This window comes from Lycium ferocissimum, chromosome 1, assembly GCF_029784015.1.
Source record: "Lycium ferocissimum isolate CSIRO_LF1 chromosome 1, AGI_CSIRO_Lferr_CH_V1, whole genome shotgun sequence".
Classification (NCBI taxonomy): Eukaryota; Viridiplantae; Streptophyta; class Magnoliopsida; order Solanales; family Solanaceae; genus Lycium; species Lycium ferocissimum.
Window position 1 is genome coordinate 13,464,669 of NC_081342.1, and position 63,897 is coordinate 13,528,565.

Here is a 63,897-nt window from a genome sequence, read left to right on the forward strand (position 1 = left end):
AAAAGTAGGGATAAAATCTAAATGATGACTAAAAAGAAGACATTTGCATAAATTAGTGGCATATATGAATTATTTCATTCCATAGCGTAAAACAAACGAAAGCACAAAAGATATTTCAAAACGATTTCACTAATTATGTACACGACAATGTAAAGACTTTTTACCCCAGTTAGTACCATGAAGGAAGAGGAGTGTTAACATAATTGGTAAAGTTGCTTTCATGTGATCAGGAGGTCACGGATTCGAGCCGTGGAAACAACATCTTGCAGAAATGCAAGGTAAGTGCATACAATAGACACTTATGATTCCCCCCTTCCCCGGGCCTCAGACAAGCATGCTGGGAGCTTGGCACGGATTGTCCTTTTTTATCTTAGCCTACAAAGAAACCTATAGTTCTCATTGACAAAGTGAAACAACACAGCTTTATTGTATATTGATGTGGTAAAACATATCGCAATTAAGCCATCAACTGTACCAAAATGTTTGAATTAAATATGAGTATCTAAAATTTGACGAGCAGTCATATCCTAGGTAGAATCCGGGGACTTCTGTAAATGATTTGATTGTTGCACTGCTAGCCCGCACAAGTACTGAGAAAGACCTTTAAAGGAACGAGAGTTTTTGATGATCGATGATGTTCTTAAGAGTTGAAATATCTAATCTATATATGTATAATATAAAGTTAGGTATAGATAAGGTGATGTGGAACCTCTCTGTGGCCTTCATTTCTATTTATCTTTTTTCTCAATTTTTTGGCATCTTAATTCATTTTTCTGATTTAAAAAAATTATTATATTCATGTAGTTAAACAAAATTCAGTACAAGCATAAAGATCACTTATTGCAATTAAATGATCAACATTCACATGTTATATAGAAAAAAAAACGTTAGGCAGCATATAAACAATCATAAAAAATTACTTATTGCAGTTAAATGTTTCAACATCGGCACGTTAATGCAAGAAAACATTCCAATAATAGCTTCTGGACCTTTCATATTCCTTATTTATAGTGGACAAATGTATGCCTGGAGCCTCCATTTTGAGGCAATACTAAACCACGTAATGAGGTGAGTATTAACTCTCATTACTTGGTCCTCTATTGTAACTTACATCTCATTTAAATCCATTAAAGACCTTTAATTACCAAAAACTATAATTAAGTATGAAGATAAAGAACAAGTACACAACTCATATTGATTAGGAACAAGATAGAAGATAGGACTAGGTTGAAATTAGAAAATACAAGACTTCTAAGAATTGTTTTCCCGGCCAGGTTCCTTCACTTATCTATTATCTCTCTATTCATAATTTCTCCCTAAGATTTTGAGTTTTATAGTCTGGATGGGTTGTGGTAAGAAACTAGGAGATGAAACCTTTAGCGAAGTCAAATTTGATATGTTTTTGTTCAAGGAGGATATTTACATTATCTAAGGGTATTGTGAGGTCTTAGAATTTAATAATGGGCTTTAAGATTATACTTCTAATGGCCATTTAAAGAGGTTTTGAATTAATGGCCATTTCCAAAAAAAATGACATCAGATCTATTCAAATGATATGTATAAGGAAAAAAATTAGATATATTAGAAAGTTGTGTTTATGGTAAAGAAAATGGAGAATATCTTTTTTTCCCTTCTGATTTATGAACAACCTTTTGTCTCTTTTGATTTAGGAAAAATATCATTTTCAAGAGAAAGTAGTAGCATGAAAGAGGGACAAAAAAGGAAAAGACATACATATTTTTTTGAAAAATTAGTGCTTAAAGACATATATATAGATCTTGTATCTATTATTAGGAGTATGAAAATAAAGAAATCATTCGGAAAACCATTTCAATTTAATTGGAGGTGACCAATAAAAAAGTTGTTGTTTCATTTTTTTGCTTTTTATTTGGACCCTTTGTGTATTTAATAAATATCCCTCCACTAAGTATTCTTAGTGGTGTTTTTTTTAATTATTTTGAAGATTATTTTGTCGAGTGAGGAACCACATGAATAGTGTCTATTTTGTTGTAACTTACTTAAGTTTAAGAGTCCTTTCAATTAGGCATTATTATTTTATAACTTTAATTTGAGGTTTTACTTTAAAGGAGATTTGGTAAATTAAGAGTTCTGATATGAATTATAGGTGAGAATTAGTTTTTGTCATGTTTGTTCTTCTTTTACGTCGACTAATTTATTAAAGAAAAGTTGCCTCACTGATATATTTTTAGGATCGCGCGAAATTGCGACAAATTTACTAATTATGTAAGTGATCAAAAGAAACACAATTGTTACACCCTCCGGCTCCACTTCTAGGCATTGGAGAATGCATAATAGAGTTAGATGGATACACCTCTTAAAACCCAGATCCAGGAAGTTGACACTACCCTAAACACTTCGTGCCAAAGAGATTTGAAAATTTTATTCCATGAGGTGAGGCATTCATAAGCTGTACTCCTTTAAATTATTCGATAGCTTACCTCCAAAACAAAAGACATAAAAGTAGTATAGCTAAAGAAACATAAGTTAATGAAAGTTTTGCAAAATCATGTGATCAAAAGCCATTAAAAAATGCAAACAATGTTGCTGCCCAGGATCGAACTGGGGACCTTTAGTGTGTAAGACTAACGTGATAACCACTACACCACAGCAACTTACACGTTTGTGTCTAGCTTAACACACATAACAAAGCATTTTGCATATGAAGATAGTTACTTCTTTTCACATACAATTCAGACTCATATGACAAGTCAAGCCCCTGAAAAAGTAGCTAATGAAATAACTCATTTACAATCCCATTTGCTCCGCAATTTACATGCTGAAAAACTTTGAAGAGGAATTCACATGGATTTAGGAAGGGCTTGTTGTATTTGTGTACAAGCTAAAGTTTTTTGAAAAATAAATATCTTTGGTCACTTTCATTGTCAAATAGGTTTTTGCTTCGTATACCTTACTTATCTCGACCTAGCGAAGCACAACACAAGAAAGGTAGTATGCATAACTAACTAGAGCAAACAAGTACAAACTACGCAATTCTTCACTGTAAACCCATCTTTGTCATGATCAAGTCTTTGATCTACAATGTATTATGTGAGTTCATGTGAACCTCGTAGTTTTTTCTCAAACCATGAGTACCCGTATTAAGAACTCGCTAATTATTATAATATTTGACTCTATAACCAGTTATTAGTATTATAGTATTAACTTGAGGTCATTGTTAGAACGCATAAACTTCAAATTTTGAATCCGCCTTAAGCTAGCTTAACCTAAAGAAACAGAACAAATTCGTCAAGCTGGACCAATGACACAGCACATTTAGCTCTTATAGTCAATCTCAAATTGCTTTTGATATGTTATTCGATCACAATATCTGTCATATAAATCATGTCATCTGTTCCTTTTGCATCTTCCATTCTAAAGCAAGATGCAATGAGGTGGAAACAACATGCTTGCCCACCCTAAAGATTTCTTAAAGAGATCTTTCTTACAAAAGAACAGAGAAGGAAGCATAAATGTTTCATGTGTCTATTTTCCATATACCCCTGTTTGGATTTGAATGAGTAATCCTGACTACTTTATGTTTTGAATTCCGCCTTTTCTTGTTGACATATTGTTGAGAATCGGTATCTACTTTTACCACATCAACTTTCACTATGTGGTGATCAGAAGTTCCTTTTGAGGAGAAAACTGAGTATGAGCCTGGAACAAACTTGTATGGTGAATCGGATGATGAGAGTACGTAATCCACCCGAGTTCCATACTTGCACGTTCCCTGCACACCTGTACATTTTTAACAAGATTTTGAGCCAACAGTACGAAACGCGTGTCATATAAATTGAAACAGATGAAGTATCTTAAATTGTTATATAAAATGGAACACTAAGTATAACTTATGGTTCGATAATAAAAGACTAAGAGTTTCTTACTCTGTCCTTTAGCGATCATGACAACAGACTCGCATTCCCCAGCGTAATCCTTAGCATCAGTATATTCTTTACTCTTCAAATACTTCATTACCTCGACTTTTGGTATTGGCTTTCCCATCTCTTCATAATACTGGAAAATGATGATTCAAGCTGAATGAGTAAAGAAGCAGGAACTAGATGACTTGATTTTCTTTTCTTTTTTTTCGAATTGGGATTTATGAATGTATTTTACCTTTGCAATTTCTGTCCATCTTTCTGGAGAGTAATCCGTTTCGTCAAGAGAATTTAGACCTCCAGCTAAAATGTGTGGCTTATTATCAGAGGATTGGATTATTGCATTTATCTGCTTCATTCGCCAATTCTCATCCAAGTGATCAAGGTGCGTGCAGTAGAAATTTAATTCTCCAACTCGAGGAACATCAATTGTTGCCTTCAGAACATTTCTGCATTCACAATAAAAGATTAATATCCATCATTACATGCAAGAATCTCCTTATATTTTGTGTAATAGTGTGCTGCTCTTGTAAAACTGAATCAAGTGCTTATGTACATTTTGAGAAATGGACTACCATAATTGCGTATAACTACTACCACTCTTAGATCCACCCAATAATCCATAGATAACAAATATACTACCATGTCTGAAACGGAAACATGGTCTGCCAAATTGAACCACTTGCAGAAAACGAGCTAGTAACTTGATAATAAACATTCATAGAAAAGATAAAAACTTTACCAGAGGTAATCAGGTAAAAGAGCAGATAACTGTGCTTAGCAAGTTATATCTGATAAAAAGCTGGGAATTTCCTGTCAACTTTCACTAGATATTATTCCTTTTAATAGACGCGCCCAATCAGTGGGCTAAAAAATTCTTTTATAACTTCATTAGTAGTTCATTTCTACTTACTCTAAGTTGGCATAAGTTTGTCAAGACATAGAACATGGTACACCACACACATAATATCTGGGAACTAAATATGAAGTACAAAGTTCCTGGAGCATAAGGTGCATGAAAATATTGTTTTTGGTGGTGTGTGTGTCTTGGGGTTTTTGGGGGGGGGGGGGGGGGGGGGGAGAGGGGTTGTTCTAAAGAGTGAGAATGGTGCTTTCCGTAGTTTCAGCAGTAAATTTGTAATTTATTCGAAGAAAAAGCTAAAAGAAACAAAAATAGAAAGTCAAAAGAGAACTGCTTGTTTCACAGTGGAGTAATTCTTATAGTGTATTTGTAAGGTTAAAAATCTGCCAGCTTTCCCCTAACAAGAAATTAAAGAACAATAAAAACCAAGGCTATGAAATAAGGAAGCAACATTGGCACTTTTGAATCGCATCATTCATAAAGAACTAAACTTATATGCATCTGACGGCGAAAAAATATTTACACAATAAGATAACGTTTAAAGTAATCACTGATAAAAAAAAAATTATAAGCATTAATTAGTAACTTGATAAAACTAATAACTAACATCAACAACAACAACATACCCAAGTATAATTCGACACCAGGGGTATGGGGAGGGTGCATGGGCGGAGCCATCTTAGGCGAAGGGTGGCCAGGTGCACACCCTTCGCCGGAAAATTACACGGTATATATAGGTTAAATGTTCGTTATTATGAGTATATATTTAATTTTGCACATCCTTAACACAAGTGACATGAAAAAAAGTTGCACACCTTTTGCCTAATTCCTGGCTCCGCCACTGGGAGGTGGGTAAAGAGTTTGTTTCCGATAGACCATCGGCTCAAGGAGAGATGAAAAAAAAACTGATAACTAACCCGAAAATAAAAGTTTTATAAATGACTGAGAAATGGTTTAAGTACCTGAAATCAGAGTCATCAAAGATCTTCTGTATCTTCCAAGACTTAATAGGCCACTTTGACATTATAGCATTACCATATTCAGGTGCCCAACTCTCTGCAAATACATAATTCATCCCTAAAGCATCAGCCAAATCTGACAATGGCTTCATACCTTTCTCTTCCTCAGCTTTAACATCTTGCAATGCCAAAATATCAGCATTTAACTCTTTCAACACTTCAAGAACACTTCTTGTACTTCTATAACTACTCTGGCCATGATCAATACGTGGCATACTCACAGTAGACCTTAAAGGTGCCTTTCCTCTACATCCCAAAAAGCTTAATTGTCCACTTTTCTTCAATGATATTTCATTATCTGGTAAATTTATTGACACCCTTAACTTAGATTTCGCAAAAGCTTGCTTCTTTAATAGAGTTGTATCAGCTTCTTGATGTAGAGGTGATTGTTTGAGTATGCTCTTAGGACGATCATCTGTTGATTTTGCTCTTAAATTATAATAATCATTGGAGAATTTGTCATTTTCAAAATCAAAACTAACTGACCTGTTAATACATTTTGGAAGTGCTGGTGCCATGGAAAAAAGTGCAGCATTAAATGTTGCCACACGTATAGTACGTCCAGATTTAGAACGACTTAATTCACCATTGCTTGGATGAATTACTGCAGAACCATTAGCATTTGATGGTTCTAATTGGTTTGTATCAATTTGAGAATTATGAGACTTGGAATTGGATTTTCCTAAGTGTTTGACAGTAATCTTGATTTTGGTCTTTGAACGGCGACGAATAGGCCATCTTAGGCCAAAACATAGGCGCTTCAGCTTTTCGCTGAGGACTTTTAGCATGACCAAGAAATGAGATTGAACAAAGAAGTTGACTGAAGTGATATATTTTTGTGTTTATGTAAGGGAAATGAAATATGAATGAGTAGTAATAGTATTTTGACTAACAAGAATAGGCATATCAGATATGATTAATCAGAGATTATTTAGCGAAGAGTTAGGTTGTGAGTAGAGTTGAAGGACTAGAAGGAGTCTTATTGGGTATGGATTGGTGACACGTAGTAGGTTTTTTGGGGGCTTTCTGTTTGATCACAAAAATTTCTGCTCTTCTGTTGTAGAGAAAGTACCTATCTATGACAGGCAAATGGCAATGTTTCTCAACGAGAGAGGTGAGGTTGGGTGTGGCTGTGTGGGCGGGGCAGTGGCGGAGTCAAGATTTAAATAAAGGGGGTGTAAAAATATAAAGAAGCTGATAAACGAAAAAGCCAAAGCAGTTCAACGTTTACTATATATACATAAAAAATAATTTTCACCTTATATATACAGTATAATTTTTCGCAGAAGGGGAACCCCCTCGGCTCTTACTAGCTCCGCCACTGTGTGGGGGTGGGTACAGGGGACCAGTTGCGGAAATGATTTTCACCAAAGGAGTGTAAAATATGATAAATTAAACACATGAAATAAGGGCAACGACTACTCTCTCTCTCTCTCTCTCTCTCTCTCTATATATATATATATATATATATATATATATATATATATATAAAGCTATTTTAAGTACTAAAATTGGAGACGCGAACACTGCCTCTCCGTAAAATTAGATATTTTATGTATATATATTTTTTTAAAATTAGTATAATAAAACTAAATATTTTATGTATATATTTTTTAAAATTAGGGATAAGTCTACTTAATACATTTTTTTTTTTTTTAGTGGTGAACTCATGTTCAGAATTCCTAGATTCGCTTTTGTGTGTATATATATAAATAATTTTAACTAATTTTAACTTTATATGATAATATAATTTTCCATCAAGGAGATTTGGATGAAGATTGGGTTGGGGTGTTTATCTAACTGTCCCCAAGAGGATAGTGGGTGAGAGGACAGGCATATTAATAGAGATATTTTTTTTGATTAAAGAAATGAATATAAAAACAAGAATGATTAGAATAAGGTTCTGGAAAACTCAACTACTCCCTCCTAATCCAGTCGTCATATCTTCATTTTTTACTATGTTCGGTGTATTCAATGTCAATGGTACAAAATAAAATATGTCAATGTTACTTGTAGGGGTGTACAAAGTAAACCGATAAACCTTTTGTGTGTATATATATAAATAATTTTAACCCTAATTTTACGTATTCAATTTTTAAAATATTTTATACATAAAAATATTTATTTGTAATATAATTTATAAATATTTCTTAATTTTTTTCATAGTTTTTCATCTATTATCGGGCTCCGCCCCTGGGGTTGGGGTGTGGGGAGGCGGGGAGAGGGGATATGCTAACTGTCCCCAAGAGGAAAGTGGGTGAGAGGACAGGCATATTATTGGACGGTAGAGATATGTCTCATTAGACTTTTGATTAAAGAAATGAATATAAAAACAAGAATGATTAGAATAAGGTTCTGTTGAATAAATACAACCACTCCTCACTAATCCTTAATTATATAGTCATATCTTCATTTTTTTAATATGTTTGGTGTATTCAATGTCAATGGCACAAAATAAAATATGTCAATGTTACTTGAGTTCTTATCTTGATGTACTTATGGTAATTACCCGCGTCAAAACGGATAACAAGATATGAGCATTTGTAAGTGTGGTCTACTAATTAAAGATAAAAAAGCAAGATTTAATTTTTAGCAGAAACATAAAATACTACGTGTTTCGTTTCATTTATGTAATTTTTGACTTTTGATGCACAATTATCCAAAATTGTACTGATTAGAAGTTATAAAAAAATACTAGAGGTAAGCGTAACTTAGCTCAAACATCACCCTCATAAAAAAGTCATAAGGTGAAATGAGTACTTCACGGAAATGAATTAGTACTACTTAAAATTATGTCAATGTTGCTTCAAATGGGTTAATGACTGTACTCATGGTAAATAATCCGTGTCGAAAAGGAGTAACATGGTATGAGTACTTCTCATCAATCAAGTCATACTTGTAACTTGTAAGTTGTAAATAGGCCGGGGGAATGTAATGTACAAAATACAGGTTTATTTGAGCCTAATATTTTGGCTTAAACTTTATATACATGTTAAAAAGTTAATTAAATCAGTATAGACAATTGATTTAAAATATAATAAATCAAATTGATAATTACAAAATACTAAATCTAAACCCATAAAATTCAAATTATTGATTCGCCTGTGCAAATAGCAAGTGAAAAAATGACACATAAATATACTAAATGCTTATACATATTTATATTAGACTTGTACCGTCAAATTAATCCATATAATGTCAATAATTAACTTACAATTGCAGTTACTGCTATAATATAGTGTTTTTTTTTTTTTGACAATATTACTATATTAGTGAGTCAAGGCATATAGTCAATATCACAAACTGACTAATGAGAAGGCAACAACGAGGAGAGGTTTTCTTGCTGGGAAAGCCACGTCACCCAAAACCCGGCGTACACGACTCCCAAATGCGCAAGAGAAAAATATCAAGACCAAACTATTATTATAAGAAAAAACAAAAGAAAAAGGAAAGAGATACTATTAGTAGAATATATGTAGTTATTGTCAATTTCATGAACGAGAAAACATCATTTTCTTTAATTGAAATGGGACTCTTCCAGAAAAGAGTAGAAGAAAAAGCAGGAATTTAATACACATTTAATTTCCCATCTTTGTACGATCTATATTCATTTCAAAATTGTTAGTTATGACTTCTGGTATTGGTCGTCTTCATGCAAAAATTATTAATCAAATTTTCCTGTGATTTAATACGAGTTGAGTGGACCCAATGGTCATGCAGATCCCACCATAATTGATAGTATATATTAGCATGTTATATTATGGAATAAGGAAGAATATGCAGCATTAAAAAGTGAAAGCAACAAAAGAAAAATAAGAATTGTCTTAATCAAATAAATTTTCTTTCCACTACTAGGTCCAGGTACGTCATGCAACACGACGAGCCCTTTCTAAAGTCGTTACCACACAAATAACTACAACGTGCATAAAATAATGCAGGCCAAGAAGCAAGGACCACAAGAAAATAATGGGGGGAAATGAAGTAATGTCAATAGAAATTCAAGATCATCACATAATCTACGTAAGATTAATTATGAGATTTGATAGCACTCTCCAAACAAACAAAAGCGGACGAGTGTTTAGATTTGGATGACTAATACATTATTATTCCTGTACTATAGTTGATTTGTGTCATCGTTAGTTATATTGTATTTATCGCCATGGAGGTTTATCCTTTGTTTGCTCTTTTTTTGGAGTATAGATAATTCATGTACTTCACTAAGAGGGAAAAAAAATTAAAGATACAACAACATAAAACATACCCACGGGTGTAATTTTTAAGTGGTGTGCGGAGTAATACGGCCGTCAACAAGACGACTGAAAACTCAAATTTTGAGAGAGAGCTAATTTTATTTTATTTTAAAAAAAAAAAAAAAAAAGAGAGAGAGAAAAATCGTCATATATATATTTTTTATTTTTTATTTTAGTTTTTTTTAAATCATTAATTACTAAAAAAAGCAAAGTTGTTAACAATTTTTTCAAATCGATTCTAAAACAAAGTCGACAATATATATATATATTTTTTTTTTATAAATATTAAGACTACTTCCGTCACAATTTATTTTTTGGATTTCAAGAAGTCAATTAATTATTTGTTTTATAATCTTTAAACTTTTTGAAAAACAATTTACATAAGTTGTTAAACAATTTTTTCAAATCAATTTATATAAAATGGGCCCAAAGCCATTGCCTTAGTGACTTTCGCCTTGGGTCCGAAAAAAAGTCAACAAGCATTAAAAAAATGGGCGCAAACTTCAAATATACTCTATTATTTTTAAAAGTTAAAAAAATATATATGTTTATTTAAAAAAAAATTTTTTTCTTTTTTAATATTTTATAAATCAAGAACAATACAAAGTTGTTAACAATTTTTTCGAATCAATTTATTCTAAAAAATATTCAAGTGACAACAATATTAATCAATCACGTCACTAAAAAAAATTCTTTTTTTTTTTTATAAAAATTGTTTACTCCCTCTATCTCAAGTTTTGTGACACAATTTGAATTTTAAGAGTTATTTTTATTAATTCTGACATACAATCTTTAAATTTTTTAAAATACAATTTACATATTTAAAAACGTATAAAAAAATATTATAAGTCACAATAATTTTTTAAACAAATTAGCATAAAACTTAATAAAAAATGGGGCCAAAAGCCATTGCGCAGTGACTTTGGCCTTGGCCGGCCAATCCAGAGGGTTGAGTGTACCTTCCTTCACCTTATGGGAGGTAAAGAGACTATTCCTGAAAAAAAAAAAAAAAAAAGATGTGGGAGAAAGAAATCTAAAGGAAGAGAAAATTTTGCCCCTAAATAACCACTAGTTAGAAGGCCTACCATCTTTCGAGAATTAATCAACTAAGATTACCTAAGAAATCAGGTTAAGATGTCAACTTTGACAGAATGGAAGATGAAAAAGAATATATCTTTGAAATTTGTTAAAAATTCAAAATGAGTCTAATATGTTTATTCTTTTTGCTGTTGTTTCAAGCATTAAGGAAAGAAATAGATAATCCATGTGTATGTGGAAGAAAGAAGTTTAAAAGGAGAGATAGTTTAGCCCCTAAATGGCCACTAGTTAGAAGGCCTACTATCTTAGAGAATTAATCAATTAAGCTTAATCATGAAGTCAGGTTACAACGTTGATTTTAACCGAAGAGATGAAAAAGAATTCCTATATATCCTCAAATTTTGTTGAAAATTCAAGATGAAACTTTTATTATATGTTTTGTTACGCTTTAAGCCAAACTCTCGTGATTTTCTTCAAAAGATTATTCTTACATCAAATATCTGTAACTTCTTATTCTTATTTATAATGAACTGCAGTAATACGATGATCGTTCGCACACCAACGCGATCAAAAGGCGTTGAGAAATTTGGTCCCCCTTTTACATTATTTTGACAATAAATCAATAATGATTTAGGCTGGATTTCCCATATGCGTTTAATTTAATTTACAACTAGATACGGCACCGATTATGAAAAATAAGATGACAGCTCTTATTCCGGCTGCCTCCTTTGTATGCTTGTGGCTTTTCAAGATACCCCTTCTCATTATTACAGTAATATCCTTTCATTATATGTTAGTGATTTTCTTTCGCGTCCCTTAAGAAATATACTCTATCCGGATCAAAAAGAGTGTTCATTTAGTTTTTTTTTTTTTTTGGATAAAAAAGAGTGTTCACTTATTAAATCAAGAAAGAATTAATCTTACTTTTCCAGATTTGCCCCTATTAAGTGATATGTGATCTAATCTCAATACCTATTTAATTAGAGATAGTTTAGTCAAATTACCTTTTTTTTTTCTAGGAGTTAGTATTTTCTTAAGGGGTGTGCAAATGGCTAAGTGGAGACCCTTTTTGATCCGGAGGGAGTACTATTTTACCCTTTATTGGTATTTGAATAATGATAATATTACCCATGAATTGAGGTATTTGTAGTTTTCAAGAGCAATTACAACTAAGGATAAAATAGAAAAACATAATTAATTTTGTGTTGAACTCTTAAAATGATAAATAATTTGAGACAACTATTTTTTGAGACGAGGGAGAATCAATTCAACTAAAATCCGCTTTCACATTTTAAAGAGGCTAATCACAGCAATCTTCCAAGCCTAATCATTCTTGTTGGGCCTTAAAAATAACACACATATAGTACTGTGTTATAATTAGTGATGTCTATCCTTTGAATATAATTGAGAGAGAGAAAGAGACATTACGTTAAAGAGGAAACAGGCTCTAACTAAGTAAGATTTTCCAGCTCATTTTTGGAAGGATGTTTTCTTTCAGTGAATATATTCAATTATAAATGATGTGACCTTAGAAAGGTTTGTGTTAATTTCTACTATATGTTATAATTATTAAGACAGATTAAGATATTCTGATGGGACTGGCCCCAAGCATATTCCCTCTAATTCTACCAAGTTGGGGTGGCAAAGAGAGTGTTCACATCAAATAAAAGAAAGTAACTTCCCAGCATTAATGCACATGCAACATTAATTCTGCTAATTAATATATATGCTTTAAAGATTGACCTTACTAGCTCTAATAGATTAATAGAATAATTTTCAGCTCCATGATCATATATTCTTCTAATTAAGTTCTAGTTCTTCGGTTAATATGCTAAAAAGTTCTTTTAAGAAAATTCAATTGATTTGTCTAAAAGTATGATGAAGAATATTGGTTACTTGATTCCATCAATAATCATGTGCTTCTTCAATCTTGCAGAGTACTTAAGTATTATGTCAAGTGAAGACAGTGGTCTCCTAATATAATTTCTAAGTACTTAAATCCGGTTGTTTCCAGAGCCAGCATAATTCTTCTGGTAGAGTCCAACTTTAATTTTGTAAGTACATCATTATCTAATAATTCCTTCATTTAAAAAAAATGACACTTTCATATTTGTAAATTTAATACTTCCTCGGTCTCAAGGCCCAAAATAATTATCATATTAGGAATTCAAGACTAAACTTGGCAATTATTTCCAATTATACCTTTAGCATTAAAGAATAGTTCTTTTTAATAATGCTCAATTCTAAAAAACATTAACTACTAAATCAGAGTAGCTTAGTAAACAATACTTAGTATTTTTGTTTAATGGGTGTGAAAAGAGTTAAACGACAGTTAAAATGGAACGGAAGGAGTAACTCTTTAATTTTGATACATCTTTTTAAAACCATAAGACTCAAACGATGTTCTGATATATTAAACACATCCTTAATTTAAATTTACAAAATTTAAAAATCTCTATTACTTTCTTAGTCATAAGGGATCAAATTATGACACATAAAATGAAACGGAAGGTGTATCAAATAATTTCGGTGGATTTCTTCCATTGTCTGCTCTGTCTTCAACAAAAGCTATTAATTACCAAATGGTAATAACACATAAGGTGTCTAAGTATTCTCTACCATATTCACACTTTATTTTCAACAGCCTATAATTAACATTTCTTTGCTAAAAGCTACTACAAAACATGTGATTATGACAACACAGAGGAGCACAATATCTTACCAGCTTAGCCTTTGAAGATTGAAATTTGAAGCATCAAAAGTCAAGAAAGGACAAAAGAGATAGTTCTAAAAAGTTTAAACCCCTAACAAGAAGAAATAGACCTACTTCAAAACATAGTGTTTTGTTTTTGGTTTCTCCAATATTCGTTTTCTGACTAATCCAATTCGTGCTGGAATATACACTTTGAAGTTGAAGGTACTCGCTCTCTCTCAAAAGAAATTCTATACCGGAGACCGAATCTGGTATTCTCTAATTAAGAATATAAGAGTAATTATCACTCTACCATCATATTTGGTGATACTTATTCATAGATACTCATCCCACCCATTCTAAATTATTTTTCACTTTTCGAGTTCAAAGTATGTGAAAGAACATTTTAAAATATGTATTTTATTATTTTGACATGAGAAAAATTGCGACTTATGATATTTTTCGTATAATTATTAAAATATTAGTTGATCTAATCGAATTTAGCTTTTAAAATATTCATTTTCAACTCCACTAATCTAATTTCTTGCCGAAGTATTGCTTTAAATAGGTAAAATGCTCCCTATCAAAAGCAATGCTATACCAGGGATCGAACTGCAAATGATAGCGGGAAGAGGCGCTGAATAAGAAGTATAAGGAAAAACAAAAAAAAAACAAAGTCGTCGACAGCAGGGTTCGAACCTGCGCGGGCGAAGCCCAACAGATTTCAAGTCTGTCTCCTTAACCACTCGGACATATCGACTTGTGTGTTTCCTTAACCACTCTATTTATTTAACAGTGGCCCTTAAGATGTAACTCTCCTAAAATAAAAGGTATTTGATAAGACTTTTGCTTTAATTGTTTTGAGTATATAGGGAAAAATTCGAAAAAATAAAATTAATTCCTTCTTGATTTTGTAAATAGAGACTTATTGTTTGAACCAAAATAAAAAAGGCTGAGTGAATACTTATTTTGAATTGGAGGGAGTACTCTTTTTTTCTCAATTTATGTGGCAGCATTTAATTAGACCCAAAGTTTAAAAAAGAAATAAAGACTTTTAAAATCTATGTTTCAAAACAAGTCTTATATATTTGTGTAGCTGTAAATCGTCTCATTAAGAGTAAAAGAAATTTTTAAAGTTAAATTGTTTCTAAATATAAAAATGTGACATTTTTTATGACAAACTAAAATGGAAAGTGTGTCACATATATTGAAACATAAGGAGAATTTTTTAAGAAAAAGATGTTTATTTTAGAGTTGAAGTGTTTGTCCAAACTTATATGGAAGCTAAATTTTTTTTTTTCCTTCAAAAAGCATGTTTGAAACTTTGGCTAGCACAAACTATTGCTTTAATATAAATTAAGTACTTTTAAAATTGATTAGCCAAATATAAAGTACTTCTCTCCTAAATTACTTTTTAAAAACGTATTTGTATCAAAAATACTTGTTGAAATAAATAAATCAAAAATACTTTTTGAAATAAATAAATGCGAAGTAACATCTCCAAATGCGCCTTATACAAAAACTCGTGTTTACTTTATCATTTATCATATTAATCTACTTTCACATCTTGAATCCTGTAACGAATGTACAGGCAAATCATCAATTAAAGATTTGTGTGAATATTAGACAATATTGACACATCCATAAAAAGCTATGTGACCAAAATAGTCCCTTAAGTTTGGCGCAGAATTCAAATTCATCCTTGTTTCTCTTATATAGAAATGAGAGTTTGTGGAGTTTGTCATGGACAAATAAGGACAAAAGTGAAATTAAGCATTTCCTCATGCTTAACAATGTTGTACTCTTTGCTTTACGTTTCTTTTAATTCATGTTTTATCCCTTTTAGTGTGGGACCCCAATATAGAAATGGGAGTTTGTGGAGTTTGTCATGGACAAACAAGGACAAAAGTGGAATTAAGCATTTCCTCATGCTTAACAATGTTGTACTCTTTGCTTTACATTTCTTTTAATTCCTGTTTTATCCCTCTTAGTGTGGGACCAACTTTTCTTTTAGGATTTTTAAGTCTTTTTTTTTAATCTTTTTAAAAAAGAATCTAATTACGTGATGCAATTTTTAGGAAATAGTATGCATATACTCTTATCACTAAATTTTACCTGTAATTGTATATGTCAATTACTTTTTAAATTACAAGTATCTAAAGAAGAGAATAATTTAATTAAAAATAAAATCGTTGTTTAATGATAATTATTCTTCAAAATAAAGTTGATTTCAAATTTAGAATAAAGCAGTGGAAGGATTAAAATATTTAGTTAGGTGGAAAGACTTTTGCGGATTAAAATTTGATCGCAATAATTTTAATTTACTATTTCATTCTCACATAATCAGAGACTCAACAATGGTACTTACCATATCAAGTGCAAATTCTATAATTAATCCTTTTTAAAATGTAATCTTTAGAATATAATAAGTTAATGATGATAAGATGAACTTTAAAGTCCATACTAGAAAGAATAAACTACTTGAAAATATCTTACAAGAAAATTAATAATTCCTTCAAAAAAAAAGAGATTGTAAAATAGCCTTTATTTTTTAGTTAAAAAAGAGTATCCACTTACCAAATCAAGAAAGAATTAATCTTATTTTTTCAAATTTGCCCTTATTAAGTGTTAAGTGACTAAATTTCAATACCTATTTAATTAGGAATAATTTAGTCAAATTACCTATTTTTTAAGGAATTAGTATTTTCTCAAAAAGGTGTGTATGTGGCAAGTGACGCTCTTTTTGAGCCGGAGCGATTAATGTAAAAAGAGAGAAAAAAAATCTCTTTCTATTTTACAATATATTGCATTAATTCTGAAATAGAAATTATGTGCATGAAATAGATGAAAAAAATATGACTACATATTCATGTACTTTATATATAAGCATGAAACAGAAATTCATGTGTATGTATTTATTAAGCAAGTGAAAGGATATTGATGATGATGTATATAAATAGCAAGAATAAATATGAGGGGATTGCAATATGCGTGTGCATATGTGTTGTCAAAGAGTTTGAATAATTTTTTTTAAAAAAACTTTTTTTTATTACATAGGGGGTAGGGGAGAGCGAAATGGGGAGGGGATTACAATGTGAGGATTCAAATTCTCACCAAGAAGGTAAAAATTCAAGTAGCCAATCAACTGAAGTATTTGATAATGAGGAGCTCAGAAAGATAGAAAAGATATGAGTTATTTGATAATTTAATTCTAACAGTATGAGAAGACAACATACTAATTAAGTTTCCCCATTAGATTACATATTTACGTTACGATTGTACAGTTTATATTAGAATATCTTCACATGTGAAAAAGCACTAGCTAATAGGAGTAGTATAGAAGAAGCAAGGCTTAAATTACCCCATCCTACACTACTTTGCGTTTTTCATTTATTGTCTACGCATTTTCCAACTCTTTTTATTCTAAAGGACTTCCTGTGGCAGATTGATTTGACAGTCAAGACTGAATTATGGTATGAAATACTTGAAGATCGGCTGCATCAACCTTTTAAGAATCTACTTAGTTTCATAGCTCTCAATCTTACGTAAAATAAAACCCAAAATAATTGTATATGTCACTTTTGTTGAGCTGTATCATGTTGTTTATGTTGTTATACATTCATGACATTCATGTATGATGCTTAAGCATATTATTGTTACTTTAAGAGTCGTCAGCTTGCTGAAAATACTAGAATCATATTGTGTAATTGAAATATTTCTCATGTTGGGATACCATACTAGTTCTTTGATGTGAAGCACTAATAGTCCTCTATGTTGGTAACATTGGAGCACTTTTAATCCTAATCCAACAGTTTCCGTCAAAACTAACCGAAGATTTCATTTGCAGGTCATGTATATTCTTGGTAAAACTTAAAAGTTTCTCTATCAGAAAAAAGTCCCTTGACCCGAAGAACTTTATTATGTGTCATATGTGAGACATTTTTTTGTTTCGCAAAAAAATGGATCCAAATTTTATACATTTGAGTCCATAAATTTTGGGTCCATATTTGTGTGTGGCAAAAAGGTCTCTCACACAATTAGTGTAAGTTGTGTGAGACACATAATAAAAATGAAGTATACCGCATCAAACCCAACAGAATGGTTTCATAGACATACTTTGTTTTCTTTGAATATGTTGAGCAAGTGTTTGGCTGTGTAATTGTGTACGACAGATTTTCTCATATTTTGCTTGTTTTTTCGTTATTAATTAGGACTTTGTGTATTACAAATATATATATGCTTCTATTCTATTACATATAAGGTGATGTTTGTATTTACAATAATATGTATTGGCATTTCTCCAGCAATAGGCCCTCCGTTAAAATTTACTTTGATAGAACTAACATTTGTTTTTTCTGGCTTCTTTTTCTCTATTTTCTTTTTTCTTGGTCATGGTACGTTGTATATACACGGCAGTAAAAGATTGTGTACGAGTACGAGTAGCAAAATCAGCCCATGAAAGCATGATCCGTTCAAACCCATTTAAGTCTGGGCTGATTATTAACACAAAATTGCACGGTTTGTCCTTCAAATGAGTTGGTCTTTAATTTTTGTCCTTCAAATGGGCTGGTCTTTAATTTTGCCCTTTCTTTCATTTAAGGTTGAAGTGGTGAAAACACCCCTAAACTTGACACGTGTTCGTACTTTAGTCCCTGAACTATTGACCCTCTTAAAAACACCCCTAATCTTGGCCAACTCAATTTAAATTCACCCCGTGTTAGGACACCTCAGCAACGTGAATCCACGCGCTATCCACTTGGCATTTTCTTGTTGTGCCATGTGGCAAGATGGGGTGAATTTAAATTGGGATTTGCCAATATTAGGGGTGTTTTTAAGTGTTGCAATAGTTTGGGACTAAAGTAATAATTTGTCTAAGTTTAAGGGTGTTTTCACCACTTCAGCCTTCATTTAATGAATCTTTTTTTTATCAAAATGCCCTCCAACCTAAAACATAACATTTTTTCTTTGACCCGCATTGCATTGGTATAAGTAAGCTCTTATTTCTTTCATTTTCAATTTTACAGTGATATATGCTAGTTTGATTTTTAATTTGGTGTTTGTTGTTTTTAATCATTTTGTAATCATATGAATCTGCGTTTAATTCTGATTCATTAAACCTATTTTGGTGACATAATTTAGTGTTTGATATCAGTTATGCTTTTCTTGGTTAGACTACTGTTGATACTTGATACTACCCAATTACAAGATTAACAGGTGGCTTTCCCTTCTTCATGATGTAACATAACAATTGATTTAGAGGAAAAAAGTAAACTCTTAATCTTTGTGTATTTTTCTCAAGTTGAAGGACACATCAATTATTAATACCTACAAGAACCCAGTTACCTATCCACAAGCATGCATATAAATCCTAGGACTTTTGTACATTTGTGATCATTTTCGTTTTCACTGTATTGCTTGTGATTTGGTTTGAATCTAATGCATTTGTTTATACTATATTACTTGAGATGTTTTCTTCTGGTGGACAAATATAAGAAGCCCATTTGGTATTTGATAAAAATGTCACAATAGAGATAGTGCCACTTCAACAATAACAATTAATGGGATCGTGTTTTAGAAGTTTTAGTTTCTGACATTTGTAGGTTGAGTAGTTTTAATTCCTTTATTACTATGAGATAGATTTAGAATCATTTCACAAATTAAATTTCGAAGAACAATAGAAGTACCTCAGAGAGACATGATTACATTATTTAGTGAAAAATATTTCCAATGGTTGATATTGACATATATACAGGCGATGGTGCACATCATAGATAGTAACTTATGATTTACTAAATATTTTCACTACTGGTTGTAGTTAGTGTTGGTTTCAATTGTCTTAAATAAGCTATTGATGTTGAAATACAATATAACTTAGATCTAATTGTTTGAAATTAGCTCATTAACATGGTTATATTCACCAACAACGCTTTATAATATGCTTATAATTATCTGTGCCGTTATGACTGGTCGAGGCATGGTTAGGGTGTAGTGCTGTTGTTGGAATGTCAAATATAAGGTATAATGTTGCAATTATGTAATGTACACGTAAATTGTTTACTAAATTTCCATTTTGCTTTAGTGTTGAACTCTTTCTCAGTGACTTAAAGAAGAACAAAGAAGTTGACTATAAGAGAAATAAAGCTGTAAATTTGCATCTTTGATTGGACGGGCAGCACCAAAACACAAGGATAATTTGAAGATTCCAAAGTTAGTCAAGTTAGGCTTTAAGACATATCTTTAGATTCCAAAGTTACTCAAGTTAGCCTTTAAGACCTAACTTTAAATTCCGAAGTTAGTCAAGTTAGGCCTTACTAGATTTCAAGATTAGTCAAGTTAGGCCTTATTAGATTTCAAAATTAGTCAAGTTAGGCCTTAAAGCCTAAATTTAGATTCCAAAATTAGTCAAGTTAAGTCAAGTTAGGCCTTAAGGCATAACTTTAGATTTCAAAGTTAGTCAAGTTAGGCCTTAAGGCCTAAATTTAGATTCCAAAATTAGTCAAATTAGGCGGCTTAACTTTATATTCCAAAGTTAGTCAAGTTAGGCCTTAAGGCATAATTTTAGATTTCAAAGTTAGTCAAATTAAGCCTTAAGGCCTAATTTTAGATTCCAAAGGTAGTCAAGTTAGGCCTTAAGACATAACTTTAGATTATAAAGTTAGTCAAGTTAGCATTTTAAGGCATAACTTTAGATTTCAAAATTAGTCAAGTAAGGCCTAACTTTAGAATCCAAATATATTATTAAAGAAAATGACATAAATTACTAAAAAAGTTCAATATTGTAGTAAAAAAAATCCATTCCAATCCATCGAATTATTCAGATTTTTGATGCAAAAGATTTAAATTACACTTTTAGCTTAAACTATTTTGGCACAGAGTTCCAAATTCCATAGTCATAGAGATTGTGCTCCATATCCTTCTCACACCAATATTCAAAACAAAATAATATAGTTGTGTACGGTAAAAACCGGATGTATGTAAGACCTGTGAGACCGGGGACCGGAGATAAGAAGAGACAGACGTGAGTACCGAGTCTTCCCTTCGGACTGGTGGAATTGCACCAGCTGCGGCTGATTTGAGAAAAGTGAAACAAATTTGTTTAGTCCGGTATCTTCGGATCAAACTCCGCATCACAGCCAGTCCGGTTTCTCCATGACCGAGTTGATAGTGGTCGATAGTCCGGTCAAAGATGACCTAGTTGATCGTGGACGTTAGTCCAGTTAATCAGTTACAAAATCGCCACACGTCAACATCGCTCTGTCACATTGTACCGACAACCGTACGAGTGTCAAACCGTACGACCCAACCTTATCCTTTTAGGGTTTTCTTTATTCTAAAAGGGTTTTATGTTGTATGCAAGGCCCATAAGACAAAACTATAAATAGGGGGCATTTCCTTACTTTTAAGGGGTTAGCTTTTAGGATCTAAGAACATTGTATCAGGAAATATATATCATTTCTATCCTTGGCCCGAATCAGTGGAATATTATTGTCTTTAGCTTACTCTTCTAATACCATTAACTTAATCATCCATAGCAACGTATTTATTCAAGTTATTAACGCATATATTCCTATATACATACCATTGCACACAAATCCATATATATATTCCATAAAAAACCAAAAATAGATTAATGTTTATCCACGTATCATATACCTTACTTACAAATTCAATTGATTACCTAAATTCGGGGTAAACAATAGTATTTAATACTAATAAAGGAAATAAATATATTAAAATAAATACTAGCACTAGTAATGTATTGCATTCAGTTTCAGTTCAGTATGTGCTCCCCTCTTGCCAGTCCTCCATAGTAGTTAAATTAAGAACCCATCCGGCACCGTCAAATAATCACAATTGACCCCACCGATACGATCTAACGGCTGAGAATCAATCACAAAGAGTATCACGAAGCTCCCAAGAATCTCCACGTGTCACCAAACATGGACCCCACATCCCATCTCTTCCACCTTCTGTAGTTTTCTCTGCTTCCCCGGGATTCCTACTCCTTCTATAGTTGCTCAAGCTTCATGATCCATCAGTGGCGGACCCAGGATTCTGGGTTCGTGGGTGCTTAACTTTTCTTTGACGTAAAGTGATTATAGTATAAGTGTACAACTATTTCATGAACACAAAGGTGAAAAAAGATAATGTGAAAACTCGTACTATTAATGTTATGAATATCGGAAATTTGTGATGAAAAACACACGAGAAATGATTTTTGGGTAAGTTTTACGATTCTGAAAGAACTGTCCGTCTTTAGAAGTAGTCAAACTTCGGAGCGAAGGCGGAGCTAGAATTTAGAGTTTATGAGTCTGAACTTGCTGTCAAACTCATAATCGTTTAGAATTTGGAGTTTATGAGTCTAAACTTGCTGCCAAACTCATAATCGTCATAGTTAATGGGTTCACAATTAAATATTTATACATATTTAATTAAAAAATTAATACATGTACAGGATCTAAACAAAAGTTAGTAATTAATACTCTCCCTCCGCCCCTGCTTCGGAGTCTTTCATTTTTTAAGTAGATTTTTTATTTCTTTCTTTGCTATAGAGAATTAGATAAAGTAAAAAAGCAAGTAAAGAAATAAAGAAGGTAAAACAATAGCCAACGAAAAAATAATCTGAAAAGAATTAGGAGTAGTATTGGGACAAAAATCTGAAAAAAATTGTACCGTAAAAGAATTAAAAGAGAAGGATTCAATTGGGCAAAAGAGAACATGAAGTACCTTACCTTGATAATAATAATAATAATATAAGGAAGAAGGATTAGTTTGACTGAGTAAACTCTACATTGTTTGGGGTGAGAAGTCAACCCTCGCCTCCGTAAATTCATGAACCCTTCAGCACCCTTCCCTCACCAAAGTACCCGATAGACATTTCATTTATTGGGTGCTTGCTCACTCTTTATATACATTTTCCTAAATTTTCTACCTATATTCTACGTATCCGTGTCCAGGTCAATGGGTGCTCAAGCACCCAAATTTAATATGTAGATCCGTCATTGGATCCATCGTGTTTTTACCCCAGGGTATTTTCGTCCAGCTATTTTTGACTTAAAAGGTTGAAGGATAAAAATTAAAGACAAGCATATTGCATGGCAGAAATTAAAGACCACCTCAAATTAGGGACATTTCTGCCAATGACCCGATTATTAACCCGTTCAATTATTAGCTGGGCAATTTGCAGGATTTCCCTTCGTTGGGGATGGTGTTTGATTTTTTCCCCTTCAAATTGGTGGTCTTTAATTTTTGCCATTCGCTAAAAATTTCTTGATTTCGGATTCGAACCTCCGCTTAATTAAAAATTTTAAAAAATTTGTAAGGTAGAGTTTTGACTTCAAAACTCTGCCTTAAGACAGAATTTACATGAGCAAAATTTGCAAAATTCTGCCTCAAGGCAGAATTTGTATGGATAGAATTTTGCAAAATTTTGAAGCAAAATTCTACCTTGAGAATCCAAATATCAGCCTTGTGATTTTTTTTATTGAGCTGAGATTCGAACCCACAACTTTGGGGTATTAGGTGAAGGCCAAAAATTAAAACCACCAATTTGAAGGGCAAAAATTAAAGACCACCCCAAATGAAGGGCAATCCGCGGAAAAAAAAAAATGTGTGTGCTCATTTCAGTCCAACCCATTTCAGCCCATAAAAGGTCTTTTTTTTTTTTTTTTTTTGCGCGGATTACCCTTCCTTCATACGGAGTGGTCTTTAATTTTTACCCATGCTTCTCATTTAATGAAAATTTACGGGGGTAAAGTATCCTTATTCGCTGGTCTACGAAATCAAAGATTCTAGGAAATTTCAACATAGAAACTATGCCTTGTCTGACATAATTCAGTAGAAATTAAGTTATCCAGCATAAGTTGCGTAGTTTAATTCGTTTGGCATCAATTTATAGAAACTGTCTTGTCTAACATAAGTTTTGCAGAAATGAAATTATACCAGATAAAATTAATTTATACAGAACTATGCCGGACAAGACATAGTTTCTATGAAACTTTGCCTTACAAAATTAGATCATAGATCTGATTTTTTTATTTATTTGTTTTTTGATGTCAGGGATATTTTCGGCGCCCATAAAAAGTTGCGATGATATGCAATCTAAATTGACTCATGCAAAATCATGTCAAAATATTTTCAAATTTTTTTTATTTTATTTTGATATGTTATATATAGTCATTAATAAAGAAAGAAAATGGTTTTATTAGGCAATAAAAAATTATAAAAGAACAATCAAGGAAATTAAAAGCTTAAGAAGAATTGGGTGGGTTATGTTATGACTTGCTTTTTAGCCCATTTTTGCCTAAATAGTTTTGAGGGGGTTATTTATTAAGTCGGCCCGTTATCTAGTTGAATTAAACCTTTCACCTCTTATAGTAAATGTTGTGAAGAGGAAAAAAATGTTTCATTTCCACTACTAGAGGCCATTTTAGCAAAAGAGTCTCCTATCATGTTAGCTTCCTTGAGACAATGTGTGAAGCTGATTGAAGAATTTCCAATATAGTTGTTGGTATCCTTATGAGCCTCTTCAAATTGAGATTTTCTGTGGACTTGTTTTGGAGCATATTCACAATAACCAAATAGTCAATCTCTAGGGTGTGTTCGGTATGGAGGAAAATGTTTTCCTAGAAAATAAGTGAATTTCCACTTATTTTTTTCAATTATTGGGTAGTAGAAAATAGTGAATTTCTTTACTTATTTTCTCATGTTCGTTTGGTTGATAGAAAACGTTTTCGGAAAATACAATTTTTTTTTTTTTTTCATCCAAGCCTCACCAACCTCAACCCAACCCCATACATTGTTTCCACTCCCACCCACCCACCTATGCCCCCACCCCCCACCCAAAAAAAAAAAAAAAAAATTCTTTTGATTTTTTTTGTTTTTTGCACCCCCACCCCAACCCTCACCAACTCCAAGCCAACCCCATACCCCCACACCCCACTCCCACCCACCCACCCACCCCTACGCCCCCACCCCTCTCTATTTTTTTTTGCACCCCCACCCCCAACCACTCCCGTAAACCATACACCACCCCCTCCCCCCGCACCTACGCCTCCCCCCACAACATTTTTTTTAAAGTTTTTAATTTTTTTTCTGAATTTTCTACACGACCACATCCCCCATCACCCGCCTGCCCCCTTCAATGGAACCCATACCACACCAACACCCCCCCCCCCCAACAATTTTTTTTGAAGTTTTTTATTGTCTTTTGCGGGTTTCTACACCCCTACCCCAAAAAAAAAAAAAATTTTCACCACCAAGAATACCCCATCACCCCCTCCAAAAGTTTTAATTTTTAACCACGCAAATATTCAATTTTTATAATTGTCAACTTTTTTTTCAATTTTTTTTTTGGGGGGGGGGGTGGGTGCAAAAACCAAAACAAATGTCAAAACTTTTTTTTCAAAAAAAAATATTTGGGGGTGGCGAAAAGGTGCAAAAAACCAAAAGAAATGTCAAAACTTTTTTTCAAAAATATTAATTTTTTTTTTTAACCGTTTGGGGGGGGGTGCGGGTAGGGTGGGGTGAAAACCAAAACAAATGTCAAAACTTTTTTTTAAAAAATATTTTTTTGGGGCGGGGATGGGGGTAGGGTGCGGCGTGGGGTGGGTTGGGGGTTGCGGGTGCAAAAACCCAAAAAAATGTCAAACATTTTTTTAAAAAATATTAATTTTTTTTCCGGATTAATAAAAAAGCGGGGTGGGGGAGGGGTAGGGTGCGGGGGTGGGTGGAAATTAAAAAAAGAAAGTAGAAACTTTTTTTTTTTTCAAAAAAAATAATTTTGAGGGGAGGGGTTAGGGTGTGGGGTTTGGGAAAAACCAAAAATAATGTCAAAACTTTTTTTGGAAAACAAAATTATTTTTGGGCGGGGGTGGGGGGTGTGGGGTGGCGTGGGGTTTGGTGGTTGGTGGAATGAACTTGTGAACTTGTTTCCTTACTTTTATTAGGAAAGTCATTTTTCCCAATTTTGAGGAAAATGTTTTCCAAAAGAAAATGTTTTCTAAAATTTTTGACCAAACGAACATGAGAAAATTGGAAAACATTTGTTTTCCTCCATACCGAACACACCCCTAATGTAAAACTTTCAAATCCCTTTTGCAAACACCATTGCACAACAAATTTTGCTGTTGTTGCCTCTATGTGATTACTGCTTCTACATTGAACATACAACAATTGGACTAAGTGGTTGTTTGGTACATAGGATATGGTGGGATATCCCGGGATAAGTTTGAGATTAAATTTGTATTGTGTTTAGCAGATGACAATTTTTTTTATTGTGTTTATGGTCTACTAAATACAGTAAAAAATCTCAAACTTAATCCTGAATATTTTGCTTATTCCATCAAATTTAAAATTATTTTATCCCACCTCTCAGATAAAATAAATTATTGCAAAAGCTATAATTTCGATATAATTTAGTGTGACAACCAAACACCAAGGAGTTTTGTGCAAGAAACCAAAAGTTTTAGAAAATATTCATTATAGGTAAAGAAGTCTTTTTGGTCGACTTTTAAGGTAAGAAGCATTTGACTTCCAGGTGACTTCTTCCATTAGTCCTTAACGAAATTCATTTGTTAGGACCAAACATAGAACCCGTTTGGATGGGCTTATAAGTTGGTCAAACCAACTTAGAAGCCCTTTTTAGCTTATTTTAGTGTTTGAATACATTCTTCAAAAGTCTTGGAAAAAAAAATATTTTTGGGCGGGGTGGGTCTTTAAAGGAGTGGGGGTGAGGGGGGGCTTAAAAGCCATTTTCGTTGACCAATAAAATTACTTTTGTATGTCTTATATTTTACGGAAAAGGGCCAAAATTACCCTTGAACTTTGAAAAATAGTAAAACATTCATACCCTTTTATTACTTTAGTTGGCCTTATATTACTGCTTATACATTGGGGTCAACAATTGGACTAAGTGGTTGTTTGGTGATATGGTGGGATATCGGGATAAGTTTTTAAATTTGTATTGTTTTAGTAGATGATAATTTTTTATGGTCTACTAAAATAACTCAAACCGATCCGAATTTTTTTTTTTTCCATCAAAATAACTGATAATTTTTTCAAAAAAATATAAAAATAATTTCGTATTATTTTTCTTTGTCAAAAAAAAGTTTTAGAAAATATTCATTATAGGTAAAAAGTTTTTTGGTCGACTTTTAAATAATTTTGAAGGGGATGGGGACCAAACATAGACCCGTTTGGATGAAGGGCAGTTGATCAGAAGTATAATTTTTGTTTGAATACGTCGGCAAAAATAAAGTGGGGGTGAGGGGGGGGGGCTTAAATTACTTTTAAAGTCGCGTAATTTTTACTTTTCCGTATATTTTATTCTAATTCCCACACTAAAGCCCTAAAAGTGAGGATCTCTTCCTCTTTTCATCATCTTCTACAAACAACGCAGTCACTTTTTTTAAGCCCATCCAAACGGGCTCAAATTTTTCATCACTGTAAACCCTAATTTCAAAATCAGCAATATTAAGGAAGCTCATCTATCTTCTATTCGATTTCACAAAACATAAACAGGTACACTTTAATTACTATTTTGTTTTGCAATTTTTTTTTTTTTTTTTTTTGCAATTTTTGAGGCTGATTGTGTGTATGACGAGCTGTTTTTATTTTTTTTAATTTTATGTTCATGTTGTTATGCGCAAAAATATCCGAAACAGCAAAATTTTGCAATTGATTAGTTGCAATTTTTGTGACAGATTGTGTATCTGACGAGTTTTTTTTTTTTTTTTTTTTTTTTTTTGTAATTTTATGCTTATTTTGGTACGCGCGAAAAGTTTCGAAAGAGTGAAAATTTTGATTTAATTTAGTTAATTTTTTAAATTTATTTTGTGGTTATCGGAGACCTAATTTCATCTTTTAGGTTTTTTTTTTCACTATTACAGATATTTGCTTGCAATTTTTTTTTTTTGTTGCAAATTTTGCATTAATTTATTTGGTGATTTCTTTTAGAGATAATGATTAAAAAAACTATAATTTTTTGTGAGTTTCCTACCCGAACTATGAGTTGTTTGCGTTTTCCTACCTGAACTGTCACCAATTATTTATCAAAACATACCTTGATTAGTATCAAATAGTTGATAGCATTGCTTAGTTCTTAGGTTTGTGTATATTGCTATGCGATAAGGAGAACCTTTAATGTTTTTGCAATTTTGAAACGCAAATAAGTGTCTCTTTTAGCTCATGCACCCCCCTTAAGTAACATGTATTTATAAAATTAACTTAAATAAACATTTTATAGTGGAAGTGATTTTAAAATATAAATTACTTTTGATTTGAATCAACTTTAGAGTTTAAAAATCTTTTAAATCAACTTATTTATGGTGTTAACAGCTTTAAGGGTATTTCAGTCATTTTGACAGAAAATAAGTGCTTAACAGCACTTATTTACCAAACACATCAACAACTTATTTTCAGCATAAGCACTTTTATCCAAACACTCAACTGCTTATTTATAAAAATAACTTTCAGCACTTAAAAGTTCTAAAAGCACTTTACACATAAAAGTCACTTTTTTTAAGCCCATCCAAACGGGCTCATAGAGGACTATTAGTGCTTCATATTAAAAGAGTAAGAATAACTTTGGGTTGTGGCCCGTACTTAAGTAACTATTGTGGGCTTTTACACTCTCAAAACCTAGGTAAAAAACAGGAGCAAATATTACCAGCGATTCCTTAAAGAATCCGAAAATTAAAACTGATTGCCGTAGGTTTTGTTCAATTTGAGTCTGTCTCCAGGTTTTCTTCCTCACTCTTTTAAATTTATTTTTTTAGAAAGTCGATTTCTTTATCAAATTGTGTTGTATTAATTGGTTTATGCTAATTGATTGATATTAAGTGTTCCTCCTCAGTCACTTTATAGTAGTAAATGGTTGTGATGAAGTGATGTATATGTATCTCAATTGATCCTATTGATTTTTATAATCAATATATATTCAGAGATTCACAATTCTCTACAATTTTCCATTAGCGTTACACAAACTCCTTGTTTAGATGGTTGTTTCCCGTGGTTCATTATTGTATTGTTTTCACTGATACCATGTTTTGTTTTCATTGTTCTTAAAATTATATTGTATGGTGTTGTAAAGTTGCTGTTATGTGACCTGGAGATCACAGGTTCAAGTCGTGGAAACAACCTCTTGCAGATATGCAAGGTAAGGTTGCGTACAATAGACCCTTGTGGTCCGGCCCTTCCCTGGACCCCACACATAGCTGGAGCTTAGTGCATCGGGCTGTCCTTTTATGGTGTTGTAAACCCATTGTTATATGACCATGAAAAAGCTCAATTTTTGTAACCCACGGATTTGGTGATTTTTCCGTGGTTACTTATGAAAATGTTATTAAACCCCAAACAAATGATACGGTCTATCCAAACATTGTATTCACTAATACAGTATAATATGATACTGTACATTATGAAACCATGGGTAACGACCATCCAAACAGAGTGAAAGAGTTTTGTCTTTCTGGGTTTATTATTAGGCTGTATAAAATGAGCAACAAGCATTTTATTCAGTTTTTTAATCCTTAATTCTGTAGCATAAGTAAAGGCCCATGCACAACAGCCTTTTATGCCCTACCCTTAATTTACAATGTCATACTTGGCACCTAAGTTACTCGAACTCGGGTGCGGGTGTCCGACACGGGTACAAATCCGACGGTCGGATCCTTCATGATCAAAATTTTAGGATTCAGGGATACGGATCTAGGTACGGGTACGGTTAAAAATAAATTTTAAATATAAAAATATAGATATAAAAAATATGCATAATTATGACAAATTAACATGCTAATAATTAATTTAGATATTATCCCTTTTTTCCAAGAAAACATTTATAAATAGCATAATTAGGTTAATTAATACAATTTGCTTACTTAGAGCATATACTTATTTGTAATATATATGAAGTTTAATCCCAAAAAAATAAAAAAAAATTCCATCTCAAAAAATATATATGAAGTTTACTTAAATGAAAAATGTTTGCCTTCAAAGCATATACAGATCTTTAATTTAGAGTTAAATACTTGTATATTATTTAGATTGAAACTCTAAAAGTAAAACTGTAAATTTTGTTTTTGAAAAGGGTGTGAAAAAAAATAGAATTTTAGTTGTAATTATATGTCCGTATCACCAGCAGCAGTACAGTAACAACCCATCGGAGTTGTCGTCCTCCCAGAGTGGCGATGCGAGAGTAGCAGCTGCTTGGCTGAATTTTTCCTTTCTTCGAGCTGTAAAGACGCCGATCTACAGCCAACAATTTCCATAGATGTATTGAATCCGGTGAAATCAACAAATTGAGGTAAGATTCCAGTACTACACTTGTTGAAATTCAAGCTTCAACTTGCAATCTGCCTTTACTCTCTACATCTTTGTTCGTCTCTGCATCTGCGTCTTCTTCTCTAAATCTTCTTCCCCAACAAAACCTTTTCCACGTCTCTGTTTTTTCCCAGTACAACACAACCCATGTCTCTGTTACTACATAGCAGCGGAATTGAAGGTATTCTCTTCAAATCTTGAATTTTCCCCAAAATTTTGGTCAATACACCCGATCTCGGATCCGATACAGATCCCATACCCTTACCCGTGTCAGTGTCGTGTCGACACGGGTACGGCACCCAAACTGCCGAGTCCGAGTAGTTGGCACTTGGTGCCACACAGCTTATTGATTCTTAAAGTTTCATAAATAGTAGTAGTGTTACATCGTAATTTGAAAATACGGTCAAACGTCTCTATAACAACATCATTTGTCTCGATAAGTTTTGGCTGCTATAGCAAAATGCTATTATAGAGAACATTTAATATAATGTCATGGAAAAAATGACTGTTATAGAGGATGACTGTTATAGAGAGGTTTGATAATCTCACTAATATGAGTTGAACACCAATAAGTTCAAAAGGAAAAGGGCTTTGCACTCTAAGTTTTCTTTACCTACATAGGTCTCCAATCTTGCAAATAACATCAGAAAGTAATTTTCTGATATTTGATGAGGAGTTGCTTATTTCTTGTTATGTAATTTGGTAAAGAAGTTAGGGCCTTTTACTTGATGCTTGCCAGAGATTCTTTTATCGACTATCATTAACGATTATGTAAATGGCTTTTGAATTGTTTTTTGAGCTTCCAGGGAAGTTTCTTACGTCCATTTTATAAATTCTTATTAAGGTTTGATTAGTTGAATTGAGCTTTGGAGATGATATTAAATTTTATTGTCTGTTCAAGCTGGCGAGAAAGGAGAAGCTAGGGGATAGATAATAAAAATCCACCAACTTGTAGAACCATTTGGAAAGGTAAAGTAAAATCTTTTCTTGCCTTTAACCTCTGCTGTTCTTCGTTATTTCAAAATAAAATTGCCACGCTTAGAAAGTTACCAGTTTCAAAAAAATAAAATAAAATTGCCGCGCCTAGTTCTATGTCATTTACAACAATATTGGATTCCATTAAGTTGTTCAACCTGAGGGAAGTACAGTTGGATTCAGATTCTGCAATAACTATTACATAAGCTTTGTTTCGAAGGAAATTTGTTCTCGTACTTCAGTCCAATATAATAGGAAATTTGGAAGTTCTCTTCACGCAACCTTTTGCATTAAGGTTAAAGTCTGTCTATTTCTTGACTTTTTTGCATCAAGGTTAAAGTCTGTCTATTTCTTGACGTTTTCTTTATTTCTTGTGATTCCTTTGTTTGTTTTCTATGAAGTAATAGTATTTGTTCATAGAACCTTGTTTTAATCAAATTCTATGGAATGCTTTCCTGGTTGATTCTTTTCTGTACTAAGTTACTCGGACTCGGGTGCGGGTGTCCGACACGGGTACAAATCCGAGGGTCGGATCCTTCATGATCAAAATTTTAGGATTCGGGGATACGGATCTAGGTACGGGTACGGGTGCGGGGATTCGGCTAAAAATAAATTTTAAATATAAAAATATAGCTATAAAAAATATGCATAATTATGAAAAATTAACATGCTAATAATTAATTTAGATATTATCCCTTTTTTCCAAGAAAACATTTATAAATAGCATAATTAGGTTAATTAATACAATTTGCTTACTTAGAGCATATACTTATTTGTAATATATATGAAGTTTAATCCCAAAAAAATAAAAAAATTCCATCTCAAAAAATATATATGAAGTTTACTTAAATGAAAAATGTTTGCCTTCAAAGCATATACAGGTCTTTAATTTAGAGTTAAATACTTGTATATTATTTAGATTGAAACTCTAAAATTAAAACTGTAAATTTTGTTTTTGAAAAGGGTGTGAAAAAAAATAGAATTTTAGTTGTAATTATATGTAATGTTTATCCTCATAGACCAACCAAGGTGGCAGCAAATTAGCAAAGGGTTCAATTCCTAATTTTTATTTTTATTTTTTTGGGCAGCCAACAATCTCCATAGATGTATTGAATCCGGTGAAATCAACAAATTGAGGTAAGATTCCAGTACTACACTCGTTGAAATTCAAGCTTCAACTTGCAATCTGCCTTTACTCTCTACATCTTTGTTCGTCTCTGCATCTGCGTCTTCTTCTCTAAATCTTCTTCCCCAACAAAACCTTTTCCACGTCTCTGTTTTTTCCCAGTACAACACAACCCATGTCTCTGTTACTACATAGCAGCGGAATTGAAGGTATTCTGTTTCCCATCTCTTCAAATCTTGAATTTTCCCCAACACACACGATCTCGGATCCGACACAGATCCCATACCCTTACCCGTGTCAGTGTCGTGTCGACACGGGTACGGCACCCAAACTGCCGAGTCCGAGTAACTTAGTTTCTGTATATGATATGTTTATGTGGATTTGCAGACATTATGTTATTGGTGCATTTGTTTACCTTTATTGTGTTGTTAAGTAACCTTCCTGATCCTAATTTAACTGCACATTTCTTTTAACAAGAGGAAAAACATGCTTAATTATTCATAATGTTTAAATAATTAATTGAAGGAGATAGTACAATGAAAGGTTGAATAGGATGCTTAATTTTGAGATAAAAATTTTTAATTACTGCGGAGACGAAATTGAAAATCCAAAATAGGCGTTTTGGCGTGAACTTTGTTTTTGGAGAATACATAAAGAATATTCTGAGAAAAACTAAGTAAAATTTCTTCTTCGAAAAGTTTTATCAAGCTGTTTAAATCATGAGATGGAAGACTACCGATTAATTTCTTTTTCAGAAAAGTTTTATTGTCCTTATAAAAAATAAAAATAAAAGAAAGAAAAGCTCGACGTTGTTTTTTCTTTTCCTTTTCAAACTTCTCTGTCTTTAAGCTTTATGGAATGGATGATTCGGTCCTGCGATATGATTGTTATTTTCTTGGAAGTGTGGACTAAGTTTATTAGGTTGGTAGTAGAATTCGAAGTTGGAGACCATATGCTACTGCTCTTAATAAATCTATCTTACAATCTTAGTATGCAGTCACATATGTTTGTAACATATAGTAATCTAATGTGCATTTCACCTCAACAGAGCACGGTCCAAAGTGCCAAGTGCCAAAGAGGGATGCCATGTTTTAGGTTAGGATGATTGATTCTGTGGGTCCCGGTGTATGCGTATCTGTATTTTATGAGAGAGAAAACAGTTTTAGCAGAGTTATAATATACCTTCCTCTAGATTCATCCTCTTGTTAAGGAAACCTAGTCCAAATGAAAAATGCTGGATTTCTAAAGAGGGATGTGAATTTTGAATGAGGTTCATTGTAATCAGGTAGTCAGTCATATTTTTTTTTTTGGCAATAGATTGTGTATTATTAGCACAACCATCAAACTTTATACAAGCAGATAGAACCTAAGAGTGACTAGCCACCTTCAGGAATGTTACTAGTGCTCTTAGGCCCCAGGAAAGCCTCACCAATAAACACTTACAACCTTAAGTGCAACTCCTACTAAACAGCAGAAGTAAAAACTAGCAGTTTAACTACAAAATTTCTGAACTATAGCCTGACTCCGTCGTGCCTTCGTGGAATCCTTCAGGTAGTCCACTCTCTCTGCTACTTCTTTTTGAATCTGTATAAGCACCTCCTCTTTATCTAGAGTTATTTTCTTGAAAATTTTCCAATTCCTTGCCTTGCATGTGTGGTATATCATTGCCCCCCAGGAAGCTGTGACAAACTCCTTTTTGAACTGTTTCCATCTCTTATTTTGGATCCACTGCAGTCCATGCCTCACCTCCCTTCTATGCATTGTCATCCCAGTCCACTTCTCCATTTCCTCTCTCAGATAAGAAAACCATTTACAGCTTGTGAATAAGTGGTACTGAGTCTCAACTTGTGCCTCATCACATAAGCAACACTTATCATCCTGTACTGGTATATTCAATCTAATTAGTCTTGCCTTAGTTAAGAGCTTTCCATGGTTGGCCAGCCACAATGTAAATCTGTATCGTGGCAACAGTACTGAATTCCAAATGAGGTTTGAAGTCCTCAATCTAGGGAGCACCGCCAACATAGCATTATAACTACTAGATACAGAGTACCTTCCTGTTGGTGTCAGGCAGTATGTTCCATTTTGGTACCAGCTTGTCATCAGGAGCTTGATGGAGTTCACCTTCTTCCAATACCAACTGCAGTCATTTGGTGGTTTGTGTGTCCAAAAATCCTGCTCTCCTTTCATATATACTCCATGTACCCATCGGATCCTTAACATGTCTTCCTTCTTTGCTAATTGCCATATAAGTTTTCCCACAGATGCCACATTCCAGTTCTTGCAGCTCTTGATGTTTAGACCACCAGCCTTCTTTGGTACACAAATTGTGTCCCATGCTACCAGAGCTATTTTCCTGTTCTCTTCTACCTTACCCCATAGATACTCTCTACACTTCTGGTCCACAGCTTTCAAAACACTTTGAGGGAGGATGAACACTGCTCCCCAATAATTATAAATTGAGAATAAAATTGCTGTAATGAACTTGCATTCGTCCTGCATATGACAAAGTTCTGGAATAACCACTGGAGATTCTCTTGGTTATCTTTTCCACTAATTGATGACAGTCGATGCTACTCCATATCTTGGAAGATAGTGGTAATCCGAGGTACCTAATTGGTAATGTCCCTAGTGCAAACCCTGTCTCTTGTAGCAACTGCTCTTTCGTATCTTCATCTACCCCAGCTATGAACATATTAGATTTATCTAGGTTGGCCACCAATCCAGTCACCTCACTAAAGTGATCCAAAGCTTCCATTACCCTTCTAACTGAGCTAACATTTCCTTTACAGAATATCATCAGGTCGTCGGCAATTATTAGATGAGTCAACTTTGTAACTTTACACATTGGATGGTACTTGAAGTCTGGCAATTCACTCATGTTCTTGAGAATTCTGGACAAGTACTCCATGACCAATACAAACAGCAGTGGTGACATGGGATCACCCTGTCGCAGCCCCCTCTTACCTTCAAAGTACCCGTATCCTTCACCATTTACTTTGACGGTAAACTTTGTGGAGGTGATGCAAGTCATGACCAAGTTTCTAAAATATTCAGGGAATCCATAGCCCTTGAGAGCTTCTGCTATAAAATCCCAGCTGACCATATCATATGCCTTCCGTAGGTCAATCTTCATAAGGCATCTTGGTGTTGTTTTCCTATTATAATGCCTTAGTATATCATGACAGATTAATACATTATGAATAATTGACCTTCCTTCAACAAAAGCAGCCTGATTTTCAGCAACAATAGGCTTGATAGCTTTCTTTAATCTCTGGCAAATCATCTTTGATATACACTTGTACAGCACATTACAACATGCTATAGGTCTGAACTGGCCAGCATTTTGTGGTACATCAACTTTAGGAATCAGAGTTATCAGCGTTGCATTAAGTTGTTTCAACAATTGTCCATTTTGGAAGAACTTCAGTATGGCTTCACAGATGTCCTTGCCTATAACACTCCATGCTTTTTTTGTAGAAATCACTTCCATACCCATCGGGGCCAGGGCTCTTGTTACTGTCTATGCTAAACATGGCCTTCTTCACATCTAGCTCATTATAATCTTCAACCAGGTCCAGTTGTTGGCTGACGGTCAATCTATGCCCATTTTGCAAAAAACTTCTGAATGCATTCAGTCTCTGACTCTCTTTTTTACCTAGCAGCTCCTTATAGAAATCCACCAGGATTTGTGCAACTGTCTCTTGGTTTGTTTGGACCACGTCATTCTTACTCTGTACTTTTTACCTGAAATAAGAAATGTCTTGAGAGTTCAAATAGTATGGTCATGCCTTTATGATTTGACTTTCTGATGGAATGACTATAGGGAGAGAATTGATCTTTGCTCTTGTATGAACTGGAAATATTGTTTTGCCTACACTACATAATTTATGTTTTCTATTTTTCATTGATGTGACCACAGAGATGAGCCGATCAAGTGAAGCAGCTGCCATGAAGCGGAAAAGACCAAACATGGATTCAGCTACTCCAGGACTTGTAGATGCTGACCGTATAGTGCTCGATTTGGTCAAAAGTAAAAGGAATCTGGGTATCTGGGTGGCAGAGGTGAAAAAAGAGGCAAACCTCGCACCAACTATTGTGGATAAATCCCTGATGTCACTGGTGAAAAAGAAGTTGATAAAACAAGTCGTGAATATCCAAAATAAGGGAAGGAAACATTACATGGCTGTTGAGTTTGAACCTTCGGAGGAACTGACTGGTGGTGCATGGTACTCGGAGGGAAATCTTGATAAGGAATTCATCACTATTCTTAGAGACACGTGCCTCAGGGTCATAGCAAAGCAGACAGTCGCTACTACGGAGGGAATCCACGACTTCTTGAAGTACCGGCAAGTTGCTGAGTGTACACGTCAACAAGTCGCAGAAATATTGAACTCTATGGTTCTGGACAATGCTATTATAGAGGTAAAGAGTACTGGATTGGGAGAATATCATTCTATTCCTGTTGGAACAGTTTGTTATCGAACTGCAAGTGGAGCTGCTTTAGGGACTGGCCCGAAAACAATAGGGCCAATGGCTTCAATTCCATGTGGTGCTTGCCCTAGGATTAGTCTATGTACACCAAATGGAATTATATCCCCACAAACCTGTGTTTACTACACTAAATGGTTGAACTTTGAATTTTGATGGACTTCTGAAAGTAAATCCAAAGTACCCTACACTGCCACAAGCTGGTTGCTTTTGAAAGTTTCTCGTTTGTCTTTTGGTTTTGATGAAACCAACTTGCTGATCACCCTTTTCCAGAATCCCCTTTGGGAAGTTTAATGTTTCTATTAAAATGTTTTGACTCTGAAGTATGATGACACAACTCTCACACCTTTTTTGACTTCCTTTTGACATATATCAAATTGTTATCAGCTAGATGTCACTTGAATAAGTCATTCTGTCGTCTCAATTTATTTCAGTAGAGACTACATACTTTGCTCTGAGAGTCCTTCCAATGTTTAAACAGACGGTCCAAAACAAATTCAAACAAGACATTAATGTACTTTCGAAAACAAAAGCACACTGTTTTCTGGCATGAAGTATAATCATAGTACTCCTATACAATCAATGTAGTCCGCATTATTTCGCAGAAAGACAGAGACGATATGTTGTATCAGTGGTAGATGTAGCCTTAGTGCTGCGGGTTCAATATATATATATAAACAAAATTTCAACAGTTCATTGATTATGAAACCATAATTTTAAAGAATACAGTAAGTTCAGTGTTAAGAACTTAGTAGATTGAAACTCATCGAGTTAAAATCTTGGATATGCCTGGTATGCCTCTGGTACGTATAGTCCTTCATATTCTACTGCAGGAATAAAGCACCCTTCTGTGAACTTTTTAGACTGAAAATACACTCTGATACACTTGTTTTCTCTGGGAATCCAATGACTTGGTGAAGCAACAATCTGATCGGATTCTGATGCCTTTCTTGCTCCTTTCTTTCTCAAGTAAATACACCCTCTCTACTTCAGGCATGGCTATAATAAATGCATTCAGTTTGGAGTTTAAGTCTTCTAATTTTTCCATCACTTTGTCATTTGCCAACATGCCATGTAGCACACTTTGGATTATTGGCCAGCTTTCCATCAATGGTAATGCAAAAATCGTTGCTGATCTTACTGTACCCCATGCAATAGATATTAAAGCCCAGAATGTGAAGTATCCCTTGCTAAATTGCCCTGCATTATCAAGTTTGCAACGTAGTTAATCATCGAGCACGCGTAATATTGTCACACTGAAGTTGTAGAAAGATTGAATTTTTCAGACTAACCCACAAGAAGTGTAAGAATAGGCCAGAGAATTACTATATCGAATGTGAAACCGAGGCCCCATTTGATTATCCATGCTTTGGCTCTACTGTCTTTTTCCTCTTCGAACTTTCAGGTCGTACGAAAAAACCTCATTCAAAGAAAAACTCGTTTGACTCTCGACATAGAAAGATGCCACATAAATTGATAATTAGGGAGTAGATGTTAGTGCACTAAACAAAGCAAAACAACCAATGAGCATTTCTTATATTGAGATGGGTCTTGTGCATAGCATCATTAGTTAAACGAAATAGAAACATCTAAGCCTTTGCTTTCAACAAGGTCGTTGTAGTATAGTGGTAAGTATTCCCGCCTGTCACCCGGGTGACCCGGGTTCGATCCCCGGCAACGGCGTAAGTTTTTTTTTATGCTATTTTTTTTTTTTATCAAAACAAATTGCAAAATATGCCTAGAGAATCTATAGAGAGAGACCAAATACAAATGTATCTAAATTTATTTACAAAACCAGCTTGTCCGAAAGTTTATAAAGAAGGAAACTGAAATGTATTACATGTTTAACATCACAAGTCTAAAAAGTCTTTTTTTCTTCCTTAAAACTCCATATCGATTCAGACTGTGCCACATAAATTGAAAAGGGGAGTATAAAAGGAAGGACATAATCATATAACTTATACTCTCAGTGACAAAAATATGAAAAACTCCCACAGGAAAAAGAAAGGTAAAAGTAAAAATGCTATTTTTTTTATCAAAACAAATTGCAGAATATGCCTAGAGAATCTATACAGAGAGACCAAATGCAAATGTATCTAAATTTATTTACAAAACCAGCTTTTCCGAAAGTTTATAAAGAAGGAAATTAAGATGTATAACATGTTTAACATCACAAGTTTAAAAAATCTTTTTTTCTTCCTTAAAACTCCATATCGAGTCGGAGAACACACATAAATTGAAAAGGGGAGTATAAAAGGAAGGATATAATCATATAACTTTTACTCTCAGTGACAAAAATATGAAAAACTCCCACAAGAAAAACAAAAGGTAAAAGTAAAATACTATAAAAAAAAGTGAAGAACAGTTTTTTTTTTTATATAGAAATGTATGAACAGTTTCAATTCATTGGAAGTATTATATGAATCGCCAAGTTTGCAGTTTTCAATTTGTGGCTTTGAGAATCTTTTTCCTTGGGGTAGCTTCATATTTCTAATTGGTTTAATAGTTCCATGAAAACAAAAAATGATTCATTGTGGAGTAATATAGGATTTTAAGAGTAAAGTTGTAAATGGATTCCACAAATGCTATGGCTGCTAGATTCTGCTGGTAAAATTGTACATGTTTTCAAGAAATGTACCATATGTAATGATTGTCCGAGACATGAGAAAAAAGAAAAGAGTATCATAAAATAGACTAAATTTTACTTTCTAAAATTAGTAGCAGTACAAATTTAGATTTTAGAATTAAGAAAAACGTAATAATGTGGATAAATCAACAAGTTACACACATTAATCATTAGCTGACTTGATACAATAAAAACTATTTACGCTATTAGTATATTGTATTTAAACGTTATTATCAAATAGGGGTATAGTTTTCAGGTAATTTTCTTTCCAAAGAAAGAAGGCCCTAATATTATAGAAACATGACTCCTTTTCACTAGCTAATTGAATCATTTTATTTTGGTCGAATTACAAAATACTCTCCTTGACCCAATTGCATAACCCGGTCCCAACCGGAGGCATCTCAACTCTCCCTTATTTATTATTCTTTTATTTCAATTTATATGGCATTTTTTGAATTTCGGGATTCAAAAAAAAAAAAAAAAAATTGACAATAATTTTTTCATGTGTTTTAAATGGGTGAAAATCATTTTCACCCCCAACTTTGCTTTAAAAATCAAACTTCTCCTCAACTATGAGCAATAGTCAATTTCCCCCCTTTATCCTATGCAGTGTCTATTTACCCTTGACATTTTTAATCCCTCATCTATGTAATACCTTTTTATATTATATAATATTTATTTATTTATGTTTTTACCTAAATATCAATCATAAAAAGTAACATTAGATTTTGTTATAAATTCTAAAAGGATTATTCTACTTATAATATGAACTTACATGAAGCTTTATTTATGATTGATATTTAATATATTTATGATTGAGTATATAACTTAATATCGTTCTATAATAAAAAGAATTAAATCCATAAAGTGTGTGTATGTACACACACACACACACACATAAGTTTCACTGATATCGTTTTCTCTATTGTCAATATATAAACAAGTTGTGGTTGTCATTAATGGAAGAATTTTTAAATAATAATTTAAAATTCGTTTAATTATAAATAGATAATCTTTTAGGAATTTGTTATAGAATATAACTTTGTTTTTATTAATTAATTTGTATTACCTGCATTGAAACATATTTATAAAGTTATTTTTACTTGTATAAATACAGACATTAGAGTTTTGATTATTATTAATACAAAAATTTCTTATTGTTCTCATTTATTTCATTATGGAACGATATTAATTTATATACTCAATTAGAATTTCTTGTTATATACTCAATCAGAATTTCTTACTTTTCTTTTTCCGTCTTGAAAATTATATTTATTTTCTTATAGGAAATTTGTTACATAGAGTAAGAAGATAAAAAATATCATCATGATTTTAAAGAAAAAAAAAAAACAAGTTGATAATATAAGGGTAAAATAGGAATTTAAACAAGTTAATTAGGATAAAGGAGGGAAAATGACTATTGTTCAAAGTTAAGAGGGGAATTTGATTCTTAAAGCAAAGTTGGGGGATGAAAATCAAATAGTTTGAATTGTCAATTACGGTGACTTATAGTACTTTTACACATTTTCCAAACATGTAATATTTATGTCAAAGAACTTAAAAAATTCTTTGTCCAAATACACGATCAAAATTAGCAGGTTTGACTCTTGAAATTTGAACTGTATTACATAAATTGGGACAAAGGAAGTAATTAATAGTACAAATACGTGAAGGAACGCTATTTTTCTACTAATTACTTCCTTGATATACCGAAAGGATGTTCGAGGATTTGAACATTTAAATTCAAGTTTAGAATACCACAATCTATTTATTTTACTCAGTTCGAACTCTATCATTGTACTTATCTAGTGGATCTTTTAATCAGAGGCGGAACTAGAGGAGTGGAAGGGGGTTTATTCGAACCACATTTTTCAAAAAGTTACATTTGATTCTTTCTTATTTATAAATTATAGATGTTGAACTCTCTTGGTGAATATCTTTCCTCCCCCATTTTTATTAACACATATACAAAGTCCTAACCGAAGTTACTAGGTTCAGGTGAACCCATAAGTCCTTAATTTCATCCATTCTTGACAAATGAGAAATCGAACCACATCCACAAAATGCATTATCATGCAGCTGCTTAAAAATCAACGTAATGGTGAATACACTTTTCGGTCCTCTTCCCTATTAATTTAGAAAAGTGAGATATTCGTTTAGGTACAAGATACCATCATTACCGTCAGATATAACTGACAAAGGAAGAACTTCCCTATAATTCTGTCTTACTTAGAAACATAACCGCTACCCCAAAATCAACAAAAAATGATTCTGAGTGGGATGATATCATCTTTGTCCATATAAACAACCAAAAATGTCCTACTTCTAACATGTCTTCTTGCAAGTAGATAATCCAAGATCCAACTAGCTAAAATTAGCTTTTCACAAAATGACAATGAATTTAATAAGCACTTGCCACAGTTTCAACAAAATTTTGTTTGACAAGCGTTTACAAGGAAAATAGGAATTAGATAATCTATTTTCTTCAGTTGTCAAAGGAGACTTGTATCCATCTCTTGCTCAAAATGACGTGGCTCACTTATGATGAAAGTTTTTGTAGGAATCAGCGAGGAGTGTGTTGGGTGAGATAATTAGGATTCCTTAATTCTAAATTAGAGACTTCAGGTTTGAATCTTAAGAATGAAGAACATTTATCCCTTAACGAGTTTTACCCAACGTGAACAAAACTAGTCTGGACGTTAAGTTTCAAATAACGAATGATTAAATTTAAAAAGAGTTTTTGTAAATGCAAACACTTGAAATCATAATTTTTCAAGTTCAAATTCTGCCTACTTGCAAAGTTTAACAATTCTAAGTTTGATTCACTTCCAACAAAGGAAACCAATATATAAAATGCTTGAGGAAGATCAAGTTTAACTCAGTATCTACAAAAACCAAGAACTTCTATTAAGCAGATAGAACAACATTTTGTATTAAACCTCCGGACTAAGCGTTCACAAAAAATAATGTGTATAAATCAACAAGTTACACGACATTAATCATTAACTAACTTGATATTATAAAAACTATAATACTATTTACTCTATTAGTATATTGTATTTAAACATTAAATAGGGCTATACTTTCACGTAATTTTCTTTCCAAAGAAAGAAGGCCTAATATTATACACATAACTCTTTTTCACTAGCCAATTGAATCATTTTATTTTGGTCGAATTACAAACTACTCTCCTTGACCCAAATTGCATAATTAACCGGGCCCTAACCGGAGGCATCTCTCAACTCTCCCTTATTAATAGTAGGAATATATCAAAGGAATGCTATTTTTCTACTAATTACTTCATATACAGAGAGGTTGTCCTAGGATTTGCACATTTGAATTCAAGGTTAGAATACCAAAATTTATTTATTTTACTCAGTTCGAACTCTATCATTGTATCTATCTAGTGGATATTCTAACCAGAGATGGAGCTAAAGGAGTGGAAGGGGGTTTATCCGAACCACCTTTTCTGAAAAATTACATTAATTATTTATTTATTTATATATATTGTAGATGTGAACTCTTTTGGTGAAAATCCTACCTCCAATTTTATTAACACATATATAATGTCCTAACCGAAGTTACTAGGTCCCACTAAACCTGCTAGTCCTTAATTTCATCCGTTCTTGACAAATGAGAATAACTGAACCGCTGTTGGGTGTGCGAACAAAGTGCACATTGGTAGCTAAAAAAAAAAAAGAGCTACTTATAACAGCTGCTTCTTAATGAACCTTTTAGAAAAAACGTGCGGGTTATTTCAAACGATAATATCACATCACGTTAAGAATGCGTTGCCCAACAACCGCATCCACAAAATGCAAATGCAGTACCATACAGCTTCAAAACTAACGTAATGGTGAATGCACGTTTCATCCGTTTAGGTACAAGATACCATCATTACCACCATATATAACTGACAAGGGGAGCTTCCTCTATAATTCTGTCGTATATAGAAACATTACCGCACCTCCAAAATCAGCGAAAAATGGCTCTGAGTGAGATGATATCATCTTTGTCCATATAAACATCAAAAGAAGTCCTACTTCTAACATGTCTTCTTGGAAGTAGATAATCCAAGATCCAGCTACTCTTTTGCAGATATATGGAGCTAATTTTAGTTTTTCACAAAATGACACAGATTTTAATGAGTACTTGCCACAGTTGCAACAAACTTTTGTTTGACAAGTGTTACAGGGAAAAATACGAATTAGATAATCTATTTTCTTCAGTTGTCAAATGAGACTTGTATAAATCTCTTGCTCAAAATGATATGGCTCTCTTATGATGAAAGTTTTTGTAGGTATCACCGAGGAGTGTGGTGGGTGAGATAATTAGGATTTCTTTATTCTAAATTAGAGATCTCGAATTTGAATCTTGAGAATGAAGAACATTTATTCCTTGACGGGTTTCACCCAACATGAACAAAATTAGTCTGGATGTTAAAGTTTCAAATGGTTAAGTTAAAAAGAGTTTTTATAAGTGCAAACACTTGAAATCATAATTTTCAACTTCAAATTCTGCCTACGTCCACAATTTAACAATTTCAAGTTTGATTCACTTCCAACAGAGGAAACAAAATTACGATTGAGAAAGATCAAGTTTAACTCAGTATCTACAAAAATGAAGCACTTCTATTAAGCAGAGAGAACAACATTTTGTATTAAACCTTCCGACTAAGCATTTACAAAATGTAATGTGTATAAATAAACAAGTTACACGACATTAATCATTAACTAACTTGATAGTATAAAAATTATTTACACCATTAGTATTTTGTATTTAAATGTTATTATCAAATAGGGCTATACTTTTCACGTAATTTTCTTTCCAAAGAAAGAAGGCCTAATATTGTAGACACATAACTCTTTTTCGCTAGGTAATTGAGTCATTTTATTTTGGTGGAATTACAAAAATACTCTCCTTGACCTAAATTGCATAATTAACCGGCCCCTAACTGGAGGCATCTCTCGACTCTACCTGATTAATAGTAAGGAATATATCAAAGGAATGCTATTTTTCTACTAATTACTACCTTCATATACGAGAGGCTATTCTAGGATTTGAATATTTGTATTTAAGTTCAGAAATCACAATTTATTTATTGTACTCACAAACTCATACTTACCTAGTGGATCTTTTAACCAAGGCGGAGTTAGAGGAGTGGAAGGGGGTTTATTCGAAACATATTTGTCGAATAATTACATTGATTCTTTTTATTTATATATGATAGAGATTGAACTCTCTCGGTGAAAATTTTGCCTCCGCCACTTTTATTAACACATATACAAAGTCCTAACCCAAGTTACGAGGTTCAAGTGAACCAGCGAATCCTTAATTTCATCCGCCCTTGACAAATGACAATAACCGAACCACATTCACAAAATGTAGGGCTGTGCAGCTGCTTCAAAATCAACGTAATGGTGAATACACGTTTCAATCCTTTTCCCTATTACTTAGAAAAAGTGAGTCACCGATTTAGATACAAATACTATTATTCAGTGGCGTAGCCAGAATTTTTATTAAGGGGTGTCAAAATATAAAAAAGTAAATTCACGAAGAAGTCAAGAGGTGTCAATATGTAATATATATACATAAAAAATATTTTCTAACTACTACGCGATGTAATTTTTTTCGACGAAGGGTTGTCGGTTGACACCCCTGAAGCACATGTGGCTCCGCCACTGCTATTATTACCGCCAGATATAACTGACAAAGGAAGAACTTCCTCTTTAGTTCTGTCTTATTTAGAAACATAACTGCTACCCCAAAACTAGCAAAAAATGATTCTGAGTGGGATGATATCATCTTTATCCATATAAACAACAAAAAATGTCCTACTTTTAAAATGTCTTCGTGCAAGTAGATAATCAAGATCCAACTACTCTTTTGCATATGGAGCTAAAATTAGTTTTTCACAAATGAAAATGAATTTAATGAGCACTTGCCACAGTTTCAACAAAATTTTGTATGACAAATGTTACAAGGGAAAATACGAATTAGATAATCTATTTTCTTCAGCTGTCAAATGAGACTTGTATACATCTCTTTCTCAAAATAACGTGGCTCTCTTGTGATGAAAGTTTTTGAAGGTATCCGCGAGGAGTGTGGTTGGTAGATAACTAGGCATTCTTTATTCTAAACTAGAAATCTCGGGTTTTAATCTTGAGAATGAAAAACATTTATTCCTTGACGGCTTTTACCCAACGTGAACAAAGTTAGTCTGCACGTTAAGTTTCAAATAACGAATGGTTAAGTTTAAAAGGAATTTTTGTAAGTGTAAACACTTGAAATCATAATTTTCAAGTTCAAATTCTGCCTACGTGCAAAGTTTAACAATTCCAAGTTTGATTCACTTCCAACAAAGGAAACCAGTGTACAAAACGCTTGAGAAAGATCAAGTTTAACTCAGTATTTATAAAAACCAAGCACTTCTATTAAGCAGATAGAACAACATTTTATATTAAACCTTCAGACTAAGCATTTACAAAGCGTAATGTTTATAAATCAACAAGTTACACGACATTAATCATCAACTAACTTGATAAGTATAAAAATTATTTACACATAGTATTTTGTATTTAAACGTTATTATCAAATAGGGCTATACTTCTCACGTAATTTTCTTTCCAAAGAAAGAAGGACTAATATTGTAGACACATAACTCTTTTTCGCTAGCCAATTGAATCATTTTATTTTGGTGGAATTACAAAACTCTCCTTGACCTAAATTGCATAATTTACCGGGCCCTAACTGGAGGCATCTCTCAACTCTCCCTTATTAATAGTAGGGAATATATCAAAGGAATGCTATTTTTCTACTAATTACTTCCTTCATATACAAAGAGGCTATTCTAGGATTTCAACATTTGAATTCAAGTTTAGAGTACCACATTTATTTATGTTACTCGGTTCCAACTCTATCATTGTATTTAGTGGATCTTTTATCCGGAAACGGAGCTAAAGGAGTGGAAGGGGGTATATTCGAACCACATTTGCCGAAAAGTTATATTGATTTTTTATTTATTTATATAAATTGTAGATGTGAACTCTTTTGGTGAAAATCTTGCCTCCACTTTTATCTAACCGAAATTACTAGGTTCCGCTGAATCCGCAAGTCCTTTTCATCCGCTCTTGACAAATGAGAATAACTGAGCCACATCCACAAAATGCAGATGCAGTACCATACAACTGCTTCAAAACCAACATAATGGTGAATACACGTTTTGGTCCTCTTCCTATTGCTTAAAAAAAGTGAGTCATCCGTATAGGTACAGACACCATCATTACCGCCAGATATAACTGACAAAGGAAGAGTTTCCCTATAATTCTGTCTTATTTAGAAATATAACCGCTACCTAAAAACCAGCAAAAACAGGTTCTGAGCGGGTTGATATCATCTTTGTCCATATAAACAACAAAAAACGTCCTACTTCTAACATGTCTTCTTGCAAGTAGATAATCAAGATTCAACTACTCTTTTGCATATGGAGCTAAAATTAGTTTTTCACAAAACGACAATGAATTTAATGAGCCCTTGCCACAGTTTCAACAAAATTTTGTTTGACAAGTGTTACAAGGGAAAATAGGAATTAGATAATCTAATTTTCAGTTGTCAAATGAGACTTGTATACATCTCTTGCTCAAAACGACGTGGCTCTCCTGTGATGAAAGTTTTTGTAGGTATCAGCGAGGAGCGTGGTGGGTGAGATAATTAGGATTCCTTTATTCTAAATTAGAGATCTCGAGTTTGAATCTTAAGAATGAAGAACATTTATCCCTTAACGAGTTTTACCCAACGTGAACAAAACTAGTCTGGATGTTAAGTTCCAAATAACAAATGGTTAAATTTAAAAAGAGTTTTTGTAATGCAAACACTTGAAATCATAATTTTTTCAGGTTTAAATTCTGCCTACGTGCAAAGTCTAACAATTCCGAGTTTGATTCACTTCCAACAAAGAAAACCAGTATACAAAACGCTTGAGGAAGATCAAGTTTAATTCAGTATCTACAAAAACCAAGTGTTTCTATTGAGCAGATAGAACAACATTTTGTATTAAACCTTCAGACTAAGCATTTACAGGGCCCATCAAGCACCTCCTCTTTCTAATTCTTTTCACATTACTTTGTACATATCTATACCTTTTTTCTCCCCATATTCCTATCAAGTACTATTACAGTTAAGGTATGAAAGAAAAGCCTGAAAAAAGGACATACAAATTTTTTCAAAAAACAATAAGCAGCTCCTTTTTCCTGCCACTTTTTTGAAGTTGCTAACTATCAAGAATCAGCAAAGCAGACAGTAATCCGCTTCTTAATTGGCGTCCTACAAGAAGGGCAGTCATCCATTCCTTTCTTTTCGTGAAGCACGTTGCAATTTGCACAAAGGACTTGATGTGCACAAGGGAGAAAAACCACTGACCTCTGCTCACTCATACACATAACACATTCCCTCTCCATCTTTACAACAGCAGAGCTAGACGAAGTTTCTTCATCGCCTGCTAAACCCTTTGTCATTTGAGGAGTGCCTCGTTTAAGTGCATCTATTTTTGATCTTTCAGACTGCAACCTCAACTGAGAGATTTCACTCTCAAGCTTTTGGATATCTTCTTTACACTTTTGCATGTTTCTCTCTGCCTTCTCTCTCAAATTATTCACCTCCAGTTTTCCCTGAACACGGAGTTGTTCTCTTTCAGCTTTCAAAGAATCAGCTTGCTCTAGAATCCTTTGTTTCACCTTTTCCTCCTGCTTCCATAGAACCTGCAATTCATTGTTTTCTCATGAGCAAATCACAGAATAAAATATTTACAAATTTATTTTTTATGTGCTAGCTTTTATACTAGGAGGCAAATAGTAGGTGAATTATCAGCAGGATTGCATAAGTAAATGCCAACCACTATTACCAGAGACTATTAGTAACAAAGAACTGACATTACAATCGAACTGTAACAAGTCATTAAACACTAAGTATATTGGTAAAAGATATTTTACCATGATCAACTAGGCAAAGAAATTTCATTCCTAGAATAAAAATACCTCAAACTGGTCCAGGCGCTGCTTGGCTTTCTCTTGTAGCTGCTCCAAATCAGCTATTTCCTGCTTGAGAATAGAGAACTCCTCCTGCAATGAGCGCTTCTCCACCTCCCCAGCTTGACATTTCTTCACTGTCTCCTGCTCCTTTGCTAAAGCTTTATGCAAGGTTATAGTAGACACTTCGTTAGAGAGCTTTGAGGCCTCCATCTCCTTCTTTAGCACACCATTCTCCCCACCCAACTTGTGAAGAGTAGAGTTAGCATACTCAATTGAGGCATTAGTATTTACCAACGCTTGCTCCATCTCCGCAAGCCTCTTCATGGTGCTCTCCTCCAGCATTTGCCTTTCCCTCTGAAATCTTTCCGCATCGTCTTTCTCTTGCCTTAACATTTTAAGCTCCGACTGATCCTTGCCAAGCCTCCGAGTAGCCTGCATTACCTTCTCCATTGCCCAATCAGACCACTGTTGGAGCTCTTTTTGCAATGTCTTCATTTGAGGAATCAGCAGCATTATAGCTTCATCTCTTTCATTTTGAGGGACATATATCCCCAGAGACTCATCATACGGGATACCAGCATAGTAATCTGGCACCGTAGGAGAGCTAGTGGTGCTGTCTGGGGCCTCTATGCTAGACTCAGGCTCCAAGGCTAACAATGCAGGATCCTTTTTGTTTACCTCATGTTGCATTGGCGGCATGCTAGAAGTGTCAGTTGCAGGTGCAATGGAACTTGCTTCTGCTAAAGGACTATTGCTTTTAACCGAAGCTTTTTTCCCTTTAGAGTGAGAACTCTTCTTTGTTGCACCAGAAGAACCTGATGGAGAATTCATTTTTTTGTCCAAAACCATATTTCCCCAAGCAGAGAGGTTTGCCTTAATGGTCTTACCCATGCGGCCTTTGCAGTTCTTCTCAGACTGATATGTCTTTCGCCTAAGCAAATCCTTCTTGTTTAGCCCCTTTCGACCAGCCCCCGATTTGTCTTCTATAAGTGCTGCTTTAGCCACTGCTTCCGGAAGAGGTACGGGACTTCCTTTTCCTTTTGCCGCTTGATGAGCATGTGAAATTTTAGAATTAGATTCTTGAGGGGCTTCACTAGCAACAGGAACTTTGGAGTGCGAGGTTTGAGCAATGGGAATAGAAGGTTTTGGCAACTGTGGTTTCTCATCCGGGTTTGACTGAGTATTCTTAGAAGCCTCAGTCTTTGGTTGGGAACTTCCTGGACTGCATAACTCAGCCAGAAGATCGCCTTCCACTGAACATGCATGTACCAGGTTCAAGTCCCATATTAACAGGCACCACATTGTTTCTGCAACTGTCAAAGCTGGCTTAACCTCCCTCACCACACATATCATCTCCAGCAACGTGTACTCTACCAGGCTAGGCAAATCTGGAAATGCGAGATGTCTAGCGGTATCAAAAACCTTTTCCCTACGCAGCAAAGCCAAAGCACCATCAACAATATTTGAGATGGAATCCTTCTCACCGTGATAAAGGCCACTCCTCAATATAACCCGTTCAGCAATTTCCTCACTGTATCCACACTCAACAATCCTCTTGACCGCGCTCCGGAAAGTTGCAAACAAATTCTGCGATAGAAGTTCCTCAAGTTGAGAAATTATTGGATCCTCCCAATCCGGATCTGGTGAACTTTCCACTCCTTGTTTCTCATTAGACTGAGGACACCCTCCCTCCAATGGCTCGATCTCATTAAGAGTGCTTTTCATTTTTTCCTCTAATAATTCATATCTTGGAAACTCAGTAAGAGACAACACAGGTGAATCAGTAGGAGTTTCTACTGATAAGAACTTCCTCTTGTTCCTACTTCCCTTTTCCTGGTCCGAAACCACCAATGAATTTTCATTGGCATCATCACTGCTGTTACGATCAACCATGTTGAGTATGTTTTCTACGAGCGTTATACTACTGCTGTACTTTGATCAGTCAAGTGTCTAGCTACAATTTCCGGTCCTGCAGCAAAAAGCCATTCAAGTGATAATGTGGCCATGTGGGGATTAAAAGTTAAGGTAACACATAGCAACAGAGAATTAGGAGTTCCCAAACAAAGGGGAGAAATCATATCAGTATTTCTTTGCTAGGCTAAATAACATAAAACAAAAGTCACGGGCTAACGGCAACAAGAACAACTCCAGTGAGCACCATAAATCAGCAACATTATCATACAGCCATACAGGTGAAGCTGCCAAAGAATTAATATTCTATGAGCATCACTAGGGGTGACAAAATTAGCCCATGAAAACATGATCCCCCCAAGTTTGGGCTGATCATTGACCCGGCTATTTATTAGCTCAACCAATAAAGAGTTGGGCTGATATGCAACCCAAATTGACCCATGAGAAATCTTGTCAAAATATTTTCAGAAAGGCAACTTTTCATTTGATATGTCATATATAGTCACCATAAAGAAAAAAAAAGGTTTTATTAGGTACTAAAAAATTATAAAAGAACAAACAAAGAAATTAAAACATAGTAAGAATTGAGCCGGTAGGGTTATGAGCCACATCTCAGCCCGATCCACATCCCAGCCCATTCTAGCCCAAGTAACTTTTGGGCGGGTTATTAAATTGGGTGGGTTGGGCTATGACCCGCATCTCAGCCATTTCAGCCCAAGTAACTTTTGGGCGGGTCAATAACCCTAACCCGCCCGTTTATTAACTCAGTCCATTTTGACGGGCCCAAATTCAGCCTAACCTGCCCATTTGACACCCCTAAGGATCAGTGATCCTCAAATTCTCATGTGATTCAATTACTCAAATCTCTATCTGCAGCAAAACACCATTCAGTGGTGATATGGTGTTCCCGAAGATTAAAACTGAAAAGAAAACATAGCAGCAGAGAATCAAAAATTGAAAAAACAAGGGAAAAACAAACATTGATCGTTCTCGATAGGCTAAACAACGTCAACAAAAGATTATCCAAACAGAAAATCCAACCAACAAGAAACAGCTCTAGTAAGCATAAAAAACCAGCAACATTACCAAGGAAATGGATATAAAAGAAAAAAAAATTTACCTCTGAGTCACAGTAGATGAGCTGCCAAAAAAAATTAATTTTCTGCAACAAAAATCCCTCAAATTCAAAATTCAAAATCAAGCATCAGAATTGCCAACAAAAAAAAAAAAAAAAAAAAACAGCTCTAGTAAACATACAAAACCAACAACATTATCAAGAAAATGGATATAAAAGAAAAACAAAAGCTTACCTCTTGAGTCACAGTATATGAGCTGTCAAAAAACTTAATTTTCTGCAACAAAAATCACTCAAATGAATCAAAAGGGGAAAAACCAAACATCAGAATTGCCAAAAAAAAGGTACTAACAATTTATCAAAACAAAAAAACAGCTCTAGGAAGCATGCTAAACCAGCAACATTACCAATAAAATGGATATAAAATAAAAACAAAAGCTTACCTCTTGAGTCACAGCACATGAGCTGCCAAAAAACTTTAATTCCTGCAACAAAAACCACTCAAATGAATCAAAAATTCAAAACCAAGCATCAGAATTGCCACTAACAATTTATCAAACAAGCAAAATCCCAGAAGAACAAAGAAAACCCCAAGCTCAAAATTTTATCAAGAAACCAATAAAAAAACAATCTTGAAAAAACCAAAATAAGCTCAGCCTAGAAAAAAAAAATCAAGAAACCTTCAAAAGGGGTTGTTTCAAAAGGGAAAAAAAGATTTTCACACACACACATATATATGTATATATATCAAGAATGAAACTAGAAATAGCAGAAGTTCAATTAAGAATCAAAAGAGTCACTCACCAAACACTCTAGAAAGCCAAAATTAACAAAGGGTGAACAACATTTCTTGCATTTTTCATGCTGTAGCCACACTATTTGGCAAGAGCTCTAAGTAGTGTTTTTTTCGTTTTGTTTTGTTTTGTTTGTGCTGCTCTGCTAACACTGAAGTTTGGATTCTATTTATAGGGTCACTGACTAAACGTGGGTTAACCTTGTTCTAACACTTACTTGATGGATAACCACGGTTAGGTACACTGTATTTAATTTCTAACTCATCCACAGAATTTCCAACTGTGAAAGTTAAGGAACTTTTCCATTTTTAAGGGAATAAATTGGATAATAATTAATGATTAACCATTAAAGAATAATAATAATAATAATAATAATAATAAGAATACATGTGGGAAATGTGAAATTTTCAAATATTTGGCATTGTAAGTCAAACAAAGAAAATATACATCATTTAATTTCTAGAATCTTTTTAGTCTTTCTTGGATATTGAAAATCAGATAAAATTATGGTAAGATGATAATGGAATAACAAACTTAATTTTTCAATGTTGTCGCCGCACATGTCACACAGTCACAATAGTCTTTCAAAATTCAAATTGATTGTAAAAATATAAATATCTCATAAATTGATTTAATTCAAATTGATTGTAAATATATAAATATCTCATTTATTGATTTATTTCGATCTTCGGCATAATTCTACTATGGAAATATGTTAAATAATTAAGCTAAATTGATATAATAGTACACTATATTGTTCTAGTTCTTACGTTTTACGTGTTATTTATAGTATATAGGAGTATTAGATTTATATGTACGAGGACATGCGTGTATTCTTACCAATACTGTCGTGTTCACTTGCTCCACCTCTTCAGCGGGAGCCATCGAAAATCGCCTCTCAGGGATGCCAGAGCCTGTGGTGGCAGAGTGTTGACTGAGTTGAAGGTCGTGGCCTTGGGATACCATGGTCAAATATGCAGAGATGACGATGAAACTGACAAAAAATTAAAAATGAGAGACTGAGAAAGCACAAACTTAATAAGAAATTCAGAGAACGAACAATGAAATTGCCAACATAAAGATGAATGAGGCAAGGAATAAGAACGGCTGAAGGAAGTTGGTATTTATAAGCAACGGGTCATCTTTACCCTGATAATCAATGATGACATCATCCTTAATACGATCTCGCCACGTGCCCCAAAAGTGAAGTTGAAAAGACATTCACCGTTTTAAATTCAAGAGTAATGGTGACAGTTGTGTCTCTTTTCCCGCTTAAAGTTTCCACTTCTGGACAACTTTTGAAAACTGCACGGGAAGTAGAAATGATTTGTATTGGTAATAAACACATTGGGAAGAACAACGGGTAACGGGAGTTGGTATTTATAAGCAAAGGATTATCATTACCTCGGTAACCGATGATGACATTATCCGCAACACGATCTTGATACGTGTCCCAGGCGTGAAGTTGAAAGACATTCACCATTTTAGATTCAAGAGTACTGGTGACGGTTATACCTCTTTTCACGCCTCAAAGTTTTCACTTCTGAATAGCTTCGGAAAACTGCATGGAAAGTGGAAAGACTTTTTGATCATATATGTATTGATAATAAATATATCAGGATAAAGGCTCTTTGATCGTACACGTGGCAATTCAACCACGAGATCATCGGTGCCAGCTTGATCAAAGAATGAAGAACTTTTAACCATCTGAGAACTCGTGTTTGTTTCGACTATACCGAATAGCAATGTTCCGGAATGATCCATCTGGGGGGTCCAAGTTACTCAGCCAATCGTCATCCTAACCCTAGCCAACTTTGAAATATTCATCTTATCACGTCCAACAACTGCGATTTTATCCCTGAAATGTGTGGGAGAGGTGCTACAAGTTAGTTAGGATTAGACTATACTATAAATATCTCCCTCTTCCCACTATTGTAATAAGCTATTGATATATAAATACTTTGGCAAAATTACTGTTCATTTAGTGCTCATTACTTCTATTTGCTAGCAATCAATAAGAATTGCTTCATCTGCCTCTTCTTATTATTTCTACTTCATTATTTACCTAGTTATCATTATTACCTTATTTTCATCATCTTTACATTATGAAAGGATCAATTGAATTTGGTTTATTTTTAGGGTAAGGTCAAATTTGCTTCTAAACTATGTGAAATAGAACACATTTGTCTTTCATTAGTAGTTGGGGTCAAATATGCTCTCGTCGTTACTAGCTGGGGTCAAATTTTCCCTTGAACTATGCGAAATGGAACAAATTTTTCCTTATTTTTAAACAGTGGAAGCTTAGCACCTGGTGATGTCACGAGTCATGCAATCAAAGTTTAATTTTTTTAAACGGGTAAATTTGAACCTAGCACCTAGTTCAGGGGCAAACTTGACCCTATCGCATAGTTTAAGGGCAAATTTGACCCAACCCCCTAATTTTGAATTTTAAAATTTTATTGTTCCTAGTTCCACTCCTCCCGCCACTACCTCTACCACCAATCACTCTTTCTTCTTCCTTCCTCCATGTCTCTCCCCGCCACCATTGTCATCATTACCTCCATGACCATCTTCTCTTCCCCTTTCCTTGCTCTTTCTCCTCCCCATCAACCCACCACCACCTATACCATTAGAAGAACGGCTTAAAGATGCAATATAGAATACTACTTTACTGCAGGTGTATAGCCGCATAAGGGTCTAAGAAGGAAGAAAGGGTGGTCGGCAGTAGAGGTAGTGGCGCGGAGAGAGAAAAAAAGAATAAAATTTGACCCCTATGTGATTATATAATTCTTTTTATTCCTTCTCTCTCTCTCTCTCTCTCTCTCTCTCTCTCTCTCCCTCTCTCTCTCTGCGCCACTACCTTTACCGCCAATCACCCTTTCTTCCTCCTTTGACCCCTATGCGGCTATACACCTGCATTAAAATAGTCTTATATATTGCATGTTTAAGCCGTTTAGCGCATTTTCTCCTAATGGTGTAGATCGTGGTGGGGTGACAGAGATATAAACAGAAAGGAAAGGGAGATGGAAGATGATGGTGGGGTGAGATAATTAGAAGGAAGGAGATAGAAAGGGTGATTGGTGGTAGAGGTAGTGGCAAGAAGAGAGAAAGGAGGAACCAAAAAATTGGGAAAACTCAAAAATAGGGGGAAGGGTCAAATTTGCCCTTGAATTATGCGAAAGGTTCAAACTTACCCTCTGTTTAAAAACAAAAATCCTTAATTGCATGACACGTGGCATAATCTGGTGCTAAGCTTCCATTGTTTAGAAATTAGGGTAATTTGTACTATTTTGCAGCAATGTGGGACAAGGGCATATTTAAGCCCAACTATTAACCAAGGGCAAATCTATTCCATTTCACATAGTTCGGGTCAAATTTGACCTTTTGCCTTATTCTTATTTCTAGTAGCCTTAATCTCACAAATTTAATTGTTTGACCTAATAACCAAATTTTAGGTTAAATAATATAGTAAGACATATATGCATAGAATAGTGGAAATAGATAGATTGCAACTAAAAGAATAAAATATCATGTAATTTTAAATTGATACTTGTACGTCGGCCGAGTTGGCCTTGGTCCAGCTTAGTCAATCGCCTCATGTCGTTGATCACCTGAAATATATTACGAGTTAGAAATTTTCAACTTTAATTGCCAAATTAAGTTGAGATAATATATATGCCATAGTCAAGCATAGCCTTCATTCTTGAAGTCAATTCCTAAGACAAGTTGAAACTTCAGCAATCCAACATTTTAATGGTTATTGTACTTTATTACTTTTGTATCAAAGTCACTAAATTATTTTTTTAGGAAAATTATATAGATGACCCCTTTAAATTGTTCACAACAATTCAATAAATATTCCAACTGATCCAATGACCAAATAGACACACCTTAATCCTCAAAATTTTGCTGGAGATGATATTGTTGATGGTGCTTTGGCTTGAGGACTGGCCTTTATCACGGTGAGAAGGATGCCGTCTCAAATATTGTTGATGGTGCTTTGGCTTTGTTGCGTAGGGAAAAGGTTTTTGATACCGCTAGACATCTCGCATTTCCAGATTTGCCTAGCCTGGTAAAGTGTACATTGCTTGAGATGATATGTGTGGTGACGGAGGTTAAGCCAGCTTTGACAGTTGTAGAAGCAATATTGTGGTGCCTGTTGATATGGGACTTGAACCTGGTACATGCATGTACAGTGGAAAGCGAGCTTCTGGCTGAGTTATGCAGTCAGAAAGTTCCCAATCAAAGACTGAGGCTTCTGAGAATACTCAGTCAAACCCGGATGATAAACAACAGTTGTTAAAACCTTCTATTCCCATTGCTCAATCCTCGCAGTCCAAAGTTCCTGTTGCTAGTGAAGCCCCTCAAGAATCGAATTCTAAAAATTCACATGCTCGTCAAGCGGCAATAGGAAACGGAAGTCCTGTACCTCTTCCCGAAGCAGTGGCTAAAGCAGCACTTATAGAAGACAAATCGGGGGCTGGTCGAAAGGGGCTAAACAAGAAGGATTTGCTTAGGCGAAAGACATATCGGTCTGAGAAGAACTGCAAGGGCCGCATGGGTAAGACCAAGGCAAACCTCTCTGCCTGGGGAAATATGGTTTTGGACAAAAAAATGAATTCTCCATCAGGTTCTTTTGGTGCAACAAAGAAGAGTTCTCACTCTAAAGGGAAAAATGCTTCGGTTAAAAGCAATAGTCCTTTAGCAGAAGCAAGTTCCATTGCATCTGCAACTGACGCCTAACGTGCCACCAATGCAACATGAGGTAAACAAAAAGGATCCCGCATCGTTAGCCTTGGAGCCTGAGTCTAGCATAAAGGCCCCAGACAGCACAACTAGCTCTCCTACGGTGCCAGATTACTATGCTGGTATCCCGTATGATGAGTCTCTGGGGATATACGTCCCTCGAAATGAGAGAGATGAAGCTATAATGCTGCTGATTCCCCAAATAAAGACATTGCAGAAAGAGCTCCAACAGTGGTCTGATTGGGCAATGGAGAAGGTAATGCAGGCTACTCGGAGGCTTGGCAAGGATCAGGCTGAGCTTAAAATGTTGAGGCAAGAGAAAGACGATGCTGAAAGATTTCAGAGGGAAAGGCAAATGCTGGAGGAAAGCACTATGAAGAGGCTTGCGGAGATGGAGCAAGCGTTGGTAAATACTAATGCCTCGATTGAGTATGCTAACTCTACTCTTCACAAGTTGGAGGGGGAGAATGATGTGCTAAAGAAGGAGATGGAGGCCTCAAAGCTCTCTAACGAAGTGTCTGCTATAACCTTGCATAAAGCTTTAGCAAAGGAGCAGGAGACAGTGAAGAAGTGTCAAGCTGGGGAGGTGGAGAAGCGCTCATTGCAAGAGGAGTTCTCTATTCTCAAGCAGGAAATAGCTGATTTAGAGCAGCTACAAGAGAAAGCCAAGCAGCGCCTGGACCAGTTTGAGGTATTTTTATTCTAGGAATGAAATTTCTTTGCTTAGTTGATCATGGTAAATACTGCCCAGATTGAGTTTGCTAACTCTACTCTTCACAGGCTGGAGGGAGAGAATGTTGTACTCTCTCGATCCGTCCACTTTTACTTGTCACGTTTCGCTTCTCCAGAATCAAACTGCATAAATTGACCAACAATGTAAAATGTACTTTTTCATAATATTAATATGAGAAGAATTGGATGACAAGTAAAAATGGAGAGGGGGAGTACTAAAGAAGTAAATGGAGGCCTCAAAGCTCTCTAACGAAGTGTCTGCTATAAACTTGCATAAGGCTTCAGCAAAAAATGTAAAAGAGTTATTGCAAAAAAAAAACACACACACACACACAACTATGGCTACTTATCATAGAAATAATATTATGTCCCTTGTGTCATGTTTCCTAGTGATTTTTACGATAATTAGAAAAAGTTGAATAACTCGCCATTGTTAAAAAAAATAGTTTAGTAATTTCATGTGTTACCAATGTAAAGTTGAGTGCCTTTTTCATTACAAAAAGTAATTTTATAATTTTAGTATATTAAAATAAAAGTTGTAACCATCCATGAAATTAACTCAAAGTCTTAGTTATGCTTCTTATCTAACTTCTTTTTACTCCATTGGGTTTCTCCTTGTCCTTAAACCAATTAATTAAACATCATGCAAATGTCGATTTTTTCTCTATAAGTATTTATTGAACCACAACTTTTTGTTTTGTGTGCATCTAGTTACTTGGACTAGACATGAATCTTATATATTTTAGGCTTTGTTATATAAAAGGCTTCTAAAATTTGGAATATAAAAAAAAATTGTAAAATGCTTACTAAAAATATAAGAAATGAAAATTTTGTGTTTTATTTTTTCTATTTCTTGCTTCTTGCTTCCTTGTGTTACTCACATTGCAAGTAATACAATTAGCAGTGTTTTAAACAAAATGTAGTATGTAATGTCCATCCTCAATAATTTGCTTCGTAGTTGATCAGGAAATTTCAAATATGCTATACAAAAAATGGAACAGATCGCTAATAAAATCTTCATTACCCCACCATATGGTAAACTTTGTCACTGTTATAGGCCTTCCAACACTACCATTGTACTTTGATCACCCTTGCCACCATGTGTGATATTCCAGTATTTTCTCTAGGATGTTTATCATTTACCTGAGTAATGAAATAGCGAAATATGAATATCACAAGTAATTTTTTTTTTCTTTCTATTTGATAGATTTTGTCCCCTCATATGGTGTAGAAGATATGAGAATCATCATCATTTAAAAGCCAATGTCTATAAATAAGTATGAGTCGATAACCTAGAAGAGAGAGTACTTAGTAGTAGCATGTTTGAGTTGGTCCAATTAGACAGGGCATTTTTCACACTGTCCGATAATTTCTTAAAACAATGCTCGCATGACAAGCAAAGGTCATATAAAGGGAAAATGCATAAGTATATTCTAAAACTTGTTCCAAAATGTCAATTGTATCTACTCTTTACGGGAGCCCTATTACCTTTGAAGCACGTGTAATTAAAGCTAAAGAAAAGGAAAGGTTGTAGTGAAACAGGAAGAAATTAAATTTACTAGCAGTAAAAAAAAAAATGTATATATATAGCAGCGATCAAATCTAGATTATATAAAATGGTGCAGAATTGAAGAAAATACTTACTTTTTCATGTTTGGTATCACTTGTGTGGCCCCTTGCTATTCTTACCAGGTTTTCCATAAGAGGATTGTTGCAATTATATCATCGTCGTCTAATTCTATAGCAATTGAGAAGAACTTCACTAGCAGTAATAAATAATGAATGGTCATCAAATCTTATGTGAATTGTGAGGAATTAAAGAAGATACTTGTCTTCGTCTTGCTTGGTATCGATTGTTTGACCCCTTCTAGATCTAACAAAATTCTTCGTCTTGCTTGGTATCGATTGTTTGACCCCTTCTCGATCTAACAAAATTTTCCATCATCATACGAGTGTTAGATCGAAAGTTCCTATTTTTGTTGCCTCTTCGATCATCTCCGACTCTCCAAAAAAGTAAATTAGTGACCTAGATGATCAGAGTCTTTCTTAACCTTAGTTGAGCTTTATGGTGGTAGAATGGGAGAATTGGGGGAAGAAGGGCACCCAAGGAATAAATGATGAATGGCGATCAAATCTAGGTTATATGAATTGTGAGGAATTAAAGAAGATACTTGTCTTCGTCTTGCTTGGTATCGATTGTTTGACCCCTTCTCGATCTAACAAATTTTCCACCGTCATACGAGTATTAGATCGAAAGTTTCTATTTTTGTTGTCTCGTCGATCGTCTCCGACTCTCCAAAAAAGGTGACCTAGATGGTCCGAGTCTTTCTTAACCTTAGTTGAGCTATGGCAGCAGCGAGTACCAAGGCTCCAGGGGGTAATCAAAAGCATACAGTTGGAAACAAAAGTGAGAATTTTTGATATACTAAATAGGAAGGCAAGGTGTAGAGATAGAGAGTGGATATAAGAGCTATATAAATAGGCAGTGTACATACAAGATAGGAAGAGCAGGGACTTGTTATTTGTAGATGTGGTCGAAGGGTGGATAGAGTTAGTTTTTGTTTACACTGACATGTTGCTGTAAGGTGTTTTGAAATGAGGCAATAAAATGTGTTCGTTCGAACAAAAAAAAAATAAAAAAATTGAGCTTTATGGTGGTAGAAGGGGAGAACTAGGGAGAAGAAGGGCACACAAGGAATAAATAATGATGGCGATCAAATCTAGGTTATATGAATTGTGAGGAATTAAATAAGATACTTGTCTTCGTCTTGCTTGGTATCAATTGTTTTGACCCCTTCTCGATCTAACAAAAATTTCCATCGTCACACAAGTGTTAGATCATAAGTTTCTATTTGCGTTGCCTCTTCGATCGTCTCCGACTCTCCAAAAAAGCAAATTGGTGACCTAGATGGTCAGAGTCTTTCTTAACCTTAGTTGAGGCTTATGTTGGTAGAATGGGAGGACTGGGGAAGAAGGGCACACAAGGAATAAATAATAAATGGTGATCAAATCTAGGTTATATGAATTGTGAGGAATTACAGAAAATACTTGTCTCGTCTTGCTTGGTTTCAATTGCTTGACTCCGTCTCGATCTAACAAAAATTTTCATCGTCATACAAGTGTTAGATCGAAAGTTCCTATTTTTGTTGTCTCTTCGATCGTCTCCAACTCTTTAAAAAGAAAATTGGTGACCTAGATGGTCAGAATCTTTCTTTACCTTAGTTGAGTCTTATCTTGGTAGAATGGGAGAATTGGGGGGGAGAAGGGAACACAAGGAATGAATGGGAAAGATAGAAAAGTCGAAAGAAGAAATGACATTTTGGTTAGATGCGTGGAATTGGCTAAGCATTGTATTCAAATAATTTGCATCATGTAATGTACTTGAATAGAAAAAGAAAAACTGAGATAAGAATTGGGTATTTTCAACTACCGAAGCTATGGACAACAACGGCCTCTTCACAAATAGCTCCGGAGACAAGTTTGGAAGAGAAATCCAAACCACCGCCTTCGTAGTTTCCTCCTTAGTGTTAAAACCAATCGACCATAGAAAAACCCTAATTTGATGCTCCTTCCCCTTGTGTGTAAAGTACATAGGTGATTTAAAGTAAGGTAAGGCCTACGCCCCCCCCCCCTCCCCCCCCCCCTCCCCCCCTTGCTTGTACTTTTTTCTTTGAGTTTCACTTTTATTATATAAACTAGTTTTCGGACACGTGCAACATACGTGCGTTGCACGTGTATCCCATGTTAACTAGAAGAAACGTTTTACAAGTACTACAATAAGTGTGCTATGAATTGCACATAAATGCAAGCTCAAACTGATGAATGATGATGGGATTATTCAACCGATAGTTATTGTCATTGTAAAGTATACTCATATTGAAGAATTGCTATCGAATAATTTGAAAAGTAAATTTCGACCTACTTCAATCATGCACTTCTTATAATATATCAAGTATTCAACTTTATAGAATAATTTCTTATTTTACATGTCAACAACACGTAAATTAGATGTGAGTTTGAGGAACATCAACTATGGTTACAAATGTTTCATTTTTAAAGATTTTGCCTTATTTGTTAAAAATTGTAGCCTTCTCTTTTTTACAGCCACATACATATGAAGAAGTTGTTATCGAATGAAAGTAGTGTTTTGTAGAAATTCTACATAAATTCGATGAAAGTATGCATTCTTTAGGATGAGTAGTAGACCATTGTCAATTTCACGTTGCACACCTACACAAAAATGGTGTTGAATTGAATAATAAACATGTTCTGTTTATGTAGACTAATCACACAAATATATCTCTATAATGGTGCTGAATTGAATAAAATACTTATATTTTTCCAATTTGGTATCACTTGATTGGCCCTTGCCGGTCTTACTACATTTTCCATTAGAGGATTATTGCAATTACATCATCAGGCATCTAATTCTAGACATTCAAATTGGGAAGAACTTCACTAGCACTAATAAATAATGAATGGCGATCAAAATTTCGTTATATGAAATTATGAGGAATTTTATTTGACTTACTTGAATAGTATTAGTTTTTTGATTTACGTGGATTTTGAATTATATGGTACAGGTGATTTCAGAAAACCATATCAATATTATTTAAACATGTTCCGTTCACATAGATTAATATATCACACATATCGACTATATCCGCACGGGCAATTCGCACAATTTCCCTTCGTTGGGGAGGTGGTCTTTAATTTTTGTCCTTCGCCTAAAGTACCCCGAGATTCTGGGTTCGAATCCGCCTTAGTCATAAAAAATTGTGAGGCAAGGCTTTGCAAAAAGTTTGTCTTTATCGGAATTTTTTGCCTTAAGGCATAACTTTTAGTTATGCCTTATAAGACAAAGTCTGCCGTCTCCGGCAGACTTTTAGTTATGCCTTAAGACAAAGTCTACCGCGTAAGGCCGTCTTTTTGTAAAGCCTTGTCTTGCGATTTTTATTTTATTTTTGACCAAGCAGGGTTTCGAACCCAGAACCTTGGGGTATTTTCGGCCACCTTTTTAAGCGAAGGACAAAAATTAAAGACCAACAATTTGAGAGGAAAAAATTAAAGACCACATTTAACTAACATAAACTCTTGCAGCATGAAAATATCACGAATGAAATTAAAACCTCCGAAATACCAAAAAATCCATTTCAATCTAAATAAAAAAAAATCAATTGATGATTTTCACCGAGTTGTAATTATTTTATACTCCTATAATTTAGATCATATCACTTTACAAAATGTCGAGTAGCTTGTATCTCTTTAATATTTGATAATTCTCCTGCCAAACTTCTTTACTCATAAATAATTTTTTGTTTAAAAATTGTCTAATTAAGTGATTAAGAAACTTTAATAATTAAGAAGACTCATCAACAATACATATTTAACATGCCATTGAATTTATATTGATTATGCGGTAAGAAAATATGATACAAATTATACTTCTTTGACTAAAGTATTACAACTTTTATATCTTGAGTAAGACCGGGCCTCATGTAACTAGTAAATAAATATGAGTAAAGAAGAGAGTAAGTAACATGTTGGAGTCGGTCCAATTAGACTGGATATTTTTCATACTCCCTGTAGATAATTTTTTTAAACAATGCTCTCATGACTAGCTAATGTAAGGGAAAATGCGTAAGTACCCTTTTAAACTTGTTAAATTTCTAGTGCGGTTCATATCCAAGCGCAGCTTCAATTTTTACATTCAGTGTTTTTTTTCTTTTTTCTTTTTTTTTTTCAATGATTAATTTTTACTTCAAATACTCTTTTTTTCAACTTTAACTCAGATATTGTGTAATATGTTACAAAAGTGAGCACATTTCTCAAAGAAAATGTAGACTTCAGCAACCTATTAGTTTCAGTCTTCAGGTTCAAGTGCACCAATATAATAGATAAGCCATCCCACTCCACAAAAGAAGGATTAAGTGCTACTGGTTGGAAGAGAAAATGAAATTTATATATGTATTCCCTAATTTAATGTCACAGAAATTTGGCAAGAAGAGAAAAACCTGAGAAGTGTTATCTACATTATTCAACCTATAAAAACTAGAAACTGCTTCATGCTATAGTGTTAATCACAACTTCAAAGATATGAAACTTTTCTCGTGACTGATTTAAGTTGTGTATCATACGAAAGATTTTAAGGATTTGTCCAATACTTTCCTTTGTACCCAAAAATATGGATAAAAGGTTGAGAAATGAGAAAAACATGAAGTATTATTTATTAGAAGAAAAATATTAGAATTTAGTAGAATGTAACGGATAGAAGAAAGTATTACTTTATGCATGGAGTAGTGTTTGTCATGATAA

At 34.0% G+C, this 63,897-nt stretch overlaps 3 protein-coding genes, 2 non-coding genes and 1 pseudogene across 10 annotated transcripts; 2 read left to right on the forward strand and 4 right to left on the reverse strand.

Moving 5' to 3' along the window:
* Positions 1–2,560: 2,560 nt before the first annotated feature.
* TRNAV-UAC (transfer RNA valine (anticodon UAC)) lies at positions 2,561–2,633 on the reverse strand. The gene has a single exon. It is a non-coding gene; the product is annotated as a tRNA-Val (tRNA).
* A 668-nt stretch (positions 2,634–3,301) lies between these two features.
* Positions 3,302–6,892, reverse strand: LOC132048922 (uncharacterized). The gene is made up of 4 exons (XM_059439604.1): positions 5,724–6,892; positions 4,138–4,348; positions 3,906–4,035; positions 3,302–3,759 (listed from the first exon to the last, which is right to left on the reverse strand). The coding sequence occupies exons 1-4, from the start codon at positions 6,566–6,568 to the stop codon at positions 3,497–3,499; spliced, it is 1,449 nt and encodes a 482-aa protein (XP_059295587.1). The 5' UTR covers positions 6,569–6,892; the 3' UTR covers positions 3,302–3,496.
* A 7,546-nt stretch (positions 6,893–14,438) lies between these two features.
* On the reverse strand, positions 14,439–14,520 carry TRNAS-UGA (transfer RNA serine (anticodon UGA)). Its single transcript has one exon. It is a non-coding gene; the product is annotated as a tRNA-Ser (tRNA).
* A 13,861-nt stretch (positions 14,521–28,381) lies between these two features.
* Positions 28,382–37,096, forward strand: LOC132048927 (uncharacterized). 4 transcript variants are annotated; one of them, XM_059439608.1, is made up of 3 exons: positions 28,385–28,501; positions 30,982–31,049; positions 36,104–37,096. In XM_059439608.1, exon 3 carries the CDS (start codon positions 36,106–36,108, stop codon positions 36,826–36,828), a length of 723 nt encoding a protein of 240 aa, XP_059295591.1. In that variant the 5' UTR covers positions 28,385–28,501; positions 30,982–31,049; positions 36,104–36,105; the 3' UTR covers positions 36,829–37,096. The 4 variants fall into 4 exon arrangements, with proteins under 4 accessions (XP_059295602.1, XP_059295591.1, XP_059295596.1 ...); XM_059439619.1 differs by lacking the exon at positions 30,982–31,049 and having other exon boundaries at positions 28,382–28,404; XM_059439613.1 differs by lacking the exon at positions 30,982–31,049 and having other exon boundaries at positions 28,478–28,501.
* Positions 37,097–47,318: 10,222 nt separating this feature from the next.
* LOC132048943 (putative E3 ubiquitin-protein ligase RF298) lies at positions 47,319–54,819 on the reverse strand. Of its 3 annotated transcripts, XM_059439636.1 has the most exons (8): positions 53,509–54,819; positions 53,253–53,409; positions 52,945–53,098; positions 51,754–51,795; positions 51,546–51,587; positions 51,356–51,397; positions 48,331–50,293; positions 47,319–48,054 (listed from the first exon to the last, which is right to left on the reverse strand). In XM_059439636.1, the coding sequence occupies exons 7-8, from the start codon at positions 50,215–50,217 to the stop codon at positions 47,575–47,577; spliced, it is 2,367 nt and encodes a 788-aa protein (XP_059295619.1). In that variant the 5' UTR covers positions 50,218–50,293; positions 51,356–51,397; positions 51,546–51,587; positions 51,754–51,795; positions 52,945–53,098; positions 53,253–53,409; positions 53,509–54,819; the 3' UTR covers positions 47,319–47,574. The 3 variants fall into 3 exon arrangements, with proteins under 3 accessions (XP_059295619.1, XP_059295615.1, XP_059295609.1); XM_059439632.1 differs by lacking the exons at positions 52,945–53,098; positions 53,253–53,409; positions 53,509–54,819 and adding an exon at positions 52,115–52,246; XM_059439626.1 differs by lacking the exons at positions 52,945–53,098; positions 53,253–53,409; positions 53,509–54,819 and adding exons at positions 51,035–51,155; positions 52,115–52,246 and having other exon boundaries at positions 51,356–51,587.
* A 1,216-nt stretch (positions 54,820–56,035) lies between these two features.
* LOC132062233 (putative E3 ubiquitin-protein ligase RF298) lies at positions 56,036–57,570 on the forward strand (annotated as a pseudogene).
* Positions 57,571–63,897: the final 6,327 nt, after the last annotated feature.

What these genes read in the sequence shown, in the direction of transcription:
- LOC132048922 (XM_059439604.1), bottom strand. Translation starts at nt 6,568, where the DNA reads ATGCTAAAAGTCCTCAGCGAAAAGCTGAAGCGCCTATGTTTTGGCCTA. An exon ending in TTTGATGACTCTGATTTCAG is followed by an intron (nt 4,349 to 5,723) that starts GTACTTAAACCA and finishes TTGTGAATGCAG; the next exon opens with AAATGTTCTGAAGGCAACAA. An exon ending in CATGATCGCTAAAGGACAGA is followed by an intron (nt 3,760 to 3,905) that starts GTAAGAAACTCT and finishes AAAAATGTACAG; the next exon opens with GTGTGCAGGGAACGTGCAAG.
- LOC132048927 (XM_059439619.1), top strand. Translation starts at nt 36,106, where the DNA reads ATGAGCCGATCAAGTGAAGCAGCTGCCATGAAGCGGAAAAGACCAAAC.
- LOC132048943 (XM_059439636.1), bottom strand. Translation starts at nt 50,217, where the DNA reads ATGGTTGATCGTAACAGCAGTGATGATGCCAATGAAAATTCATTGGTG. An exon ending in AGCGCCTGGACCAGTTTGAG is followed by an intron (nt 48,055 to 48,330) that starts GTATTTTTATTC and finishes AATGAATTGCAG; the next exon opens with GTTCTATGGAAGCAGGAGGA.